At 34.0% G+C, this 62149-nt stretch overlaps 2 protein-coding genes across 2 annotated transcripts; one reads left to right on the top strand and one right to left on the bottom strand.

Annotated features, from left to right (window-relative positions):
* The first annotated feature begins 1841 nt into the window (after positions 1-1841).
* LOC142226281 (uncharacterized) lies at positions 1842-28975 on the top strand. The gene is made up of 5 exons (XM_075296197.1): positions 1842-2171; positions 2279-2446; positions 2519-2692; positions 15341-15771; positions 28114-28975. Exons 1-5 carry the CDS (start codon positions 2102-2104, stop codon positions 28783-28785), a joined length of 1515 nt encoding a protein of 504 aa, XP_075152312.1. The 5' UTR covers positions 1842-2101; the 3' UTR covers positions 28786-28975.
* A 3653-nt stretch (positions 28976-32628) lies between these two features.
* Osi21 (Osiris 21) lies at positions 32629-34018 on the bottom strand. Its single transcript, XM_075293860.1, has 2 exons — positions 33027-34018; positions 32629-32957 (listed from the first exon to the last, which is right to left on the bottom strand). Exons 1-2 carry the CDS (start codon positions 33797-33799, stop codon positions 32849-32851), a joined length of 882 nt encoding a protein of 293 aa, XP_075149975.1. The 5' UTR covers positions 33800-34018; the 3' UTR covers positions 32629-32848.
* Positions 34019-62149: the final 28131 nt, after the last annotated feature.

Here is a 62149-nt window from a genome sequence, read left to right as displayed (position 1 = left end):
ATTAGAGTGCAAAAATATACCAAAAACTACTCTTGTTTCTTAAATATGCTTTGGGGAAAAATTTATAACCTAAACATTTTATAAATTGTTGTTAATTAGGCCCTGAAGTACAAAAATATAACAGCAGACATCGACTGCTGTTTTTAGCAGACTTTTTCTATGAGTGTAGATTTACAATTTCACGCAATTCGTATAAAAACTTCGTTATAAAGAAGCCCAAGAAGTCAAATCGGGAGACCGGTCTATATGGGAGTTATACGAAAACATGAGCCGATACAAACCCAATTCAACACAGATATTTGTGGACTTAAAAAGCCAATTTCAGGCAAATCGGATATAAACTTCGGTATATAGAAGCCCAAGAAGTCAAATCGGGAGATCAGTCCACATGGGGGCTAACACTCCACATTTGGCGCAACTATTAGTGAACCCGAAATACCTCTAGATTTTCAATTGCAAGCAGTTCGTATAAAAACTTCGTTATATAGAAGCCCAAGATGTATAATCGGAAAATCGACCTATATGGGAAATATACCGATACTATACTATTTGTAGACTCAAAGTACCTCTAGAGTTCGAATTTCTATATATATACCAAAACATGGACCTGTATACCATATTCTGCACACCTATTTGAAGTTCTAAAATACCTCTAGATTTATTATTTCAGGAAAATCGGTTAAAACTACGGATTCTAGAAGCACAAGAAGTCTAATCGGGAGTTCGGTCTACATAAAAACCTGGGCCGATATAGCCCATCTTAGAACTTGACCTGCATGCAGGCAAAAAACGAAACTGTGCCAAAATTTCAGATAGCGTCATTTTTGAATGCTGTAGTGGGATTACAACAGATAGGCGGACATGGTTATATCGTCTGAGAATTTCTCACGGTGAGCCAATCTTATTATATCCCTATTACCATCTAATGGTGGAGGGTATAAATATGTGATGTCATAATGGACTTTACAATCGAATACCACCCTGTGGTATTATTTTTCATTCTGTATACCACAAAATGCATTTAAATGCAACGCCAAGAAGGAGCAGTCTGAGACCCATCGTTTAGCATACCGATCGACTTAGAATTAAATTCTGAGTCGATTGAGAGATGTCTGTCTGCATGTACACACAAAAAAACTTTTTTCTGATTCAATCACGAAATTAATTGATCCAACTATTTATACCCTAAACCACATAGTGGTCAGAGTATAATAACTTTGATCTGCCAAAAAATGTGCCTATCAGAAATATTGATTTTAGACCCTATAAAATATATACCGATCGACTCAGAATCACCTCCTGAGTCGATTTAGCCCTTGGTGTCCGTCCGTCCGTCTGTCAATGTATTTGTTGTTCGCAGGATTCCGGTCGCAATTATTAATTTGATGATTTTGATGAAATTTGGTGTGTGGCGTTTTTTTTTTTTTTGTACAAAGACGAAAGCTATTGAATTTGGAAAAAATCGGATCAAATTAAGATATAGCTCCTATATATTTGTATCGTCCGATTTCGATAAATGGGGTCAGATCCAAATATATTTTTCGAAACGAAAATTCGATAGATCACGTCTATATATCGTAATTTTAATTTTATAGAGCCAATATTTAAAGACAGATAATTCCCCAAAATCTGTCGAATCTTTGGCTCGGAGTCCTAAATCCTTAAACTGTTTTTATTTTAAAGAAGCCGAATTCTATGGCTCGGAAACAACACCAATATCCTTAAAGAGGGTCAAAATTTTATTTTTGATTGTACATAGTCTACTGGTTGCAAATATTACTAAACAATCCTAAATAGTAGGCTATGTATGAATAAATAAATCTTCCAAAGACATTGTCACAATTTTATTTCAAATCTTATAATCTTTTTAAATCATTTGTATATGAAAATTCTAAAATCTCTGCAAATCAATTGAATATATTGCAAACAAATTGGCGGCCCATTTCCATTCCTATGAAATCAAAATAAAACAGTTGACACTTAGTTATGATAATAACGTCAAATGCTGACACTTGGATAACTTTGTAGACAAACAACAGCAAAAGGAACTAATCGTTGGTTGTCAGTACCGAAAAACTGTTAAATTATTTTATTTGAAAACATGGACAGCTACCAGCAGCAGCAAACTCAGACGGAACAATTGGTCAATAAAATGTTGAGCTTCCTGGAATGTAAGATTCGACAAAAATTTTATTAAAACATGATAAAAGCATAAATCGTCTCTTTGATTCTACAGAAATTTTGAAAAAACAATTAAAATAGTTTATTTTTATTTCAGCCAGCGAAGAAGATGGTTATGATGGAGACTCTTCTAGTAACGGTAATTTTTCAGACACCCAAACTATAAACAGCAGCCACAAAGAAGATGATAAAGAAGACTTACTCATAAAGTTTAATACCTCAAATTTAAAACAGAAATTTCCCATTTGGAAGACCCGTGAAATTGGTAAGTGATGTTAAGAGATGGATATTTATGTTATACTATAAAATGTCTCTTTTTTGTTCGTCTTCTACTTAGCTCCTGAATGTCGCCCTTCTATAAGAATATGCCCTCAAGATGACAATGTAGATGATTCTATAACGGTAACTGATGAAAAGGATGATGCATCAATAAGCAGCGAGAACACATTAACCAATCAAAATGACAAAAATAATAACCTAGAAATACCATTTTGGAATGTACAGGAAATCGGTAAGTGTTAAAAAATTTTCACTCAAGTCCAATATTTAATAGACATAGATGTTTTGTTAGTTTTTATGAATATAGGATCAAGAAAATAGTATATTTTCGAGCATGCAATTTATAATAGAGTTGGGATAGTAGATACAATACGGAGTCACACGTGTCAAGGTATTGGTGTCGCAGGTCTTGTATTATTACATCAAAAGAAATTTTAAGTAGACATATCAGAAAAATCTTCTAAAACAGCAAAAAGTCTGTTAAAACAGGGACGCAGTCACTGTTTAAATGATATTATTTTTTTCAATTAATTTTAATTGAAGTTGCTTCAATCGTTAAAATGATAGTATCAATCACAGAATTATTTAGATATGAAAGTTTTCATGTACAATTTTATTAAAAACAAGCATATACGGCCGTAAGTTCGGCCAGGCCGAAGCTTATGTACCCTCCACCATGGATTGCGTAGTAACTTCTAAACACTGCCATCCACAATCGAATTACTTAGTTTGCGGTAACGCTTGCCGATATAAAGGTATCTTAAAATCTCCTAACACCTTCCAAATTATAAGTAAGTCCATACGTGGTATATATTACATTAAAAAAGACCGATTAAAAACGTATATAATTCAGTTTGACAAAATTTTCTATAGGAACAAAATTTTAACAAAATTTTCTACAAAAATAAAGTTTCAACAAAATTTTCTATAGAAATAAAATTTTGACAAAATTTTCTATAGAAATACAATTTTGGTAGATTATTTTTGGCTCGAGTGGCAACCATGATTATGAACCGATATGGACCAATTTTTGTGTGATTGGGGATCGGCTATATATAACTATAGACCGATACGGGCCAATTTTGGAATGATTGTTAGCGGCCATATACTAACACCACGTTCCAAATCGGATGAATTTTGCTCCTCCAAGAGGCTCCGGAGGTCAAATCTGGGGATGGGTTTATATGCACGCAGAGAAGGAATATGATCACCTCAAACATGTTTCAAGAGCAAAATGTTATTTTTGTATGGTGACCATGTAACATGTTTGTCACTAAAATGTTATTTTCTCGTCAAATATAACCTGCTTGCCGAAATCAGATACATGATTTCCGAGAAAATAACATGGTTGCAAAAACCATGTTACATGGTCACCACCCAAAAATTACATTTTGTTCTTAAAACATGTTTGAGGTGACCATATTCCTTCTGTGGGTGTGGGGGCTATATATAATTATGGGCCGATGTGGACCAATTTTAGCATGGTTGTTAGAGACCATATACCAACATCATGCACCAAATTTCAACCGGATCGGATGAAATTTGCTTCTCTTAGAAGCTCCGCAAGCCAAATCTGGTGATCGGTTCATATGGGGGCTATATATAATTATGGACCGATGTGGACCAATTTTAGCATGGTTGTTAAAGATCATATACCAACATCATGCACCAAATTTCTGCAGTATTGGATTAAATTTGCTTCTCTTTGAGCCTCCGCAAGCCAAATCTAGGGATCGGTTTATATGGGGGCTATATATAATTATGGATCGATGTGGACCAATTTTTGCTTGGTTGTTAAAGACCATATACTAACACCATGTACCAAATTTCAGCCGTATTGGATTAAATTTGCTTCTCTTTGAGCCTCCGCAAGCCAAATCTAGGGATCGGTTTATATGGGGGCTATATATAATTATACCATGTACCAAATTTCAGCCGGATCGGATGAAATATGATTCTCTTAGAGGCTCCGCAAGCCAAATCTGAGGGTCCGTTTATATGGGGGCTATACGTAAAAGTGGACCGATATGGCCCATTTGCAATACCATCCGACCTACATCAATAACAAATACTTGTGCCAAGTTTGAAGTCTATAGCTTGTTTCGGAAGTTAGCGTGATTTCAACAGACGGACGGACGGACGGACATGCTTAGATCGACTCAGAATTTCACCACGACCCAGAATATATATACTTTATGGGGTCTTGGAGCAATATTTCGATGTGTTACAAACGGAATGACAAAGTTAATATACCCCCCATCCTATGGTGGAGGGTACAAAAATAAAATTATTTATTTCTTTAGCACCTTTAATTATACCCTTCTTGGAGCAATATTTCGATGTGTTACAAACGGAATGACAAAGTTAATATACCCCCCATCCTATGGTGGAGGGTATAAAAATAAATTAATGTATTTCTTTGGCACCTTTAATTATACCCTTCACCATAGGATGGTGGTATATTAACTTTGTCATTCCGTTTCTAATTCATCGCAATATTGCTCTCAGACCCTGGATCGTGATGAAAATTCTGACTCAATCTAATGGTGTTCGTTCCTCTCTAAATTTCATCCGATCCGGTTGATATTTAGCACTTGATATAAGAATATGCCAACATATACTAATATCAACAACCACGCAAAATTGGCCCAAAAATTGTTGCATAATTATATATAACTCTCATATAAATCGATCCCCCAAGATTTAAATTCGGAAGCCTCATGAAGGAAATTTTATCTGATCCGGCTAAAATTTGGCGGTCTAATTACCATGCTAAAATTGGTTCATATCGGTTGATAATTATTTATAGACTCCTTTATAGAAAACTATCAAGAACCAAAGAGGCTCTTATAGGTAGTTATTCGGCTTTTTATACCCTCCACCATAGGATGGGGTATATTAACTTTTGTCATTCCGTTTGTAACACATCGAAATATTGCTCTAAGACCCCATAAAGTTTATATATATTCTGGGTCGTGGTGGAATTCTGAGTCGATCTTAGCATGTCCGTCCGTCCGTCCATCAGTTGAAATCACGCTAACTTCCGAACGAAACAAGCTATCAACTTCAAACTTGGCACAAGTAGTTGTAATTGATGTAGGTCGGATGGTATTGCAAATGTACCATATCGGTCCACTTTTACGTATAGCCCCCATATAAACGGACCCCCAGATTTGGCTTGCGGAGCCTATAAGAGTAGCATATCCGATCTCGCTGAAATTTGGTACATGATGTTAGTATATGGTCTCTAACAAACATGCAAAAATTGGTCCATATCGGCCCCTAATTATATATAGCCCCCATATAAACCGATCCCCAGAATTGGCTTGCGGAACCTCTAAGAGAATCATTTTTCATCCGATCTGGCTGAAATTTGGTATATGGTGTTGGTATGTGGTCTCCAACAACTAAGCAAAAATTGGTCCACATCGGTCCATAGTTACAATATAGCCCCCATATAAACCAATTGCCAGATTTGGCTTGCGGAACCTCTAAGAGAATCATTTTTCATCCGATCTGGCTGAAATTTGGTATATGGTGTTGGTATGTGGTCTCCAACAACTAAGCAAAAATTGGTCCACATAGGTTCATAGTTACAATATAGCCCCCATATAAACCAATTGCCAGATTTGGCTTGCGGATCCTCTAAGAGAAGCATATTTCTTCCGATCTCGCTGAAATTTGGTACATAGTGTTAGTATATGGTCTCTAACAAACATGTAAACATTTGTCCATATCGACCCATACTAACCCATCGGCGTCAAATATGCCACAAGATAATCCAATTGACCACCCTTTAAGCGTGCCAAATTTCATTGAAATCGGTTCAGAGTTAGATATAGCTCCTATATATATGTAACGTCCGATTTTGCCAAATGTGGCCATAAGTCTCTTATTTATCAACCGATCTGACTCAAAGTTGGCCAAATCTAATTTTCTATAGCACTTAATATATATGCAAAAACTCATCGAAATCGGTTCAGATTTAGCTATAGGTCCCATATATAGGTATCGCCCAATTTTCAAAAATTTGACCATAAAGCCCTTATTTATCAACCGATCTTACTCAAATTCGTTTACTCTAATCTTCTATAGCACTGACTTTATGTGCAAAATATCATCCAAATCGGTTCATATTTAGATATGGCTTCCACGTATATGTAGCGCACGATTGTCAAAAATGTGCCCCCTATAACCTTATTTTTGCCCATAGTGGCCTCATTTCTTAACCGATCTTACTCAAATCTAGCACAAGGTAATCTCCTGTAATATCAACAAAACCTGCAAATTTTCCCAAATTTGGCCATAATACTCTTATTTATTAATCAATGTTGCTCAAATTTCAAATGAACATGTACACCCAAAAAAAGTGAACCCACCGTGGAAGAAAATGTAGGTTTATTTTAGAAAATTTTAACTAACATCACAACATGTTACAAAAAAGTTAATACTTTTTGTCAAATTGAAGAAAATTTATTAAAAATAATTAATTTTTTCTCTTGTTTAAGAAAATTTCACATGTTGAAAGAAAAAATTGGATTTAAAATTTGTTAAAATGTCTTTAGCGCTATACGAAGTTCATGACAGGTACAATTTTAGTAAAATTTACTCTTTTGAGAGACTTATGAACTCAATTTAAGAAAACTTCTGCCATTTTAGGAAAATATGAACTATTTTAGTTTTTAGTAAAATTGTGCACTATATTTATTTGTTAATATATTATTCAAATAAGGAACATTTACCCCCATTTTCATGAAGCTCCGTTACTGTTCCGTTAACTAACGAACTTTTAAACCGTATTATGGACATTGCTGTCATCTTGCCTACACACAAAATAAAGTTTTTCTGATTCAATCACGAAATTAATTGATCCAATTAATTTTTTAATTGAAATGTCTTCAATCACAGAAATGATAGTATCAATTAAAAAATTAATTGAAGGTCAATTAAACAATTAATTGATCCAATTAAAAAATTAATTGATACTATTATTTCTTGTGATTGATTTTTGTTTCAATTAAAAAAATTGTTGAACCAATTAAATTTTTAATTGAATATTTTTTAAAATTCAATTAAAATTTTAATTGGAAAAATTTTCGTGAGATTTTTTTCTGTGTATATGTTCCATATGCCAGTTAAGAACATAACTGCCGAAGATTTTTCAATTAAAGTTACCCGGAGAAAAGATATTTGGAATTTACTTTCTGTTAACTGGCAGTTAAAGCCTAACGGAGCTACATGAAAATGGCCGTTACTCATATTGTGCAAAATTTAACTAAAATCAACTAATTTTCATGAACTAAAATAAAGTTCAGTTGGCATTAGAGCCCCTTTTTTCCGGGTGTATTAAGCGATCGTATTTAGACTTACTTATTTATGTAGCTCTTACATAAATATATTGCCCTATGTTCAGAAATTTAGATTTATTACCCACACTATTTGAGCGATTTCCTCTTTTTTAATAACGGACTCAATATTAGTGGCATACTAACTCTGTAGGTGCAAAATTAACTATACACTGAAAAAACAGTGAACCCACCAGGAAAGAAAATTTTAGTTAATTGTAGAAAAATTTGATTAATTGTAGAAAATTTTAACTAAACTGTATTATAAACGCCGATGTCGCGCTGATTTCGCAAAAACAAGTAAAAAATTTTCGACAAATTTAAGAAGATTTATTAGACAAAATTATTATTTTTCATTTATTAAAGAAAATTTCGTAGTTTGAAGGAAAAAATTGGAGTTCAAAACTGCAAAAATGTCTTTAGTGCCATACGAAGTTCATGATGGACGCATTATTGGTAAAATTTACAAATATTAAGGAATTCTGAACTATTTTGTGGGAGACACGAATTTAGTTCATCTTTATACTTCAATTGTGTATAATTTTTTCTTCTGCTTTAGTTAAGTTAACTTACGTACGCAAAAAATTGTTGATGGTCAGTTCAATACTATCCCTCGTTGAGAACGGTCGTCTACTGCTGCGCTCATATCGTAACCACAATTCTTTTCGTAAAAGTATCATCAAAGTATATCAACCGAAAATACTTGTTTATTCTCCCGTTCTTATTGAACTCTCTATATAGTACCTATAAACAAAATAAAATCAGTAATTACAGGAGACCGAAATGCCTCCTGGGGCAAAGGCTCCATCACGGACTCTGAAAAAGTCCTCAACTTTTAAAAGGCAGAAAAGGGTTCAACCCATTCCTTTAAACCTTTTTAATAATATGTCATCCTCTTCGGGTAATCGCTTCGAAGCACTCTCCGACAATTCAGAGATGGACGACGAACCAGTGTCCAACATTACAGAAACGAGGTTGATTAAACCTCCACCAATCGTGGTCGACAGTACCACACCAATTACAGAACTACAAAAGATGTTCGGAAAAGAATATTTATACAAATCCACTTCTATTGGAACAAAAATGTTTTCACCATGCAACGAAAAGTTTTCAAACTGCATGAAGTCGTTGTCTGATAAAGGCATACTATATCATACGTTCAGTTCAAAAGAAAATCGTCTATACACAATATTTCTTTATGGGTTGCCAAAAATTGATGTTAATGATATTATTACAGATTTGAAATTGTATAATATTACTCCCTCTGTCTGTCTCTGTCAAAGAAGTGGAAACCCAGCATAGCTCGACGAACAATTCTGTTTATCGTGTACAGTTTGTCAGAAAATCGTTTAACCCGAAATCACTTAAGAATGTTAAAAGTTTATGCAGTGTTATTATCACGTGGAAAAAGCCTAAAGAGAGAAAGAGCGAAAATCCAACGCAATGCTGGAATTGCCTTATGTATGGTCATGGTGGAGAGCACTGCCATCGTAAAGCAGCATGCATGATATGCGCTGGCGATCACCATACATCAACTTGCCCTTTGGATGAAAGAGAACGTAAGCCTGCAGCATTCACCTGTTTCAATTGTAAGAAAGAAGGAAAAGAAAGAACAGATCATTCGGCTAATGATTTAAACTGTCAGTTTAGAGCTCTCTATTTACAAAACAGAGCTAGGGCAACATCAAATAATGCTCGCAGGAACGAGTATCGTAAATCTACAATAACAATGCACGCAGGGCCCACGCATGCCATTACCAACTCACAGGTAACCAATCAAAATAACTTAGAAAATAGGAGATCGTACTCAGCAGCATTAAGAGAGAATAATGATCTATTCACCATTGATGAGCTCTTTGAAATATTCACCTCAGCTCTGAATGACTTACAGCAATGTACAAACAAATTGCAACAAATCGAAGTTGTCATGTCAATGGTGAAATACGCCTATGGATTACGATAATTCAAACTCTTTTAAAATACTTCACTGGAATGCTCACGGTATTTCAAATATCTCCAACATAAAACAGTTAGAGTTCTTACTAGAAAAAGAAGAAATAAAAGTCGCGTCATTAAACGAAACCCATTTAAATGATAATCACAAATTGTATATGCAAAATTTTTATGTATACAGGAACGACCGAATTGGTTCGAGAGGGGGCGGCGTTGCTCTCATCGTCCGTAGAGATATTAAACATAGGCTTTTAAATATCAAAAATACTTCATCAATTGAAAACATTTCAGTAGAAATTCTCGTCAACAACAAGCCAGTTATAATCACATCCGCTTATTCTCCAAAGTACACACACGATTTCAGAAATGATATAATTTTGCTTACATCACATGAGAGGGATTTCTTAATTTTAGCCGATCTAAATGCTAAACATCCATCGTGGAATTGTTGTAGTACTAATACTGCTGGAACTGCTCTATAATTTACAGCAACAACATAATTTTTTTGTCTACAATACAACAGAGCCTACATATTATCCTTTCCAACAAGATCGAAATCCCTCAGTACTAGACATAGTTCTCATTAACTCTACATTAGAAATGTCGTTAGAAGTCCTTGGGTATGATGTTCCTTCTGACCATAGACCGTTAGTCTGCAAATTCCACCGAGTTACCTGCAATAATATTGACATTAGAAATTTCAACTATAAGTCAGCAAACTGGCAGCGATTTGAAAATTATATTGAAAATCGGTTACCTAATCACATGATTAGGTATACCACAAAAAATTCTATAGATAGAGATATTGAAAAACTCGTCGAAATTATGCTACGTGCTCGAGGCATTTCTATACCAATAATTAACCATGCCGATAGTAACGTACTTTCAAAAGCTACCGTTAAGCTTATAAAAACAAGACGTTGTATGGATAAAAAAATGAGAAGAGCAAGAGACCCAAATGTTGCAAACTTCTACAAACAAAATATAAAGCTAATAACAACCATAATAAATAATAAAATATTCAAGGAAAGAAACGAGAAATGGAACAAGTTATTAGTAAGCCTAAGGCCTGGTGACAAATCTTTCTGGAGATTAAGCAGATCACTCAGGGGTAAAAATAATAGGAACATTCCGTATTTAGTCTATAATAATCAAAAAATACATGCCGATGTTGATAAAACCCAATTATTAGCAAATACCTTCTCAAAAGCAAGTGAACTGACTAAGAATTATAAGCACTCTGTGGATAAAATCGTGAACTGTAAAGTAAACCGATTTTTACATGATGATATCCATTCTGAAAACGTAATCTTAACCTCAGTTGAAGAGCTCACCACTTTAATAAAAAACTTAAAGACATCAAAGTCACCTGGATTGGATCAAATACCAAACATGCTAATTAAAAAGTTACCTACACCCTCAAAAAAAATCGCTTCTTTAACATATGTTCCAAACATATTTTGCAGGAAGCACATATATTATTGGATACTGCCGAAACATTAATATGTTTGTTTTATGTGAACATATTATATGTTTGGAAGCATTTTGAGCCCAAAAATATGGTATGCTTGGAAGAATTTTTCCCAAAGACGATTGTGCTCATTCCCTAACATACTCGTAATTTTCACTTCCACGAAATATTTTAGTTCTTGGCACCTTTTTCTGTAATACAAATAATGTTGAAGAAATTATTCACTTTTATAAATTTTACCTTTCGCCTGCACGGAGAATCGAACCGAGGACCATACAGTTTGTAAGCCAACACACTATCCACTGGGCTACGTAGCTGTTATAGTCACCAGTAGATAATTATCCTTATAAGATACATTTATATAGCATAGTTTACAGCGCCCACGAGCCCATACAAACATAACATTATTTAACAGAAACATACATTTGTTTGCCACGTGGAGCAGTGGTTAGCATGTCTGCCTTGCATGCAAAGGGTCGTGGGTTCAATCCCTGCTCCGACCGAACACTTTTTTTTAATTTACACATTTATATTTATACTATATTAAAGTTTTATAATGAAACTTCGAAATGTGGGTTATTAAAGATTTATAGTCAGTAACAGTGCTTGATATAAACGAAATTGACTGATTTTTGGATAAAATATTATTTTTTGTTATTTGTTATTGTTATTGTTTTGTTTTGTAACAAAAACGGTTTTTGGTACAAAACTTTTAAATTTGGAAGGAATTCAAAAACTAACAAAAGAAGAACGTGGAGTCGAGTATAAACATACATAAATAATTTTATAATATAAACATAAATTTAGTTAGGCGTGAACAGGTTTTTACTAGCATTTAACACCATCGCTCTAAAATGCCTTTTATTTTTCTTTAATAATTCATTTTAAAGAAAATAAACTTTTTAAATTGTTTTAGCTGCAAACTCGAACTTAATGCCCGCTTTTATATTTGAAGGTGTCCGTCAAATCCTCTTGGACTACTTATTAATAAAGAGGAACTAAATTTTGTTTTTATACATTTTACTGTTTAATTTTTCACTATTTCCTCGTTTTTTCATTTTACTGTCCCAACTCTAAAATGAATATAGTGCCCTTTCGTTATTTTTATGAAGACCCCTGATTTCTTTTAACGAACGAAGAAAAAAATTGTGCCCATAATGCCAAAATGATAAACAAAACACATGTCCACACATACATAAAATACTGCTCTCAAGGCGAAGACATATGCAGTTTGTTTTTCATAATGTCTATTCTCTTGGTTCCGAATGTCTATTCTCTTTATTCAAATTAAATAATATTTAGACTTAAGCATATCAAATTTTTGGCCTTATCATAAAACAGTTTTCCGAAACAACATACAAGCGGTTTCACAGAAATTGTTCTCTTTTGATTCTTGCGCTGTGTTATGTTGATATCTTTCGTCAACCCTCCCGGTTTCCATCTCTATTTCTTTCTCTATACTCTCTCTCTCTCTCTGTCGCTCTCTGAAAAAATATCACAACATATATATGTTTACTCGAAATTTGTAAATTTATATATGTTTACATTCACACATATTATTTTTATAAAACATTCATGCCCCAAACATAATATATTCTAACATATTAACATATGGGTCCCAAACATTTAGTTTTAGTTTAGGAACATTACATGTTTGCACTTAAATATATTGTGTTTAAAAATTGTGCCCGAAACACATTTTGTTTATATGGGAACATATGAAAAACATATTTTTCTAACAGTGTATGAAAGCAATAAAAATGTTGACAAATCTGTATAACAGTTGCATCAAATTATGGTATTTTCCACGTCATTTTAAAAAAGCTAAAGTTATAGCTATACAAAAACCCAACAAGCCTAAGGGAGATCCATCCAGCTATAGACCAATTAGCCTTCTAAGCAACTTGGGGAAACTCTTCGAAAAGGTTGTATACAAAAGGCTAAACGATTTTGCAATGGAGCACGACGTTATTGCCCACGAACAATTCGGGTTCAAGAAGCAACACAGTTGTATCCAGCAGGTTAACAGAATAACAAATTTAATTATTAACAAGTATATACGGCCGTAAGTTCGGCCAGGCCGAAGCTTATGTACCCTCCATCATGGATTGCGTAGAAACTTCTTCTAACCACTGCCACCCACAATCGAATTACTTAAGTTGCGGTAACGCTTGCCGATGGCAAGGTATCTTAAAACCTCCTAACGCCATCTTCTAATCTGTATGTAAGTCCATACATGGTATATATTAAATCAAAAAAGATCGATCCAATACGTATATAATTCAGTTTGACAAAGTAGACATACAATTTTGACAAAATTTTCTACAGAAATAAAATTTTAACAAAATTTTCTATAAAAATAAAATTTTCACAAACTTTTCTATAGAAATAAAAATTTTCACAAAATTTTCTATAGAAAGAAAATTTTGACAAAAATGTCTACAGAAATAAAATTTTAACAAAATTTTCTATAGAAATAAACTTTTGACAAAATTTTCTATAGAAATAAAATCTTGGTAGATTATTTTTGGCTCGATTTTCTATAGAAAGAAAATTTTGACAAAAATGTCTACAGAAATAAAATTTTAACAACATTTTCTATATAAATAAACTTTTGAACAAAATTTTCTATAGAAATAAAATTTTGACAATGATGAAAATTTTATTATGAACCGAAAAAAAAATTAACAAAATTTTCTCTAGAAATAAAATTTTGACAAAATTTTCTATAGAAATAAAATTTTGGTAGATTATTTTTGGCTCTAGTGGCAACCATGATTATGAACCGATATGGACCAATTTTTGTGTGATTGGACCAATTTTGGTATGGTTGTTAGCGACCATATACTAACACCACGTTCCTAATTCGAACCGGATCGGATGAATTTTGCTCCTCCAAGAGGCTCCGGAGGTCAAATCTGGAGAACGTTTTATATGGGGGCTATATATAATTATGGACCGATGTGGACCAATTTTTGCACGGTTGCTAAAGACCGTATACCAATACCATGTACCAAATTTCAGCCGGATCGGATGCAATTTGCTTCTCTTTGAGGCTTCGCAAGCCAAATCTGGAGATCGGTTTATATGGGGGCTATATATAATTATGGACCGATATGGACCAATTTTTGCATGATTGTTAGAGACCATATACCAACACCATGTACCAAATTTCAGCCGGATCGGATGAAATATGCTTCTCTTAGAGGCTCCACAAGCCAAATCTGGGGATCGGTTTATATGGGGGCTATATATAATTATGGACCGATATAGACCAATTTTTGCATGGTTGTTAGAGACCATATACCAACACCATGTACCAAATTTCAGCCGGATCGGTTGAAATATGCTTCTGTTAGAGGCTCCACAAGCTAAATCTGAGGGTCCCTTTATATGGGGGCTATACGTAAAAGTGGACCGATATGGCCCATTTTCAATACCATCCGACCTACATCGATAACAACTACTTGTGCCAAGTTTCAAGTCGATAGCTTGTTTCGTTCGGAAGTTAGCGTGATTTCAACAGACGGACGGACGGACGGACATGCTTAGATCGACTCAGAATTTCACCACGACCCAGAATATATATACTTTATGGGGTCTTAGAGCAATATTTCGATGTGTTACAAACGGAATGACAAAGTTAATATACCCCCATCCTATGATGGAGGGTATAAAAACGAATTTTGACCGGGGACTTATCAGCCAACCTGTTATGCCAATGCAAATCCTTATGTCTACTAATTCAATAGGGGTGGTTTAGGGTATGATATAGTCGACCCCATCCGACTTTCCATTTTATTTACTTGGTTTTACTTAAATTGTATCTGTCTTGAATATCATATAGCGCTAAAAACAAAAAAATTTAACAATTTTCAACTGATTATTTTTTCTTCAATATAATGATAATAAAATGATGTTGCAAATAGTAAAATAGTTTAGTTCAATTTATTTTTTTAATAAACATGCAATTTTTTAATGTGGTTCACTTTTTTTGTGTGTATGAGAATTAATTGTTAAAACTATGAGAAAATAACTATTCGATATTTGTCATAGTATATTTGATAAATGCGAATTTATTTTGATGACCAATTTCATTTTTATTTCTTAGTTTCAAAAACTCACTCTTTATCGCAATTCCAAAATGTCGACATTAGTCCCATGTCATATTGGAGCAATTCTAACACAATCCCCGATAAAACACAAAATTCTAAAGACGAAAAGCATAACCGGAATTTCAAATCAAATAACAAAACGAATTCTTTTGATATTCCCAATGCCAATGTTATATATTCTCAAGAAGTTCGTAAAGCTATTTATGGTGATACGACTGGTCATCCGGAATTTGGATCAAAAGATTATTATCAAGCTGCAGAAAAGTATGCCATATATGGCGAAGAGTTTTTAGAATTTCCCAAAGATTTATCAATGATTTTAGATGTGAAAACAGTTCCACAAGAATCAGAACCTATTGAAGGCAATGGCTACGTTCAATATCCAGGATCTAATATATATGAGGCAACCACAGGTCTAACAAATTTGGTGAGTAAACATTTTAAAATATTTAGAGAGCATGTTTTTTTATTTACGAACACATATTTTCACTAATCCAAAAATGGAAATTAATCATTTTCATTGACAACTAATTCGAAGCAAAATTTTAATTTTTTGATCGTAAAGAATAACAGAAAAATTTCATTTTCATCGATACCAATCATGGATACCACCCAGCAAAAACTAGGTAACCACATCTCATTACAATTTGCATTAAAAGGAGTAAAGCTGTCATTGCACATTACATTATAATGACTAACTTGTAATGACAATAATAAATACTTCTCGGTAATTTTCGAATGGTTATTCTCAAAATGTATTGTATTTGGCTATTAATGACTTAATAAAATAGAATAAATGATGCTACCATTAGGTGAATAATTTCACATAATTGAGCATTTACTTAAAAAAAATCAAAAATATTATGTAATGTAATGGTAATTCTGAAGATTTATGCGTTAAGGAATATTCTTCACGAATATTTCATAATAATTGTGTTTTAAATTAATGACATTACTATATTATGTTTTAAATAAATGCTTTATTATACTTCATTCACATTACACTTTCAAAACCGACTTTAACTAGATTTCAACTGCCATTTGCCTTATAAAAAAGGGATTTAAAATCCACCTTTAGTAGATATTAATTTGATTAATGTGGTCTATTAGGTTTATTATAACGTATAATACAATGCATTAAAAATCATACAAAATTTGAAAAATTATTGATATGGTGAAATATCACAAAATTGTTTAATTCAAATCCAAAACACTGAATTCGAATCACACCTTAGAAAGTGATGCAAATTCCGTGCAACAACTGTTGAAATAATGGACATCAGTCCTATGACAAGCCCATGTTAAGTTCAACGCTTCTACGCCAATTTTTCACCACCTCCGGATACAAAAAGAACATTTTCACTACACAAAAAAAATCCGTAGTTAAACTAACGCTAAATTTAACTTATTTTTATTGGAGAAATTTTATTTGCTTGTAGTTAAATTTTATTATTTTTATCGAAATTTTCCACAACTTAATGAAATCTTAGTTTTTTTTAATAAAGGGTGATTTGTTAAGAGCTTGATAACTTTTAAAAAAAAAAAACGCATAAAATTTGCAAAATCTCATCGGTTCTTTATTTGAAACGTTAGATTGGTCCATGACATTTACTTTTTGAAGATAATTTCATTTAAATGTTGACCGCGGCTGCGTGTTAGGTGGTCCATTCGGAAAGTCCAATTTTGGGCAACTTTTTCGAGCATTTCGGCCGGAATAGCCCGAATTTCTTCGGAAATGTTGTCTTCCAAAGCTGGAATAGTTGCTGGCTTATTTCTGTAGACATTAAACTTGACGTAGCCCCACAAAAAATAGTCTAAAGGCGTCAAATCGCATGATCTTGGTGGCCAACTTACCGGTCCATTTCTTGAGATTAATTGTTCTCCGAAGTTTTCCCTCAAAATGGCCATAGAATCGCGAGCTGTGTGGCATGTAGCGCCATCTTGTTGAAACCACATGTCAACCAAGTTCAGTTCTTCCATTTTTAGCAACAAAAAGTTTGTTAGCATCGAACGATAGCGATCGCCATTCACCGTAACGTTGCGTCCAACAGCATCTTTGAAAAAATACGGTCCAATGATTCCACCAGCGTACAAACCACACCAAACAGTGCATTTTTCGGGATGCATGTGCAGTTCTTGAACGGCTTCTGGTTGCTCTTCACTCCAAATGCGGCAATTTTGCTTATTTACGTAGCCATTCAACCAGAAATGAGCCTCATCGCTGAACAAAATTTGTCGATAAAAAAGCGGATTTTCTGCCAACTTTTCTAGGGCCCATTCACTGAAAATTCGACGTTGTGGCTCGTTAGTAAGTCTATTCATGATGAAATGTCAAAGCATACTGAGCATCTTTCTCTTTGACACCATGTCTGAAATCCCACGTGATCTGTCAAATACTAATGCATGAAAATCCTAACGTCAAAAGAATCACCCTTTATAAGTATGTCTCAAAAATTTTATGAACTAAACGTGAGTATAAAGTTCAATGAACTAAAGCAAAAGAAGATTTTCGTACCTTTCTCAAAAATAGTAAGAATGAACTACTGTATGGTTAAAATGGTCATGATTTGGCGGCAATGATTTTCTTTTTTACTTTTAGTAAACTTTTTCTTCTATGAGATGATGTAATTTCGTGAACTGCAGTTAAAAAGTGCAACAGGACATTAAAATTTCCTGGTTTTAACCAGGGCTGTGGAGCCGGAGTCGGAGTCTTGGAGTCGGAGTCTGAAGATTTTGCTGGAGTCGGAGTCGTAAAAACTTTGCTCGACTCCGACTCCGGCTAAACCAAAGTTTTTAAAACACTTCACATTTTTGTAACTAAGCAAGTTTTTACGCAAATTAGTTTCCATTGCGTTATTCATTCGATCAATGTACAGCATGATTGTAAATGAAAATCAACTTCCAATTACGGCTATCTTTTTATGTTTCCTAGAATGTTAGACTAGCAGATGGGATGTATCGATCCATTTTAATGCCCATATCAATTTATTTGAAATATTTCGAACAATCGAAATTATTTTTTATTATTTTATTTTAAGGCCATATACATATGTGGAATATTGACAGAAATTTTTTTCAAAGTTGTTTTTTATAGAAATTTTTGTCAAAATGTTATTTCTATAAAAAGTTTTGTCAAAATTTTATTTCTATAGCAAATTTTGTCAAAATTTTATTTCTATAAAAAATTTATTAAAAATTTTATTACTATAGAAAATTTAGTCAAAATTTTATTTCTATAGAAAATTGAGTCAAAAGTTTGTTTCTATAGAATATTTTGCAAAATTTTACTTCTATAGAAAATTTTGCAAAATTTTGTTTGTTACACAAACATTTTTTTCAAAATTTTATTTCTATTGATAATTTTATTTCTATAAAAATTTAAGTCAAAATTTTATTTCTATAGAAAATTTTGACAAAATTTTATAGTAACAGATTTTTGTATTAGAAAATTTGGTCAAAATTTTATTTCTATAAAAAATTTTGCCAACATTTTATAGTAATAGATTTTTTTATTAGAAAATTTTGTCAAAATTTTATTTCTATAGAAAATTTAGTCAAAATTTTGTTTATGTAGAATATTTTGCAGAATTTTATTTACTACACAAAAATTTTTCTAAAATTGTATTTTTATTGATAATTTTTCCAAATTGTGTTTCTATAAGAAAAAATTGTCAAATTTTATTTCAATAGCACATTTTCTCAATTTTTTTTCTTATTTATGCTCACTGATACTGACTGCTATAAAAAATGAATTCAAAATTTTATTACTATAGAAATATTTTTTTCTATATAAAATTTAGTCAAAATTTGTTTTCTATAGAAAATTTAGTCAAAATTTTGTTTCTTAGAATATTTTGCAAAATTTTATTTCTATAGAAAATTTTGCAAAATTAAATTTTTTTAATTGTATTTCTATTGATAATTTTTTCAAACTTTTATTTCTATAAAAAAATTTTTCAAAATTTTATTTCTATACAAATTTTATTCAAAATTTTATTTCTATATATTTGGTCAAAATTTTATTTCTATAGAAAATTTTGTCAAAATTCTATTTACTAGACACAATTTTTTCCAAAATTGTATGCTCACTGATACTCACTGCTAAGTCGAAAACTTGAAGAAATGACTCAAATTTTTCAATGAATGAATCATAAATGCATTTTTGCGAAATTGTCTAAACAATTATAAATATTTCCCAAATATTGCCCGAGATTTTGTAGAAGTCTGATTTGAGATTTTATCAAAATGTAGATCGATCTATATACAAAGTTGTGCAGAGTATATTATAATCGGCCCGCCCGACTTTAGACTTTCCTTGCATTTTTTTGTTAAAATTGTGTTACGTCCCATAACGTTAGATTTAAATTTTAAGTAAATAGATTTTGTAGAAGTATATACAATTTTGTCTAAATCGATTCAGATTCAAATTCATGCATATGGAAATATAAACCTTTATATAGCTCGTAACAAATTTAAAGGATTTGAGATAGTATCAATAATTTTAGCTTCTCGAAATCGGCAATTAAACTAGTCCAATCTTATTTGTCCAACAGATATCAATCAGCTTTTGTAATGAATACCCTATCAGATCCACTTTTAGTTATTCGGGGTGTACCTCAAGGGTCCATACTGGGACCCCTTCTATTCACCTTGTATGCAAATGATTTGCCAAATCAATTACAATTTTGCAAAATACATCTGTATGCCGATGATGCTCAAATGTACTTAGCAGGCGATATAAACAAGTTACAGGAAACTGTTAGAAACATAAATTTGGATTTGCAAAGAGTCCATCAATGGGCATGCGCAAATGGCTTAAGCTTAAATCCATCGAAGTCAAAGTGCATTTTAATAAAGAAAAAATCACTGAAAATCAGTTTGAATGTTGACATAATTCTAAACAACGAAAGAATCGATATGGTTGAAAATGCCAAAAACCTCGGTATATGTTTCAATTCGTCACTTACATGGTCCACTCATATTGGAAATATAATTGGATCAGCTTACAACAAACTGCGCGCTCTTTGGAATACACAATATTATACATCACAAAAAACTTGAACCTTGATTGTGAAGTCTTATATAATGCCTACCATACTGTATGGATGCGAGCTTTTTTCAAACACTGACGCAAACAGCAAGCAAAAACTCAATCTTCTATTTAATAACATAACAAGGTATGTCTATGGCTTGAGGAAATATGATCACATATCTACTTTCAAAACTAAAATATATGGTGTATCCTTTGAAACTCTTTTAAAAAGTAAAGCCTTGTGTTGCTTGCACAATATTATACATCACAATGAACAAGATTACCTATACGAAAGATTGATTTTCTGTAGGTCAAACAGAGGGAAGAAGCTGGTACCTTTTCGACACCAAAGTTTAACATCAGAGTGGCAGTTCTTTATTCACGCTGTGCGTCTCTGGAATGCTCTACCATCAACACTACAAACCATCAGCAACACCTATCAATTCAAAACAAAAATATATAACTACTTTTTAAATACATAGAATTTTACTGTTACGTTTAATTTGTTTGTGTTTATATAAATTGTATTAGTTTTACATATTATATACCTAATTTTGCTGAACCATATAACTTAATCAATATATATTCCTATGCTATAATTATAAGATTTATATCTTGTTGTATAGGAAATTCGCATATATAAAAATAAATAAATAAATAAAATATACTGTTTGTATCTTCTCATATTATGATGGGTATTTATATCATTATTTTATTTATTAAACATTGCCCAAATTTGAAATATAGAGTTCAATTGGCATCTAATGTGCAATTAAGACCTTTTTTTTTGCACACATAAATAAATACGATACTTTATATCGATTCACTTACGGTACCCCCACAATGGAACTACAAATTAGTGGTATTAGAATTAGATTTAGTTATATTACCCGGAGTCGACTCCGGAGTCGGAGTCGAGCAAAATTGGCTCGACTCCACAGCCCTGGTTTTAACAACGCTTTGTGGAAATCTCAAAATGTAGAGTAAAATTTAGTTCAATTTTCGTGCGTGGTAGTTCATTCTTCCTATAAAACAGTTCACTTTTTTTCGGTGTACTTTTATGCACGCAAAAAAATAATTCTTTCCTCCCAAACGAAATTTTAGACAAACAAAATTCGTTTCTCATTTGCTTTTTGCTTTAAGGAAGTGTATTTGGAAAGGTATATACTTTTTGTGATAAACGTTTATTCTTTTCCAGGATGTAAAATTTCATAAAGACTAACTCAAAAAAAAAAAAAAAAAAAAATAATAAAAATAAAAACAAGTATATACGGCCATAAGTTCGGCCAGGCCGAATCTTATGTACCCTCCAACATGGATTGCGTAGAAACTTCTACGAACGACTGTCATCCCCAATCGAATTAAGTGGGTTGTGGTATCTTAAAACTTCTTAACATCGTTTTCTAAATTGTTAGTTAGTCCATACGTGGTATATATTAGACAAAAAAGGTATGTATAGGTAAATCTACAAATAATTACGAATCGATATGGACTTTTGCACGGTACGTAGAGAGCCAGAATTGAAAAATGGAGTCGCTTATATATATATACAATTATGAACTTGATATGGACCGATTTTTGTGTGATTGGGGATCGATTTATCTGAGGGCTATATATAACTATAGACCAATATGGACCTAGTTAGGCATGGTTGTTAACGGCCATATATTAGCATACCAAATTTTAACTGACTCGGATGAAATTTGCTCCTCCAAGTGGCTCCAAAACCAAATCTCGGGATCGGTTTATATAGGGGCTATATATGATTATGGACTGATATGGACCACTTTTGGCATGGTTGTTAAATATCATATACTACCACCACGTACCAAATTTCAACCAGATCGGATGAATTTTGCTTTTCCGAAAGGCACCGGGGGTCAAATCTGGGGATCGGTTTATATGGGGGCTATATATAATTATGGACTGATATGAACCAATTCCTGCATGGTTATTGGATACCATATACTAACATCACGTACCAAATTTCAACCGAATCGGATGAATTTTGCTCTTCCAAGGGGCTCCGGAGGTCAAATCTGGGGATCGGTTTATATGGGGGCTATATATAATTATGGACCGATTTCGACCAATTTTTGCATGGTCATTAGAGACCATATACTAACACCATGTACCAATTTTCAGCCGGATCGGATGAAATTTGCTTATCTTAGAGGTTCCGCAAGCCAAATCTGGGGATGGGTTTATATGGGTCTATATATAATTATGGACCGATATGGACCAATTTTAGCATGGTTGTTAGAGACCATATACCAATACCATGTACCAAATTTCAGCCGGATCGGATGAAATTTGCTTCTTTTAGAGGCTCCGCAAGCCAAATCGGGGGATCGGTTTATTATTGACCGATGTGGACCAATTTTTGCATGGTTGTTAGAGATCATATGCTGACACCATGTACCAAATTTCAACCGGATCGGATGAAATTTGCTTCTCTTAGAGGCCTCGCAAGCCAAATCTGGGGATCGGTTTATATGGGGCTATATATAATTATGGACCGAAGTGGACCAATTTTTGCACGGTTGTTAGAGACCATATACCAACACCATGTACCAAATTTTAGTTGGATCGGATGAAATTTGCTTCTCTTAGAGGATCGGCAAGCCAAATTTGGGGGTCCGTTTATGTGGGGGCTATACGTAAAGTGGACCGATATGGCCCATTTGCAATACCATCCGAACTACATCAATAACAGCCAAATCGGGGGATCGGTTTATATGGGAGCTATATATAATTATTGACCGATGTGGACCAATTTTTGCATGGTTGTTAGAGATCATATACTACCACCACGTACCAAATTTCAACCAGATCGGATGAAATTTGCTTCTCTTAGAGGCTCCGCAAGCCAAATCTGGGGATCGGTTTATATGGGGGCTATATATAATTATGGACCGATGTGGACCAATTTTTGCATGGTTATCAGAGACCACACTGAAAAAACAGTGAACCCTTTTCCATTGCAAAATGAACTAAACTAGTAATATTGACCATGATTTAGCCCTTAAGATTTTTTTCAACTTGTCTAGTTTATAATTCTCTTAAATTTTAGTTCATCTATAACATTGTATTTTAGTTCATTTTTACAACGCCATAAGATTTATATACCACTACCAAGTTAAAAAGTCAGTATTAGTTTGTTTTACTTGCTTATTTTTTGGGAGACCCGATAATAAAAATTGGTTAACAGTCTCTTTAAAATGTCAACGACTAAACTATTTTTAAATCAATCATTCCACAGTACAGAGAAATTAAATAATTAAAGGAACAACAAACTGTTTTACTATTATGAAAATTTTCATACATTAAAATTAAACTTTCTTTAAGCAAAAGTACTTTATTATAAAAACTTATGATGAAAGTTCCTTAATACAATGTTTTTTGTGAATAAAAATTATGACCACGTGGAACAGAGAGTAGTTCATTTGAACTCGCTGTTTGAACATTTTGACTTATCCTTGTTTTATTCATCGTAGGTAATTTTTTCACATATCTTGCTGGAAAAAAAATGGAAGCAATGATGAAAATTGTTAAAAATTAACACCATGTAATGAAATATAATTTTTTAAATCTTTATTTTAGCTTGTAACTTACCATATTTGGGGGCATTTTATCAAATGGTGTAAGGAATTCAACTTTTCTTTGGAAAACGTATCTCATAAAATTTGTACCTGAAACAATTAGAGAAATAATGAAGTATTCTATATAAACTCATAAAACTGTGTTTTTATCGATGTGAAGGATATAATAAAATAAATATTCTAGTTGAAAGAAAGCCAACGTTTTAATATAAAACTTACCAATTCTCCATTAAATTGTACGCTGAGGGGAAATATAAAAAGTTGTCCAAATTTATTTGGGTTACTCTGAAATTAAATATTAAATAAAATTATTAAATAAGTTTTCAAAAAATTTAATGAAAAAAATAATAATATGCATAAAAAACCAAATATTCTTGATAACCCTAGACAGTCATCATTCGTCAAAATGACGACACGTAATTTCATTTTCGATTTAAAATTTTAGTCTATTGGGAAATGATAAATTTAAGTTATACTAATTCGACCGTTTTATTAATTTTTGTTTTATACTACTTAAAACCAAATAGAATAAGAAAATAAACTCAAGTTTGGTTCACTTTTTCGCTCACGATGAAAATTATAGCGTCTTGAAATGAGCCGTAGTCAAAATGACGAAGGATGACGTTAAGTACAAAAAATAAGGATGACTGTCCAGGGCTAAAAGAAAGTTAAAGAATCCTTACCAATTCACTATTAAATTACAGGCAAAGGAGTACTAAAAATTTGTCCAAATTATTAAGGGGTTATTCTGAAATTAAATATTTGTTTTTACATTAAAAATATTACATTGGTTTCCAAAAATTTTGATTAAAAAATACTAAAATAAGGCATTAAAAACCTGTAATTTTGATGATAAAAAGGTCACAAAAACGTAAATATTGTAGTTGAAATGAAGCCAATTTTTAAAAGAAAACTTACCAATTCTCTATTTTTTAAATTTGTCCGAATCCATCTGGAGTTGCTCTGAAATTAAATATTGTTTTTACAACAAAGAAAAACATTAAACTGGTTTCCAAAAAAATAATTAACAAATAATAATATACATAAAAAATATTCTTTTTAAAAGAAAGTCATGTTAAAAAAATACTTACCAATTTATGAATAAACTATACGCTGAGATATAATAAAAATTTTCCAAATTCATCTGGAATTGAATATTAATTTTTTACATAGAATACTAAAAATTCCAATACACTTTCAACATATTTTCCTAAATATTCGTAATAACTTTTTTCTAAACTACCGATAAAATATTAATAACTTTCATTTAAAAGGTTTAATAAACAAACACCAATATATGTCTTAAAAATCCAAAATATTCCATGCCTTTATATTCCCTTGTTGCATACCTACTTAAAAGATGCAACAGTCCACGCCAACGCCAAATATACAACTGAAGCATGCCAAACAAAACCAAGCAAAGCCAAAACATTCCTACAACAACAAAAACACATGTGCCTTTATTGAAAACAACACCTCATCCAGCCAAATAAACCATCCACACAATAAACACACACACACACACAAACCACTAAATGAACAAAAATAAAAACAACCCACGCTCATGTACACACCACAAAACTCAAGTAACATCATCTTTACATTAATCACATTCCACTATGCCGATAAAAATCTCTGTACTATTCATTAGTTCGTCGCATCTGCTGAAAATTTACTCTAAGAATAATATTCGTAAAGGCACACCACTTTATGAACGATGAAACGTTTAACTTAAAATTTGCCAAATTTTCAAGAAATGGTATCTACCATTTTTCACGAAAATGTCTATAAATTTTATTACATGTGAACTAAAAATATTTCATTGGGTAATTTTTTACCAACAATTATTAACTATAAGAATTGTCAGTAAGAAATTGCTATCCACTTTCAAGTTCATTTTTCGTAAAAAAATATTTTCTCATACAAAAAAATCTTATAGTAAATTGCACTTATTATTTAGAAAGTACTTTACATTTCACAAGTAGTTTTATAGCATGACAAACGAATTTTTAACTACCAGTAAAGAAATTTTTTAAGGAATTTTCCATCGTATTTTGTAGGCCATGAACTAAACGATTGCTACTTAGAATTTGTAAAATTTCCTTCCGAGTAGTTAATTTTCGTTGAAGATACGAAAAATGAACTAAAATTCTGGAAAATTCTTGTAATAAATTATTGTAAAAATCTTCTTAACCCTGGACAGTCATCCTTCGTCAAAATGACGACGCGTAATTTCATTTTTGATCTAAAATGCATTTTAGTCGATTGGGAAATGATAAATTTAAGTTATACAAATGCAAATATTTTATGAATTTTTGTTGTATACTAATTAAGAACAAAATGAATAAGAAAATAAATTAAATTTTGGTTCACATTTTTGCTCACAGTGCAAGTTATAGCATCTTGAAATAAGCCGTAGTCAAAATGACGAAGGATGACGTTAGTGTACAAAAAATAAGGATGACTGTCCAGGGTTAAATTTACGAGACACTTTTTTTCTGTGCATATACCAACACCATGTACCAAATTTCAGCCGGATCGGATGAAATATGCTTCTCTTAGAGGCTCCGCAAGCCAAATCTAGGAGTCCGTTTGTATGGGGGCTATACGTAAAAGTGGACCGATATGGCCCATTTGCAATACCATCCGACCTACATCAATAACAACTACTTGTGCCAAGTTTCAAGTCGATAGCTTGTTTCGTTCGGAAGTTAGCGTGATTTCGACAGACGGACGGACGGACATGCTCAGATCAACTCGGAATTTCACCACGACACAGAATATATATATATATATATATATATATATATATATATATATATATATATATATATATATATATATATATATATATATATATATATATATATATATATATATATATATATATATATATAAATATATATATATATATATATATACTTTATGGGTTCTTAGAGCAATATTTCGATGTGTTACAAAGGGAATGACAAAGTTAATATACCCCCATCCTATGGTGGAGGGTATAACAATATTTTCTGGCTAATTGGATTTTCCCTCACATCTTTCTCACTAGGCTTTTAACTTCCTAGCACCTTTTTCTGTAAAACAAACAATGTAACATAGAAAAAATTATTCGATTTTATAAATTTTTTAAATTTTACATTTCGCATGGACGGAGAATAGAACCGCGGACCACATAATTTGTAAGCCAAGACACTATCCTATGCAGCTGTTATTGTCATCAATAGACAATTATCCAAATAAGTTATATTTATATTGCATAGCTTGCGGGGCCCACGAGCCGATTAAACAAAATTTATTTAACAGAAACATTTAGTTGGGCACCGTGGAGCAGTGGTTGCTACGTTCGATCACTACTTCGACCGAAAATCAAAAAGTTTTTTTTTTGTTCTTATTTTTCATTTTTTTATATATATTCCAGATATGTTCGGAAGATCCCGAAAAGATGTTCAACATTACATACTAATACATATATTAAATTTTTACTATGAACTGTAAAATGTGTCTAATTAAAGACTTAAACAAAGACAGAAAACAACAGTGCTTGATATAAACGAAATGTTTTGTTGGTTCAAAAATAATTTATTTTATTGAAAAAAATAAAAATTTTGTAACAAACGATTTTTTGGTGATAAAAGTTTAAAATTTTGGAAGCAATTCAAAAAACTCTTAACAAAAGAAAAACGTTTTCGCTACACGTTTTCTAAACTTTTTTTCTTTGCGTGTAGCGACGTTTTTTTCCTGGGTAGTGGACGGTATAAAAATAGCAGACTGCGTGTGCAATTTTGCAAACTGTGATTGCTTTCCCTTTATCAGCAGACTTTCTGTCGTAGATTTTCTGCCGTATCTACTAAAAAAGACCTTTGAGTGTATTTAAATATAAGCATATTAGTTTGCAATTAATACCAAATTCGTTACTGAAACAGCAAACCTTTTTTAACTCAAAAGTAGTAGGTTTTGTATTATAGCAATTGAGACAGTATTCTCCATTTCAAGCAAACAAAAACCTGCTGAAACAGCAAATATATTTTGCAATTTCAGAAAATTACTTTTCTACGAAATGTAAAATAAAAATTCACTAATGCAAGAAACGAATGCTTTAATTTTGTTCTTATATCTTATTCTTTTTCAGCAACATCCAATTTATTATTACCAAATGAGTGGTGCTCATGGCGGAGGAAATCATTTTTATCAATGCAATAACTACATTCCAGTAATGCAACAAAAGCCACCATCTCCAAATGCCATGTATTTAGGTAATAATGGTCAGTTCTATAATACGCAGGCTCCATTTGGTTCACAATTAGTGGGTAATCCAAATAATTCGAATACATCAACAAATTTCATATCGAATAGTTTGGCAAATGCTGTATTGACAGCATCTCCAGCTACCCTTTACTCAAATCCAATGTTAGCCGCCACCCAGCAATATAAGAGCTCTGGCAAACCGAATCCATCTTTAAATAATGCCAATGTTGTCCGAGGCATTGGAACTAATAATAGTGCTCCTGTTAATAATATTGGACTACTGCTCTATACTCAAATGTTGCGACAACAAATTTATCAAGCTCAGCAGGCTTCTTTAATGGCCACCTTGTGGAATAAAAAAATAAATTTTGGTACAAGTAAACCGGTAGTAGGTGTTGTTAACACACAGCTTAATAAAAGTGGTAGCCAACAAGTTCCATCGGTGAATTTCAGTTGTGGTCAAGAAATTCCGTTAAATCCTTCGACTGCCAATCCCAGTAATAATTTGGTTATCAAGGATATTGACAACGCAACTACTGTCGTCACCAATGAATAGTAGTGGAACAGAGAAAAATCCAGATGTTGTGTTTTAATTTACGACTTATTTTCCTATTTATCATTGTTTTTCTGTTACTTGTTATATTAATGTTTTTCTTTATTTTAACTTGTTTTCAAATTTTTGTTACTTTTGTTGAATACATCCACGAATTAAGAAATTGTCCAAATACAGGCCGATACTATATTGACTTCTTTCATTTGAATATTAACTTAATCAGAATCTTAAGATGCTGGAAGGTATTTGTATGCCCTAAATTACTGTGTGGTCGGGATATGGTGGCAACCCGTTATTTCAGGCTCACCCAGACTACTCGCATACAATGTTGTTAGTGGTTTTCTTGCTCTTGTCTCTTAAAATTTCTAAAGGTAAATTTAGTCAACATTTGCTTAAATGTTGTTTCTATAGAAAAATTTCTTGTCCACAGAAAAATTTGTCTAAATTTCGCCAAAATTTTATTTTTATAGAAAATTTTGTCAAAATTTTATTTCTATAGAAAATTTTGCCAACATTTTATTTTTAAAGAAAATTTGTGAATTACCTTTTAATTGGGTAGGAAATGTTGCAAAAGCTACCAAAACACCAGGAATTCTACCAATCTACCAAACAGTAAACAATCTACCATTTTTATACCCTGCGCCACACTGTGGAACAGGGTATTATAAGTTAGTGCATATGTTTGTAACACACAGAAGGAGACGAGATAGACACATGTTGTCTTTGGCAATAATGCTCAGGGTGGGTCCCTGAGTCGATATAACCATGTCCGTCTGTCCGTCTGTCTGCGAACACATTTTTGTGATCAAAGTCTAGGTCGCAATTTAAGTCCAATCGTGCAAGTGTGCAAAATTTGATTAAAATCGGTTCAGATTTAGATATAGCTCCCATATATATCTTTCGCCCGATATGGACTAATATGGTCCTAAACGCCAGAGTTTTGGCCCAATTTGGTTGAAATTTTGCACAGGGAGTAGATTTAGCATTGTAGCTATGCGTGCCAAATTTGGTTGAAATCGATTCAGATTTAGATATAGCTCCCATATATATCTTTCGCCCGATATGGACTAATATGGTCCTAGAAGCCAGAGTTTTGGCCCAATTTGTTTGAAAATTTGCACTAGGAGTACAATTAGTAGTGCAGTTATGTGTGCAAAATTTGATTGAAATCGGTTCAGATTTAGATATAGCTCCTATATATATCTTCCGCCCGATATGGACTAATATGGTCCTAAAAGCCAGAGTTTTGGCCCAATCGGGTTGAAATTTTGCACAGGGAGTAGATTTAGCATTGTAGCTATGCGTGCCTAATTTGATTGAAATCGGTTCAGATTTATATATAGCTCCCATATATAGCTTTCGCCCGATTTACACTCATATGACCACAGAGGCCAATTTTTTAGACCGATTTAGCTGAAATTTTGCACAGGGAGTAGAATTAGCATTGTAGCTATGCGTGCTCAATTTGGTTGAAATCGGTTCAGATTTAGATATAGCTCCCATATATATGTTTTTCTGATTTCGACAAAAATGGTCAAAATACCAACATTTTCCCGTTTAAAATCGCCTCTGCTTAGTCGAATACTTGTAAAAAGGACTGTAATTTTCCTTATCATCAAATACATATATATCGAGCGCTAATCATAAAAAAACTTTTGCGAAGTTTCTAGTGCATTAGACGACTTAAATTTTGGGTCTATAGATTTTGTAGAAGTCTATGAAATTCTGTCCAGATCGAGTGATATTTAAATGTATGTATTTGGGACAAACCTTTATATATAGCTCCCAACACATTTGACGGATGTGATATGGTATCGAAAATTTAGATCTACAAAGTGGTGCAGGGTATAACATAGTCGGCCCCGCCCGACTTTCCTTACTTGTTGTATCTACCATCGTTTCAATATTCACGGCATATACAAATCAATTATGAACAAAGTTGAGAGGCAACATTTAGACCCGAGCCGTAACAAAATGATTTCACAATTGTCGAAAAATGTCTTAGCCAAGCTGAGTAAAATTATAAATGAATTGGCTCCGCAAATTAAAACCCTATTTTCCGTTTCTAGCCCAAATTTTCACCCTTTTTATCTGCTGTGGAATAAAGAGTAAAATTTGATTCCCTGTGTTTCTTGCTTAATATTTGAGAAAAACGGAATTTAATGTAATCTGATTTACTGAACCGATTTCGAAAAAATATCCCCAAATTTATGGAAATTCAATTGGCAATTATGCGTTTTGTGAGTCCAGAGAGAATAAAAACACAATAGGACGAAAATGTCTTTTCTACAAAAACAACAAATGTCCACCGTATAGATGTCGCACAATGCCTGCAGCTTTGGTATTACCGACGTAGCGGTCGAAGCGCTGTTTTGATAAATTCTTCATAAAGGCATCGGCAGTTTAACTTAAAAATTGTCTGTCAAAAAATTTAATGGAATGAAAACATTTATAAAAAAGAACATTAGTCACTACAAAGTAGGTTTTAAATCCTATTTTCTTTACGTTTCGTAAAGTCGACAGAGAACTGAACTTGGTGACGCCGACGCAAACTGTATGATATTTGAAAGAAGCGCCGACAAAAACTGCATGATCATGACTGCCACCTACTGGCGCAGTTTCGCTTCACAGTTTCGTCCTCTTGTATTTTTAATCTCTCTGGTGAGTCCCCAAATAAGAACACTAGGGGTAATTTTCAAGTGCTGTTATTTGGCGCCATCTATAAGAATTTCATATACGACATTCGATTCTATTTGAAACAATGAGCATACATTTAGGAAGAGATTACATCAAGTTCGAATCGAAAATTCGAAGTTTCCGAGCTGCGTTCAACATTGGATTCCGTATCTTTGTGGGTACAGTGTTCCATTGTGGGTTTAGAGAATATTAATGTCGTTTGTTTCTTACGAAATTAGATTGGCACTACCAATGATTATATATAATCTATAATCTTCGGTTTACGCGTTTGGTTCGACACATTAAAATGAAAATAAAAAGAAATTAAGAGTTGGAAACATCTTCGAACAAGCGGGAAAATATATATTTTTTATTTATTGTCTTTGGCATTAACATATTTCCAAATTTAAAACGAGAACTTCGGTCGTAACATTTCATCATAACTAACATTTCTTTAGTATAGCCCCTGTTAATTGTTTGTCATCGTATATGGGTAGGTTTTTCTATGCTAAGCTGTGTTGGCGAAATGTATGTGGCAATGTAGTGCGAATCTAATTTCGTAAGAAACAAACGACATTAATATTCTCTACACCCGAAATGCAACGCTGCACCTAAAAAGTTCGAAGATGCAAGCTGACTAACGTCGAATTTTCGATTCGAACTTGATGCAATCTCTTCCTAAATGTATACTCTTTGTTTTGTCAATAGCCTTTGAAGTGTAACAACGGCAATATGTAACAACGACTTTTTACACATTTAAAGCGACATCTGAGGAATATATAGGTATAAGACTGTAGTTTCAATGTTCACCGTAGATGGCAGTATTTATATAGTATTTCCGCCTTGCAAATAAAATAAGAGTTACAATTTGCGGGTTCCGCTGCACGCGAAACTGCCACAAATGTTGTTCGTTTGTTTAATGTTTTTTGTATCTCTTCGAAATGTTCAAACTTTTATCAAATTAATTATACCCTCTATCATAGGATAGGGGATATACTAAATTTATCATACCGTTTGTAACACATCGAAATATTGGTCTCAGACCCCCTAAAGTATATATATATATTCTAGGTCGTGGTGAAATTTCTGAGTCTATCTAGCGAATCTATCCGTCCGTTCCGCTGTCCGGTTGTCCTCCATCCCTCAAATTTAATTATTCAAGAATACAAATTTCAATTCTCTTTGTTTTATTAAATACAGTTCCTTTTACAAAATAAGAAAAATCAACTAAAATTTCTCATGTAAAATTTCCAGTTCTTTGGTGTATTAGCTGTTTCTGATTTCATCTCACAGCGAGATTTTCAAGTACATTTTGCATTACTTTCTTTCCGTATAGAACTTAAAGTAGATAAACTAATAAATGACATGAGTGGACCTTAGCATTTAACAATCAATGGTATTCGTAATAATAACGATAAGGATCTACAACTGGCGTCTCACCAGTTGCAGCAGGAATACCAGCCGTTTTTGGTACAGGTCTTATGACATATGTGCTTCGTCTGAAAATCCAAAAGAAAATGGGGCCGTTTTTTCAAATAGAAAAATTAAGAAAACCAAATCACAATTACCTATTATGATCCCCGGCATGAACCTGAAAACTGGTCTCCTCATGATGATCGTGAGAGAAAAGTTTCTTCAAGGCAATTATACTTGCTATGGTCAGAGCCACCTTACTTATGACCAAAGCTTTGCCGGCAATGGCGGCCAAAGCTTTAAGACCTATAGGTCCAGCAATTCCCATGGCTGTGAGTAAAGCGGCTACGACATATTTAACATGGCCACCGCCCTTGTCTTTTTTGTGTTTTCCTTCTTTTCCATGGCCACCACCACCACCACCACCTCCACCATCCTCTCCACCATAACGGGCCACACTCATATCGACTTTGAGAGCATGTGTGCGAACTAGTTTATCGACTTTTGAGAGTAAAGCTCTATCCAAAGGTGCCAGATTGTTTAGAGCTCTGGCATCAGCTAATACTCCAAGAATACTTTGCTTTTCCGTTTCGTTTTGTTTTTCCAAGATCACACCATCGAAAATTTTAATAGAATCCTGATCGATGGCTCTTCCCAGGCCATTAAGAGCTTTCTGTTTCAGGCAACTCATAAAATCATTTGTGACATGACAATCATCATAGACTCGCCGAATAATCTGAAATTCTGGACCTAGCCAGGAAGAAGATGATGTGGTCGTAGAACTTGCTCTGGCATTGGTGTTAGACGGAATTTTATTTGTCGATGTTGCTGTCCGGTGAATCCTTTGATGACTATGAACATGGTGGAAATTTGTCATCAAACAACAGGCCAAGAAGAACAAATATTTCAGTCGTTTATTATTATTCATTTTGGTTTTTGTTTTCCAACTCTGTTTGTATATTAACTTTAGCAATATTCCTATGATCTTATAACAGATCAAGGATTATGGTGTTTAAAAATGCACGTCTTGGTTTTCTTATAAAAATCCTTTCACTTCACAAGTAATTCCTCGAGTCGTTTTTATGTCTATCCTCTTGTTCTCCTCCAAGCAACCCAAAATTTGAAATGATGTTGTATGATTTCTAAATGCAACTGTAACTGGGTGTAAAGATGCTACCGGCTTTTATAAATTAAGCATTTTCTCTTTGGCTTTGGCTAATCAATGATATGGAAAATGTTGGCGTGTTTCATAAGCATCTTAAACATGCTGCTCATCTTAGCGTATGAAAGAAATGCCTTAAAAAACGAAAACAAAATCATAGACTTAGTTTTCTATTTCTTCATAATTTTCCATTAAACATTCGGTGTTTAATCGTACGCTTCTAAAATATTTAATTAAATTGATTTATCTGTTTTGAAGTTAGTTCAGTAACGGCCAAACTTCGTGCCGTTGATTTTTGCAATAAGTAAACTAAGGTGTTCGATTTAATTTTTCGCAAGTTCTGAAACTTTTGTGACATATTACAACCAATGCCATTTGGTATTGGGCATAGGTGCCAGTAAAATCCTGACAATTTTTCTTCAAGTGGGAATCGAATTGGCCCAATTGTATAGCTGTGTGATAAGTTTTCTCCTCTTCAAGTAAAGTCATGTGAGATTCTTGTCGTCTGTGGTCAGCTGAGTCCCCTCCAGGATCTCCATAGAAATCCGTTTACTATTGTGATTTATGATAATCTCTTTTTGATATGGCCGGGGTAAGATTGGATCAAACTTCCAAGAACTGAAAAATTGTCTATGTTTAGTTGGTCGAAGATGAAAGTGATAGGAACTGGCTTTTCGTTCGTGTTAAAAATGACGAAAGTGCAGTGTATTTGTCAGGATCGAACTTCTTCTATGTGGGACCAGCAATAATGTATATAAAATATAATAAATCAAAACAAGTATATACGGCCGTAAGTTCGGCCAGGCCGAAGCTTATGTACCCTCCATCATGGATTGCGTAGAAACTTCATCTAAACACTGCCATCCACAATCGAATTACTTAAGTTGCGGTAACGCTTGTCGATGGCAAGGTATCTTAAAACCTCCTAACACCATCTTCTAAATTGTATGTAAGTCCATACGTGGTATATATTAAATCAAAAAAGATCGATCCAATACGTATATAATTCAGTTTGACAAAGTAGACATAAAATTTTGACAAAATTTTCTACAGAAATAAAATTTTAACAAAATTTTCTATAGAAATAAAATTTTCACAACATTTTCTATATAAATAAAAATTTTGACAAAATTTTCTATAGAAAGAAAATTTTGACAAAAATTTCTACAGAAATAAAATTTTAACAAAATTTTCTATAGAAATAAACTTTTGACAAAATTTTCTATAGAAATAAAATCTTGGTAGATTATTTTTGGCTCGAGTGGCAACCATGATTATGAACCGAATAAAATTTGAACAAAATTTTCTATAAAAATAAAATTTTGACAAAATTTTCTATAGAAATAAAATTTTGACAATGATGAAAATTTTATTATGAACCGAATAAAATTTCAACAAAATTTTCTCTAGAAATACAATTTTGACAAAATTTTCTATAGAAATAAAATTTTGACAAAATTTTCTATAGAAATAAAATTTTGACAAAATTTTCTATAGAAATAAAATTTTGGTAGATTATTTTTGGCTCTAGTGGCAACCATGATTATGAACCGATATGGACCAATTTTTGTGTGATTGGATCAATTTTGGTATGGTTGTTAGCGACCATATACTAACACCACGTGCCTAATTTGAACCGGATCGAATGAATTTTGCTCCGCCAAGAGGCTCCGGAGGTCAAATCTGGAGAATGTTTTATTATGGACCGATATGGACCAATTCTGGCACGGTTGTTAAAGATCATATACTAACACCATGTTCCAAATTACAACCGGATTGGATGAAATTTGCTTCTCTTGGATACTTCGCAAGCCAAATCTGGGGATCGGTTTATATGGGGGCTACATATAATTATGAAGCGATGTGGACCCATTTTTGCATGGTTGTTAGAGACCATATACCAATATCATGTACCAAATTTCAGGCGGATCGGATGAAATTTGCTTCTCTTTGAGGCTCCGCAACCCAAATCTGGGGATCGGTTTATATGGGCGCCATATATAATTATGGAACGATGTGGACCAATTTTTGCACGGTTGTTAGAGACCATATACCAATACCATGTACCAAATTTCAGCCGGATCGGATGCAATTTGCTCCTCTTTGAGGCTTCGCAAGCCAAATCTGGAGATCGGTTTATATGGGGTCTATATATAATTATGGACCGATGTGGACCAATTTTTGCATGATTGTTAGAGACCATATACCAACATCATGTACCAAATTTCAGCCGGATCGGATGAAATATGCTTCTCTTAGAGGCTCCACAAGCCAAATCTGGGGATCGGTTTATATGGGGGCTATATATAATTAAGGACCGATATGGACCAATTTTTGCATGGTTGTTGGAAACCATATACCATCATCATGTACCAAATTTCAGTCGGATCGGATGAAATGTTCTTCTTTTGAGGCTCCGCAAGCCAAATCTGGAGATCTGTTTATATGGGGGCTATACATAATTATGGACCGATGTGGATCATTTTTTACATGGTTGTTAGAGACCCTATACCAAATTTCAGCCGGATCGGATGAAATATGCTTCTGTTAGAGGCTCCACAAGCAAAATCTGAGGGTCCCTTTATATGGGGGCTATACGTAAAAGTGGACCGATATGGCCCATTTTCAATACCATCCGACCTACATCGATAACAACTACTTGTGCCAAGTTTCAAGTCGATAGCTTGTTTCGTTCGGAAGTTAGCGTGATTTCAACAGACGGACGGACGGACGGACGGACGGACATGCTTAGATCGACTCAGAATTTCACCACGACCCGGAATATATATACTTTATGTCGGATCGGATGAAATGTTCTTCTTTTGAGGCTCCGCAAGCCAAATCTGGAGATCTGTTTATATGGGGGCTATATATAATTATGGACCGATGTGGATCATTTTTTACATGGTTGTTAGAGACCCTATACCAAATTTCAGCCGGATCGGATGAAATATGCTTCTGTTAGAGGCTCCACAAGCAAAATCTGAGGGTCCCTTTATATGGGGGCTATACGTAAAAGTGGACCGATATGGCCCATTTTCAATACCATCCGACCTACATCGATAACAACTACTTGTGCCAAGTTTCAAGTCGATAGCTTGTTTCGTTCGGAAGTTAGCGTGATTTCAACCGACGGACGGACGGACGGACGGACATGCTTAGATCGACTCAGAATTTCACCACGACCCGGAATATATATACTTTATGGGGTCTTAGAGCAATATTTCGCTGTGTTACAAACGGAATGACAAAGTTAATATACCCCCATCCTATGATGGAGGGTATAAAAATGTCATAGAGTGTAAAAAGGTTACAATATTTTTAATTATTCCCGGGGATTAAAAGACATTAACTAACTAGTCTAAAGGAATAAATAAATGACACAGTTAAAAAAAAAAAACAAGTATATACGGCCGTAAGTTCGGCCAGGCCGAATCTTATGTACCCTCCACCATGGATTGCGTAGAAACTTCTACGAAAGACTGTCATCCACAATCGAATTACTTGGCTTGTGGTATCTTAAAACTTCTTAACATCGTTTTCTAAATTGTGAGTTAGTCCATACGTGGTATATATTAGACAAAAAAGTTATGTATAGGTACGTCTACAAATAATTGCGACTCGATATGGACTTTTGCACGGTACGTAGAGAGCCAGAATTTAAATATGGGGGTCGCTTATATGGGGGCTATATACAATTATGAACTTGATATGGACCAATTTTTTTGTGATTAGGGATCGATTTATCTGAGGGCTATATATAACTATAGACCGTTATGGACTTAGTTGGGCATGGTTGTTAACGGCCTTTTACTAGCACAATGTACCAAATTTCAACTGACTCGGATGAAATTTGCTCTTCCAAGTGGCTCCAAAACCAAATGTCTATTGATCGGGATCGGTTTATATGGGGCCTATATATGATTATGGACTGATATCGACCACTTTTGGCAAGGTTGTTAAATATCATATACTACCACCACGTACCAAATTTCAACCAGATCGGATAAATTTTGTTTCTCCAAAAGGCACCGGAGGTTAAATCTGGGGATCGGTTTATATGGGGGCTATATATAATTATGGACTGATATGAACAAATTCCTGCATGGTTATTGGATACCATATACTAACATCACGTACCAAATTTCAACCGAATCGGATGAATTTTGCTCTTCCAAGGGGCTCCGGAGGACAAATCTGGGGATCGATTTATATGGGCTATATATAATTATGGACCGATTTCGACCTACTTGTGCATGGGTGTTTGAGGCCATATATTAACACCACGTACCAAATTTCAACTGAATCAGATAAATTTTCAAAGGTCAAATCTGGTGATCGGTATGTATGGGGGATATATAAAGGGTGATTCTTTTGAGGTTAGGATTTTCATGCATTAGTATTTGACAGATCACGTGGGATTTCAGACATGGTGTCAAAGAGAAAGATGCTCAGTATTCTTTGACATTTCATCATGAATAGACTTACTAACGAGCCACAACGTCGAATTTTCAGTGAATGGGCCCTAGAAAAGTTGGCAGAATATCCGCTTTTTTATCGACAAATTTTGTTCAGCGATGAGGCTCATTTCTGGTTGAATGGCTACGTAAATAAGCAAAATTGCCGCATTTGGAGTGAAGAGCAACCAGAAGCCGTTCAAGAACTGCCCATGCATCCCGAAAAATGCACTGTTTGGTGTGGTTTGTACGCTGGTGGAATCATTGGACCGTATTTTTTCAAAGATGCTGTTGGACGCAACGTTACGGTGAATGGCGATCGCTATCGTTCGATGCTAACAAACTTTTTGTTGCCAAAAATGGAAGAACTGAACTTGGTTGACATGTGGTTTCAACAAGATGGCGCTACATGCCACACAGCTCGCGATTCTATGGCCATTTTGAGGGAAAACTTCGGAGAACAATTCATCTCAAGAAATGGACCGGTAAGTTGGCCACCAAGATCATGCGATTTGACGCCTTTAGACTATTTTTTGTGGGGCTACGTCAAGTCTAAAGTCTACAGAAATAAGCCAGCAACTATTCCAGCTTTGGAAGACAACATTTCCGAAGAAATTCGGGCTATTCCGGCCGAAATGCTCGAAAAAGTTGCCCAAAATTGGACTTTCCGAATGGACCACCTAAGACGCAGCCGCGGTCAACATTTAAATGAAATTATCTTCAAAAAGTAAATGTCATGGACCAATCTAACGTTTCAAATAAAGAACCGATGAGATTTTGCAAATTTTATGCGTTTTTTAAAAAAAAAAGTTATCAAGCTCTTAACAAATCACCCTTTATAATTATAGACCGATGTGGACCAAATTTTGTCATGGTCATTAGAGACCATATACTAACACCATGTACCAAATTTCAGCCGGATCGGATGAAATTTGCTTCTCTTAAAGGCTCCGCAAGCCAAATCGGGGGATCGGTTTATATGGGGGCTATATATAATTATGGACCGATGTGGACCAATTTTTGCATGGTTGTTAGATACCATATACGAACACCATGTACCAAATTTCAGCCGGATCGGATGAAATTTGCTTCTCTTAGAGGGTCTGCAAGCCAAATTTGGGGGTCCGTTTATATCGGGGCTATACGTAAAAGTGGACCGATATGGCCCATTTGCAATACCATCCGACCTACATCAATAACAACAACTTGTGCCAAGTTTCAAGTCGATAGCTTGTTTCGTTCGGAAGTTAGCGTGATTTCAACAGACGGACATGCTCAGGTCGACTCAGAATTTCACCACGACCCAGAATATATATACTTTATGGGGTCTTAGAGCAATATTTCGATGTGTTACAAACGGAATGACAAAGTTAATATATCCCCATCCTATGGTGGAGGGTATAAAAATTAGTTCTCTAGTAGGGAGCCACCGTGGTGCAATGGTTAGCATGCCCGCCTTGCATACACAAGGTCGTGGGTTCGATTCCTGCTTCGACCGAACAACAAAAAGTTTTTTAAGCGGTGGATTATCCCACCTCAGTAATGTTGGTGACATTTCTGAGGGTTTCAAAGCTTTTCTAAGTGGTTTCACTGCAATGTGGAACGCCGTTCGGACTCGGCTATAAAAAGGAGGTCCCTTGCCATTGAGCTTAACATGGAATCGGGCAGCACTCAGTGATAAGAGAGAAGTTCACCAATGTGGTATCACAATCGACTGAATAGTCTAAGTGAGCCTGATACATCGGGCTGCCACCTAACCTAACCTAACCTAGTTCTCTAGTAAACAAATGTATGTGTTGGTTAAAAAAATGTTTAGGATTTAAAATTAGCATATTTGAGACATATAATCTGAGCGTTTTGAATGGATTAGAAACGGCACAATTTGATGACATGATACGTTTGGAGTCTATAATTTTCATAAAATTTGGTATTCAAACTTTCTTTGTGCAAGAATAAAGGAAAGGAATCAAAAGTTCTTTCGGCTAGGCCTTTCTCACTCCTGCTTGCAGAAAATGCTGCTTTGAGGAGGACTCGTATAAGAAGACTTGCCTCAGCTTTGGTATTGACAGTAGTGAGGTAGTATTTGCGGGTTCGGTATTATCTTAATATCGGCTTTGGTTCTGATTTACTACAACTACTCATTTAAACTTCTTTGGTAGCCATATACTTACATCACATACCGAATTTCATCGCATGAAATTTTTTCCTTTAAGAGGCTCCGGAAGTAAAATCTGCGGATTGATTAATATCGGTTATTACTCGTAGAGGACATATACTTACATCTCGTACCAAATTTCAACCGGATCGGATGAAATTGTCTCTTCCAAGATGCTACGAAAGTCAAATTTAGGGGTCGGTTTATATACCTAAACGTGATCCGAATGACTCAATTGTAATGATGTCCGACCTACATCAATAATGGCTACTTGTGTCAACTTCTGTGTCAACTTCTTATATGGGGCTTGTTTCGTTCGAAAATTAGTGTGATTTCAACATATGGTCGGGGAATGGACGGATATCGCTAGATTGACTTAGAATTTCACCACGACCCTACAACTATGGTGAATGGTATAAAAAGTGGAAACGGTAACAATTAATGACAATATACAGGCGAATAACCATATTTAGAATCCGATATAAACCATATTTAGAATCTGAAATATATTTCGACATTACCGTAATTTGTAATTTCTATACATACATTTCTACCCACAACAAGTTAGCCATTCTTGGGGGAGTAGGGCCGTAACTGGCGGATCGTTACAGTATATACGGCCGTAAGTTCGGCCAGGCCGAATCTTATGTATCCTCCACCATGGATTGCGTAGAAACTTCTACGAAAGACTGTCATCCACAATCGAATTACTTGGGTTGTGGTAATACTTACCGATGGCAAGGTATCTTAACATCATATTTAAAAATGTAAGTTAGTCTACGTGGTAAATATTAGACAAAAAAAAGTATATATAGGTAAGTCTACAAATAACTACGAACCGATATGGACTTTTGCGAGGTAATTAGAGAGTTAGAATTAAAATATGGAAGTCGCTTTATACGGAGGCTATATACAGTTATGGACCAATATGGACCAATTTTTGTGTGATTGGGGATCGGTTTATCTGAGGGCTAAATATTACTATAGACCGAAATGGACCTAGTTAGGCATGATTGTTAACGGCCATATACTAGCACAATGTACCAAATTTCAACTGATTCGGATAAAATTTGCTCCTCCAATAGACTCCAAAACCCAATCTGGGGATCGGTTTATATGGGGCTATATATGATTATAGACCGATATGGATCAATTTTGGCATGGTTTTTAAAGACCATACACTAACACCATGTACCAATTTCAACCGGATCGGATGAATTTTGCTTCTCCAAAAGGCACCGTAGGTCAAATCTGAGGACCGGTTTAGATGGGGCTATATATAATTATGTATCAATTTTTGCATGCTTGTTAGTGTCCATATACTTACACAAAATACAAAATTTCAACTGAATCGGATGAAATTTGCTCCTTCAAGAGGCTGCAATACCAAATCTGGGGACCGGTTTATATGGGGGCTATATATGATTATGGACCGCTATAAACCAATGTTGGCATGGTTGTTAAAGACCATATACTACCACCACATACCAAATTTCAACCGGATCGGATGAATTTTGCTTCTCCAAAGGGCTCCGGAGGTCAAATCTGGGGATCGGTTTATATGGGGCTTTATATAATTATGGATCGATATGGAGCAATTCTTGCATGGTTGTTAAAGACCATATACAAACACCTCGTACAAAATTTCTGTTGAAATTAAATAATGAAAATAACTTGTCAAACGTTTTATTTAAAAATCCAGTTATCATAGATTTCTTGTTATAATTTGTGTATTGAAATGCAAGGCATACTAAGATTTTTATGTTAAGATTTTCTATCATTTTGGTTCATTTTGAATTGTATAAGTCTCAGTCGTTTTTGAATTCTCGTCAGAATAAATATAATTTGTTTTTGTAAATATTCGTGCTTCGATTCATTTATTTTTCCAACAAAGGTTATGGGCCTTTAGCTGAAAAATGGCATCGGCGTTCAATATAGAAAAATTAGAAAATGGAAACTACGATGGATGGAGAATTCACATGAAAAGCTTATTGATTCATTCCGATCTGTGGGGCTATGTGACTGGAGATATTGTAAACCGGAAGATAGAAATGAATTAGCCGTGTGGCATAGGAATGACCAGAAGGCCTTGTCATCAATATTTCTTTGTATGAAGAGCGAACAGCTTGGGACTGTAAAGAATTGTCAGACATCTCGAGAGGCATGGAAGAAGCTGGAGGAAAAATTTCAATCAAAAGGACCTTCTCGAAAAACATTATTATTTCGAAAACTATTGTCGACCAAAATGGCGTCTAACCAAACCATGAATGAACATCAAATAATTTTCAATGATATCGTTGGAAAACTGCAAGAGGTAGAAATTCAGATTCCAGATGAGCTATTGGTCATAATAATGTTAAGCAGTTTGCCGGATAATTATGAAAGTTTTGTCGTGGCTATGGAATCAAGAGATCTCTTGCCCTCTTTAGACGTTTTAAACAATAAGCTGCTGGAGGAATATGAGAGGAAAAATTCAATCATCGGTGTAGAGGAGGGAGCTCAAGCCTTTTTGTCAAGAATCAATGAAAGAAATTGTCAAAAATATCTAGGTGAGAATAAATATAAAAACTTTAAGTGCTACAAGTGTGGAAAAGTTGGACATATCGCGCGAGACTGTTGGAAAACAAACGCAGAAGCAAATGCCCTGCTGCATGGAAGTGATTCGTACAACTTGTCTGAAAGAACATGGGTATTTGACAGTGGAGCCACATGTCACATGATTTGCAGTCGACAAAATGCAAAAAATTTCCGAATCCACAAAGAACGAATTGAATTGGCTGGTGGTTATTATTTGCATTCAGAAGGAATTTGTAATATAAACTTGTCAACAGATGACAAAGTTATTGAATTAAAAGACGTTCTCTTTGTTCCAAAGATAAAATACAACTTTATTAGTATTGCAAAGTTGTCAGAAGAAAAACTTACTACAATTTTTGAGAACGATAAAGTAAAAATAGTGGATGCTTTGGGTAATATAACTTTAACCGGCCATCGTAAGGGTCAACTTTATATTTGTGGAAACGAAATGTCTAACAAACTATATAGCATTTGTTCTGAAGATGAGTTCTTAAAGTGGCATCAGCGTTTAGGTCACCTGAATGGGCAAAGTATGTTGGAGCTTTCAAAGAAAAACATGGTGCATGGATTAAATATAAGTAGCATTCCGCAGAATTTTAAGTGTGAAATATGTTTAAAAGCAAAAATATGTGTTCAGCCGTTTCCTAAAGAGGCGACATTCAGGGCACAGGAGCCGCTTGAATTAGTTCACACAGATGTTTGTGGGCCAATGAGAGTACCATCAGTCGGGAAAAATAGATATTTTGTATTATTTATTGACGATTATTCCCGGATGATGTTTGTTTACTTTTTAAAAAATAAGAGCGATGTTTACAAAACATTCCAAAGTTTCATTGAGATGGCAGAACGGCAGACATCGAAAAAGCTCAAGACAATTAGAAGTGACAATGGCCGAGAATATCTGAATTCTGAATTTTCATTTCACCTAGAGAAACTTGGAATAAATCGGCAACTTTCTGTGGAATATACTCCCCAACAAAATGGGGTAGCCGAAAGAGCAAATCGAACTGTTGTTGAAATGGCTCGATGTATGCTGCTTGGTTCTAACTTGCCTGAAAATTTGTGGGGCGAAGCGGTTGGTACATCTGTTTTTATAAGGAATAGAAGTCCCTCGAAAGCGTTGTGCGAAAAAACCCCGATTGAGCTTTGGAGTGGCATAAAACCAACAGTATCACATTATAAAGTATTTGGATGCAAAGCAATTATGCTAGATAAAAAACCTGGAAAATCAAAATTCTCTGCTAAAGGTAAAGAGTGCGTTTTAACAGGATATTCTGCTGAATCTAAAGCATATCGGCTTTTTGATACAAAAACTGGAAAAATACACAAGAGCCGAGATGTTAAGTTTCTTGAAAATTCTTTAGGGGCTAAGGACTACGATTTATTTCCACAAGTTGAATATGAAGAAACCGATATGGTAAGATTTGAAGCAGATATTCAGCCGAATATATCATCTCAAAATGAAATTTATCATGATGAGAATACATCTAACATGAATGAGGAAAGTGCAAATGATATTAGCATAATTGATAATGAAAGGGATTTCAGAGTTCTGCGATCTGGTAAAAGAATACCCATGAATCAATTACAGATTGCGCAAAGCAATGTGAACAATCTGCCAAAAAATATTTCAGAGGCTATGTCCAGCAGCGACTGGGAGTTTTGGAAGAAAGCTATGTGTTGTGAGATTGAATCGCTTAAGTCAAAACATACCTGGGAGTTAGTAGATAAGCCACCTGGAGAGCCAATATTAAGAAATAAATGGGTTTTTAATATAAAATATGATAAAGATGGAAGAGTAGATCGCTATAAGGCACGACTGGTGGCCAAGGGATGTGCACAAAGATATGGAATAAATTATACAGAAACTTTTTCTCCTGTGGCAAGGTATTCCACTGTAAGAACTGTGCTTGCTTTGGCTGTAGAATATAAATTATACGTCCATCAAATGGACGTTACCACCGCATATTTAAATGGAGAAATAGTTGAGGACATATTTATGGCTCAACCCGATGGTTTTGTGGACGTCAATTACCCTGAAAAGGTATGTAAGATTAAAAAATCAATCTATGGCCTAAAACAATCGGGCCGAAAATGGAATGAAAAGCTTGATACAGTTTTAAAACAAATTGGATTTACCCGATGCACTGTAGATCAATGTGCTTACACGTAGAACAAAGATGGTGAAATTAACATAATTATTGTCTATGTAGATGACTTATTGTTGGCAAGTTCGAAAGAATCAAGTCTAAATATTATAAAATCTAAGATAATGAACGAATTTGAGACAGTAGATAAAGGTCCAGTTGATTATTTCCTAGGGATGGAGATAGAGAGGAAAGAACCAACTGGAGCTTTGAAGTTATCACAGAAAAATATGATCAACGAGCTTCTAGAGAATCACAATATGTTGGACACCCGCAAATGTAATACTCCTCTAGATCCAGGAGCAAAGTTTAGATCCTTTCAAGATTGCACTACGTGCGAGAAAGTAGACACGACCAAATATCAATCACTTATCGGATCGTTAATGTATATTGGCATATGTACGCGCCCTGATATCGTGCATGCAGTTAATATATTGTCTCAGTTTAATAAAAATCCTCATTTGGAACACTTAAATGCGGCAAAACACGTATTAAGATATCTTGCTAATACACGTGATTATGAACTTTTTTACAAACCTGATGGAAAAATATTAAGAGGATTTGCAGACGCCGATTGGGCCAACAGTTCTGATGATAGAAGGTCATATACTGGGTATGTTTTCCTGTTAGCTGGATCAGCAATTTCGTATGAGTCAAAGAAACAACAAACTGTTGCACTAAGTAGTACCGAGGCAGAGTACATGGCAATATCTGCAGCTACGAAAGAAGTAATATACTTGAGAAATTTGTTGAATGAATTAGGATTTCATGATATTGTGAAATCTGCGACAACTATTTATGGAGATAATTTGAGTGCTCAAAAATTAGTTCGGAATCCTGTTTACCATGCTAGGAGTAAACATATTGACACTCGCGTTCATCATGTCAGAGAGGTCCATGAAAGAGGAGATATTAAATTGGTATTTACACCCTCCACTGAAAACACGGCGGATATCTTAACAAAAATCCTGAAACCACTTCCACAGAAGAAGTTTACAAAGAAACTTGGTATTGGAGAATTTTCATTAAGTGATGGTGTTGAAATTAAATAATGAAAATAACTTGTCAAACGTTTTATTTAAAAATCTAGTTATCATAGATTTCTTGTTATAATTTGTGTATTGAAATGCAAGGCATACTAAGATTTTTATGTTAAGATTTTCTATCATTTTGGTTCATTTTGAATTGTATAAGTCTCAGTCGTTTTTGAATTCTCGTCAGAATAAATATAATTTGTTTTTGTAAATATTCGTGCTTCGATTCATTTATTTTTCCAACAATTTCAACCGGATCGGATGAATGCACATATTGTAAGATTTAGATATAACTCCCATATATATTAGAGGTGTGCACGTGACACGAAATTGTCGTGAATCACGCTGAGGCCACGGCGTGAGTGTGCGTGATTAACAATATGTCGTGCGTGAGCGTGAGTCACGAAAATAATTTCTTCGTGAGCATGCGTGAGTAACGAATACGCTCACGAAAATAATCCCGCTCACGAACATAAAACGCTTACAAGTTGAATCCACTTACAACATTAGTGACACCTAGGATGTTAAGAGTTTAATACTGCTCCTATTTTAATCATGCTCAGACACGTCCCTAAAGTAAATTACTCATAAAATTATTTGTGAGTTACGGTATGTCTCGTGAGTTACGACATTTTCGTGCGTGAGTACAAATTTTCTTTTCGTGAGTGTGCGTGAGCGTGAGTCCTACCAAACAATAATGTGCGTGAGTAAGTTTTTTCCGTCGTGAGTGTGCGTGAGTAAAATATTACTCACGTGCACACTTCTAATGTTTAGCTCAATGACCTTCTTTTTATAGCTGAGTCCGAACGTAGTTTCCATCATGATGAAAGAACTTAGAAACTCAGAAATGTCACCAGCGTTGTTGAGATGGGATAATCCACCGCTGAAAAACTTTTTGGTGTTCGGTCGAAATTGGGAAAGAACTCAGAAGCCATTGTATGCAAGGCGTTAATGTTAACCGTTTCATCACGGTAGCTTATAAAACGGTATCGAAATAAATTAATTATATGAAAATTTAATATTACAAATAATAAAGGATCTGTCATTATTTATAAGTTCTCTTTCGTGCTGGTTACACTGAGTATTTCAAGGTTTCTTTATGTTCTTCCATAAAGACACGTTTACTTGAATTCAAAGATTTTGACCTTTCCTTAAGGATTGATTCCCACCCAAAGATGCTGCTTCTTAAAACTAAGGACATTTTTTTAGGGAGTTATCTAGCTTTTAATTTACACTCAAAAAAAAAAGTGAACCCTCTAATTCACTAAAGCCAATTTAACATTATTTTAGTTCATGGACTTATAATGTTTGAAGAAAGTTTTCTTTACTCTAATAATATTTTGCGTACGTTAGTTAAATGTACTAAAGCTTGAAAAAAACTCACAAATGAAACATAAAGATTTACCATACTAAATTCGCACTTCTCGCAAAATAGTTCATTATTTCTTTAAATTTGTAAATTTTACTACAAATGCGTTTATCCTGAACTTCATATGACACTAAAGACATTTTTGCAATTTTGAACTCCATTTTTTTCCTTCAAAGTACAAAACTTTATTTAATAAGTGAAAAAAAAAAATAATTATGTCTTATAAATTTTCTAGAATTTCTCGAAAAATATTTACTTATTATTTACTAAGTGAAAAATTAATTAGGTTTTATAAATTTTCTAGAATTTCTCGAAAACTATTTACTTATTTTTGTGATATTGGCAGCGTTTGTATGTTAATACCGTTTAGTTAAACATTTCTAAAATAATCCAAAATTTTTCTAAAATTAACCAAAATTTAATGTCAATTAATGTCAGTTTAAAAATTCAAATTATAACAAATGCTTCCAAGCAAAAATATTTTTCGTAATTTCAAAAAAAAAAAAAAACAAGTATATACGGCCGTAAGTTCGGCCAGGCCGAATCTTATGTACCCTCCACCATGGATTGCGTAGGAACTTCTACTAAAGGCTGTCATCCACAATCGAATTACTTGGGTTGCGATAACACTTGCCGATGGCAAGGTATCGTAAAACTTTTTAACACTGTCTTCTAAATTGTAAGTTAGTCCATAAGGGGTATATATTAAACAAAAAAAGGCCGATTAAATACGTATATAATTCAGTTTGACAAAATTTTCTATAGAAATAAAATTTTGACAAAATTTTCTATAGAAATAAAAACTTGACAAAATTTTCTATAGAAATAAAATGTTGACAAAATTTTCTATGGAAGTAAAATGTTGACAAAATTTTCTATAGCAATAAAATTTTGACAAAATTTTCTATAGAAATAAAATGTTGACAAAATTTTCTATAGAAATAAAATGTTGACAAAATGTTCTATAGAAATAAAATGTTGACAAAATTTTCTACAGAAATAAATTTTTTACAAAATTTTCTATAGAAATAAAATTTTGACAAAATTTTCTATGGAAATAGAATGTTTGCAAACATTGCTATAGAAATAAACTTTTTACAAAATTTTGACAAAACTTTCTATAGTAATAAAATTTGACAATTTTTACATGGCTGTTAGAGGCCATATACTAACGAAATGTACCAAATTTCAACCGCATCGGATGACTTTTGCTCCTCCAAGAGGCTCCGGAGGTCAAATCTGGGGATCGGTTTATATGGGAGCTATATATAATTATGGACCGATATGGACCAATTTTTGCATGCTTGTTAGAGACCGTATACTAACATCAGGTACCCAATTTCAAACGGATCGGATGAATTTTGCCCCTCCAAGAGGCTCCGGAGGTCAAATCTGGGGATCGGTTTATATGGGAGCTATATATAATTATGGACCGATATGGACCAATTTTTGCATGGTTGTTAGAGACCATATACTAACACCACGTACTAAATTTCAATTGGATCGGATGAATTTTGCTCATCCAAGAGGCTCCAGAGTTCAAATCAGGGGATCGGTTTATATGGGAGCTATATATAATTATGGACCGATATGGACCAATTTTTGCATGCTTGTTAGAGACCGTATACTAACATCAGGTACCCAATTTCAAACGGATCGGATGAATTTTGCCCCTCCAAGAGGCTCCGGAGGTCAAATCTGGGGATCGGTTTATATGGGAGCTATATATAATTATGGACCGATATGGACCAGTTTTTGCATGGTTGTTAGAGACCATATACTAACACCACGTACCAAATTTCAATCGGGTAGGATGAAGTTTGCTCCTCCAAGAGGCTCCGGAGGTCAAATCTGGGGATCGGTTTATATGGGAGCTATATATATTTATGGACCGATATGGACCAATTTTTGCATGGTTGTTAGAGACCGTATACTAACATCAGGTACCAAATTTCAACCGGATCGGATGAATTTTGCCCCTCCAAGAGGCTCCGGAGGTCAAATCTGGGGATCGGTTTATATGGGGGCTATATATAATTATGGACCGATATGGACCAATTTTTGCATGGTTGTTAGAGACCGTATACTTAGACCACGTACCAAATTTCAAACGGATCGGATGGATTTTGCTGCTCCGGAAGGCTCCGCAACCCAAATTTGGGGATCGGTTTATATGGGGGCTATACGTAAACGTGGGCCGATATGGCCCATTTTCAATACCACCCGACCTACATCAATAACAACTACTTGTGCCAAGTTTCAAGTCGATAGCTAGTTTCGTTCGGAAGTTAGCGTGATTTCCACAGACGGACGGACAGCCGGACAGACGGACGGACGGACGGACATGCTTAGATCGACTCAGAATTTCACCACGACCCAGAATATATATACTTTATGGGGTCTTAGAGCAATATTTCGATGTGTTACAAACGGAATGACAAAGTTAATATACCCCCATCCTATGGTGGAGGGTATAAAAAAAACTGTAAAACAAACATACAGAATCTTCAAATTAAGTAATAACATATTTTTGAAGATTTTTTATGTTTAATCCAAAAATTTAATATCTCTGTTAATTTAAATATTAATGCCCACACTGAAAAAAATATTTACGTTATATTAAACCTCAATTTTAGGATGCACAACTTATACACTATTAAGGACAAATTTCTTTAAAACAATGAAATTTTAATTAAAATCTAATCTTTGCTTCAAAATTTTTTTTCATTAAATTTAGGACACACATTTTGAAAATTAGCGTCCCTTCGTTAAAGTTGCATGTCTTTAAACTAGGGCAAATTTTCCTTAAAGTAAAGAAACACATTTTTGATTTAAAGAAGTCGTCCTTAAATTAACTGAAATATTTAATCTTTAGATTTAAGATAAAAACGCTTCAAATATAGGCTAAGACTTATTTTGAGGATTTAGCATCTTTGGATTAAAGTTGTTTTGGAATTAAGAAAATATTTTTACTTCGAAGTATCCGCCATAATTTCGATTTTTAAACTGGCATTTGTTTGTGCGTGAATTAATATACCGAAAAAATAGAATGAAAATTCGATAAATGAGATCTGTATCCTAATTTTAATTTTATAGATCCTAGATTTAAAGCCAGATAGGTCGCAAACAATTTCCTATTTTAAGGAATCCACATCTTTGGCTCGGAATCAATACCAAAGACCTTAAAGGAAGTTCAAAATCTTTAGATCCAAGAAAACTTTTTTTGAGTGCATGTGCAAAACAATTTATTGACAGTTTATCGAATGAATTTGTATGGCAAAAGTAGGCTTGAAGTTTTCTTTATCTTTTTTGCATATGAGGGTATTTCTTTAAATCAAAAATGTGTTACTTTACTTTAAGGGAAAATTGCCTAACTTTAGGGATATATGTTAAACGCAAATTTCAAAGATTCGTGTTTTAAATTTAAAGAACAAATTCTTAAATCAAAGACAAAAAACTTTCTTTTAATTAAAATTCCTTTTTTTTAAAGCAATTTGTCCTTAAAATTGTGTAAATTGCAAATCCTAAAATTTAAGTTGCATAATCTTTCATATTAGATCAATATTTTTTTCAGAGTGGCATCGAACGATAGCTTAACATAGAATCGGACTGCAATCATTTATAAGAGAGGAGTTCACCATCTGTGGTATACTTTTTACTCTTAGTGGCCCTATAAAACGTTTGCGAATCATTTATGGTTCCCCATCATGGTTGTTATTATTGATATTGTTTTCATTAAACTGATATGTTTGAATGCGTGTTTTGAACTTATCGTCTTCTTCTTTTTCTTCTCATCTAAGCATTACGTTTTACTAATTCTTCTTTTCAAATACTTCGTACTTGATAATTGGGATACCTTATTTGATTCGGTTATTGCTATTGCAGTTTGCACTTTCTTTATATTTTTGTTTTTGTTATTAACAAGAGAAAAATGTATAATTTATGATCTATCGTTCAGTTTTACAACATAATTGTTGAAAGTTCTTTTTGATGCATGCATTTATATCTGAAGTGAATGAATGAACGTACAAATGGGTGGATGGGTGGATGTGGTAGGTGGCACTAACTAATCTCATAGACCATGAATTTATGAATTAATCTCGTAATCTAGAACAAAGTTTCCTCCTTGTATCGTATCGTGTATAGTGAGAATTAGGTGCGTAGTAAAAGAAGTTTGTGTTGACCATGTATGGCTTTGTGATGAGATTTAATGAAAAAAAAAACACAAAACATGAAATTGAGGTTGGATATGCTTGAGTAAAAATTAATGGATGTATTTATGACCAACAAAATTTCATATTTTTATGTACAAAATTGTTTTCGATTGTTGTAGATTTTAATGAAAGAATGATATAGCCAGTACGTCTTAGGAAGACAGGCAAATCTGACGGACCGATATAAACCTTATTTAGGATCTGAAATACCTTCCAGCATTACCGTAATTTGTAATTTCTAGGCATACATTTGGTAGCTAAAAAAGCAACTCCAATCTATGCATCGGTTTACTGATCCCTTTCAGGAGCCAAATTTATCTAATGGCGTTTTATTATTGTTTTTATATGCTTATCTACTACGAGTATATAAAAATAAGTTTTCTTTCCTGACGCAATAACTCCAGAACGCACCAACCGATTTCCACGGTTTTTTATTCGTTGGAAAGGTCTCGGGCTCCGTGAGGTTCAGAGCAAAGAAAATTCAAGATAAGTTTCAACGGAAATGCGGGAAAATCTTTTTTCCCGCATTTCCGCACGTTACAAAAATTTATAATTTGAATTCATCGCAGTTGCTTTTGTTATAAAATAATTTTATTTTTTAACATGAAAAATGTTCGGAGAACGTAGAGTGGTGAAAATAGGGTACCTCATTTTATGATATGTGGTGGGAGATGGGCACATCCCCCTTGCCCGACCGTTTCAAGTGGTCCAAAGTTCTTCGATTTGGGTGAAATTTTCAAGGAAGGTTAGGGGTGATGTCTAGACAGAGACCAGCTACTTTATTTGTCGATAGTTGGTTGCGGAGGTGGACAACCCCTTTATACGACTTTTGTTTAAAGTACTGTAAAAAAGTTAAAATTCTCTGATTTACTTGAGATTTACAGAGAACACGTCGCGAGGTTATGAATTTATTATGGGGTACCCGATTTTTTAATATTTGGATGGGAAGGGGGACCTCACCGACCTTGCCGACTTTTTGGAAATTGGAACAAAATTAACCGATTTGCTTGAAATTTTCAGGGAAGGTTGAAGGGGGCGTCTAGGCAAAGAACAGCTACTTTCTTTTTCTATATTTGGTCGAGGAGGGGGCCTCCCCTTTGTCACACTTTATTTTTAAAGTACAGAGAAAAAACTAAAATTTGTCGACTTACGAAAATTTTACGGAGAACTTGGGAGAGATTATGAAATTTATATGAGGTATATGATTTTTTAATATTTGGTCGGGGAATTAAATTTTTCCTATTTACTTGAAATTTATAAAGACCGTAGGGGAAGGTTGTGAAATCAATATGGTGTATTTAATTTTTGGGTTTTTGGAACCTCCTCCTTGCCCTACACTATGAAACTTGAAGGAAAGTTTACAGATTTTGTTGGAATATGCAGAGAAAGTGGCCCTTTACAAAAAATAAAGCAAAATCTAACCTTCTCCGATTTACTTGAAATTGGGAGAAGATGATTAAATTTATACAGGGTACATGATCTGTCGATGTCTGGTTGGAGATGGGGAATAGTGAAGTTGGGTAGTTTGTGAAATGAATATAGGGTACGAGAATTTACGATATCTGGTCGGGGAGGAGCGAAGGAGGGGGGGGTCCCCTATGCCCAATTTTTTGAAAATAGAAAGTAGAGGACTGTTGATACATACGAACTCTGTACATAATTTTATGATTTTTCCACAGGTTTCTACCTGACTTTTTTAAGTAAAAAACTTAAATTTAAATGAGGTTGACAGGCAACGTAGAGGGTGCTTCATTTTCCGGCATATGTTTGGGAAAGGCATGTTGTCCGTGTCAAACACTTTAACAACACGCTTGATATTCACAGGAAATTTAGAAGTTTGTCCAACGATTTGAATACAGAACAAACAAAAAACTAAAAATTGGTTGAAAGGGAACACCCCCTAACCGACGTTTGTTAAGCCGGTCCGTTTTACTGTCTGCATAACCGCCCTATTTCTGTATATAAACGAAAAAGCAAGTAGTCGAAATGTACGGAAACCATGTGTGGAAATCATGGAGTGATTAATCAGTACTTCAGTTTTTGTGCCAGACTTCCCCTGACCCTACACGCAAAGAAAAAAAAAACGTTTGGAAACGTGTACCGAAAACGTTTTTCTTTTATTAGAGTTTTTTGAATTGCTTCGAAAATGTTAAACTTTTATCACCAAAAAAATTCGTTTGTTACAAAATTTTTATGTTTTCAATAAAAAAAGTTATTTTTGAAACAACAAATGGACTATTTATATCAAACACTGTTCCTTTCTGACTTTAGGTCTTTAATAAGACACATTTTACAGTTCAAAATTTAATAAACTACAATGTTATGTTGAACATTTTTTTCGGAATCTTCCGAACATATCTGGAATATATGTAAAAAAAAAAAAACAAAAAAAAAACTTTGGTCGAAGCAGGCATACTGCTGAGAGAGATTGTGATGATGGCGAACGTTCGATGAGAGGGTTGCATAAGACACCAAGCAAATATGCTAAAGTTTTCAAGAAGTCAGATATCACTCCTAATGTCTGCAATAACAGATCGCTCACTGGCGTGAAGTATTATGACTACAATTGGCGTGAAGTATTATGACTACTTCGTGAAGTGTAATTAAATACCTTTGCTGTGAGTGTCCTGCATTTTTTGTCAGAGCATATAGCTTTAGATTACTACTACTTAGAGAAACTTTAAAACACTCAGAAAACAATAGAAATTAAGCACATATTCTCCCCAGTTTAATTTTCATGGGAGTAACAGCTCCTATGAAAATAAAATTATTCTCATAACATATCCATCATTGCAATTTTTAATTCAGTTTCACCTAGTGGGCCACTGCACTAATTGCGTCTATACGTTGAATGTCCCCCAATTCAACTAATCCATGAAAATTTTCTTCCACTTAAAGGTGGAAATTTTTTAAAAAGCCCATTGATTATAACAGCAGATAGTAATTATTAACACGCATTACGTGTTTATATTTTTCATCCAAGTAATGCCTTTCCATTTTCATGTGTTGTAGTGTTAATAAACCCCACAGATGATGATGGAAATCACTATAAGCTAAGTGGAAATTATTTAAAATTGTTTATGTTTTCTCTGAGCAATTCAATGACCGATTATTTTGATGGTTGTTGACCAGTAAATTTATAAAATGGTGCCTTCTCAGGGTCTCTCATAAAATGCCATCGTACAAAAAAAAAAATATTTTTCAATCAAGAAATTAAATGACCCAATTGAAATGTCTTCAATTAAGAAAATTATAGTATCAATCACAGAATTAATTAGAAGTGAAGAATATAATTGATTAGAAAATTAATTGATTTATTCAGTTACTTGGCAAAAGTAGTTTTTATTGATGTAGGTCGGATGGTATTGCAAATGGGTCATATCGGACTACTTTTATGTATAGCCCCATATAAACCGACCCCCAGATTTGGCTTGCGGAGCCTCTTTGAGGAGCAAAATTCACCCAATCTGTTTGAAATTTGTTGCGTGGTTTTAGTATATGGTATTTAACAATGCAAAAATCGGTCCATATCATTCCATAATTATATATAGCCCCCATATAAACCGATACCACATTTGACCAAAATTCATCATTGACCTAATATGGAAAATTATGCAACTTAAATTTTAGGACTCGAATAATGTTAAGGACAATATTCTTTATAATAATTACATTTTAATTAAAAGAGAGATAATAATCCTTGCTTCAAAAATTTTTTTCATTAAATTTAGGATTTATTTTAGGTTAAAGTTGTGGGTCTTCGAAGTAAGGCAAATTTTCCTTAGAGTAAAGAAAAACATTTTTGATTTAAAGTAATTGTCTTTAACTCAACTGACATATGGAATTTTTTAATTTAAGATAAAAACGCTTCAAATATAGGCTAAGACTTATTTTAAGGATTTGCATCTTTGGTTTAACGATTTTTTAACATTAAGAAAACATTTTTAATTTGAAGTACCTGGCATAATTTGGATTTTGAAACTGGAATATGAATACCTTTATTAATATATCGCAAAGAGAGAATAAAACAAGTATATACGGCCGTAAGTTCGGCCTATGTACCCTCCATCATGGATTGCGTAGAAACTTTTTTTTTATTATTTTCATTTATGGATTAAACCCTTACAGACTAACAGTAATATATTACATTATATACATATCGTTTGTTAATATATCAAGTATTTAATAATAATGTTATCTTTTTCTTTACATTGTATTTCTCTTCTGACAAATCAAGATAATAATAAAATTTATTGAATTCATTACAAAGACGGCGAAGTGGATCGTTGTTTTCAAAGTTCGTTCGAAAATATTCAATGTGGAGCAGTTCAAAGTTGCGGGTAGGTCTAAAGGGTACATTGAATGATATGCTGTTAATAAGGAAGTCAGGTTTAAATCTTCCGTTAATTAAATCAACCATAAAACAGATATTCAGCATGGTACGTCTACTTTTCAGTGTAGGTAATTTAATGACCGATAGTCTTTCTTTGTAAGACGGCAAGGTTTGAGGTGTCCAGTTATTCCGACGTAAACAAAACAGTAAAAATTGTTTCTGAACAGATTCAATACGATTGCAATGAATTTGGTACTGTGGGACCCAAATTACAGATCCATATTCCAGGATAGGACGCACAAGTGAAGTATATAAGTTTCTTGTAACAAATGGGTCAGAAAATTCCTTACTCCATCATCTAAACACTGCCATCCACAATCGAATTACTTAAGTTGCGGTAACGCTTGCCGATGGCAAGGTATCTTAAAACCTCCTAACACCATCTTCTAAATTGTATAGAATAAAAATTTATAGAAATAAAATGTTCACACAATTTTCTGTAGAAATAAAAATGTTGACAAAATTTTCTATAGAAAGACAATAAAAATTTATAGAAATAAAATTTTCACACAATTTTCTGTTGAAATAAAAATGTTGACAAAATTTTCTATAGAAAGACAATTTTGACAAAAATTTCTACAGAAATAAAATTTTAACAAAATTTTCTATAGAAATAAACTTTTGACAAAATTTTCTATAGAAATAAAATCTTGGTAGATTATTTTTGGCTCGAGTGGCAACCATGAACCGAATAAAATTTGAACAAAAGTTTCTATAGAAATAAAATTTTGACAAAATTTTCTATAGAAATAAAATTTTGACAATGATGAAAATTTTATTATTAACCGAATAAAATTTTAACAAAATTTTCTCTAAGATAAAATTTTGACAAAATTTTCTATAGAAATAAAATGTTGGTAGATTATTTTTGGCTCTAGTGGCAACCATGATTATGAACCGATATGGACCAATTTTTGTGTGATTGGACCAATTTTGGTATGGTTGTTAGCGACCATATACTAACACCACGTTCCTAATTTGAACCGGATCGGACGAATTTTGCTCCTCCAAGAGGCTCCGGAGGTCAAATCTGGAGAATGTTTTATATGGGGGCTATATATAATTATGGACCGATATGGACCAATTCTGGCACGGTTGTTAAAGATCATATACTAACACCATGTTCCAAATTACAACCGGATTGGATGAAATTTGCTTCTCTTGGAGACTTCGCAAGCCAAATCTGGGGATCGGTTTATATGGGGCTATATATAATTATGAACCGATGTGGACCAATTTTTGCATGGTTGTTAGAGACCATATACCAATATCATGTACCAAATTTCAGGCGGATCGGATGAAATTTGCTTCTCTTTGAGGCTCCGCAACCAAAATCTGGGGATCGGTTTAAATGGGCGCTATATATAATTATCGACCGATGTGGATCAATTTTTGCACGGTTGTTAGATACCATATACCAATACCATGTACCAAATTTCAGCCGGATCGGAAGCAAGTTGCTCCTCTTTGAGGCTTCGAAGCCAAATCTGGAGATCGGTTTATAATGGGGCTTTATATAATTATGGACCGATGTGGACCAATTTTTGCATGGTTGTTAGAGACACTATACCAACATCATGTACCAAATTTCAGCCGGATCGGATGAAATTTGCTTCTCTTTGAGGCTCCTCAAGCCAAATCTGGGAATCGGTTTATATGGGGGCTTTATATAATTATGGACCGATGTGGACCAATTTTTGCATGGTTGTTAGAGACACTATACCAACATCATGTACCAAATTTCAGCCGGATCGGATGAAATTTGCTTCTCTTTTAGGCTCCGCAAGCCAAATCTGGGGATCGGTTTATATGGGGGCTATATATAATTATGGACCGATGTGGACCAATTTTTGCATAGTTGTTGGAGACCATATACCAACACCATATACCAAATTTCAGCCGGATCGGATGAAATATGCTTCTGTTAGAGGCTCCACAAGCCAAATCTGAGGGTCCCTTTATATGGGGGCTATACGTAAAAGTGGACCGATATGGCCCATTTTCAATACCATCCGACCTACATCGATAACAACTACTTGTGCCAAGTTTCAAGTCGATAGCTTGTTTCGTTCGGAAGTTAGCGTGATTTCAACAGACGGACGGACGGACGGACGGACATGCTTAGATCGACTCAGAATTTCACCACGACCCAGAATATATATACTTTATGGGGTCTTAGAGCAATATTTCGATGTGTTACAAACGGAATGATAAAGTTAATATACCCCCATCCTATGGTGGAGGGTATAAAAATCGATGAATGAGATCTGTATCCAATTTTAATTTTCGTGAAAAATGTCTTTATTTTAAAGAAGACGCATCTTTGGCGGATTGGAATCAATACCAAAATCTTTAAGGAAAGCTCAAAATCTTTGGATCCAAGTAAACTTTTTTTGAGTGTGGTGTCTGACAACCTTTTGAGGTCCTTTGGAGGAGCAAATTTCATCCGATTCAGAATTTTGTGTTTTGTGTAAGAATATGGACGCTAACAACCAAACTTGGTCCATATTGGTCTATAGTTATATTTAGCACTCAGATAAACCGATCCCCAATCACACAAAAATTGGTCAATATCGGTTCATAATAGTATATAGCCACCATATTTCAATTCTGACTTTCTAATTACCGCGCAAAGTTCATATCGGACCGTAATTATATATAGAGTTCGCTATATATACCTTTTTTGTATTGTATACATAACATACCACGTAGGGACTAATTTTCAATATAGAAGACGATGTTAAGAAGTTTTAAGATACCTTGCCATCGGTAAGTATTACCACAATCCATGTAATTCGATTGTGGGTGACAGTCTTTAGTAGAAGTTGCTACGCTATGCATGGTGGAGGGTACATAAGATTCAGCCTATAGATGAGTTTAGACTTCGTAATGAATTTGACTGCTCGACTGGATGCACGCACATTAATTGTGCACTGAAAAGCATGCCCGGTTCCAAAGATTTTGTCTTTACTTTAAAAAATTTTGTACTGATTCCAAGCCAAAGAAGCGGAGAATACAAGTAAGGATACTTTTAAGACACAATTCTCTTTTAAATTTGGGTTTTGTGTACTTGCTTCTAGGAAGCAAATTTTAATTTTTCGCTTTCTCATCTTTTTTTCTTCATATGCTATCAAAGTCCTTTAAACACGAGTTAACGACAACTTTATTTTCCAAATTAAGACTCGACTTCCAGTAGAAATTATGCTATGTTTGAAGTAAAAAACTTCTTTAAAATAAAGTTTTGAAAAACATGTCCTATATTTGAACGATTTTTTGATTTGTAGTCAAGACGCAAAAAGACAACCAATTTAAAGACAATTTTATTAAATTTAAAGAATTTTTCTGAATTATTAAAGTCAAGTTGACCTTAGCCCAAACATTTTTTCTTTCATGTTATGATACCTATTTTTAATTCAAATCACTTAATTGTAAGGACAATACGACTTCATTGAAAAGTTTATCGACTTTTGGACAAGGAAAAAAACTTTATATTAGAGAAATGCGTCTTCTATGGTAAGCAAAATTTGCATTCATATTTTAAAGACACGAAATCTTTGAAATTTGTGCAAGAATATTATAAAGCATATACTGATATCAAGTACCACAATCGAACCGGCTCAGATAAAATTTTCTCCTCCAGGAGGCTGCAGAAATCAAATCTGGAGATCGGTTTATTGCAAACTTTATATAATTACTGACCAATTTTTTAGTAATACCAAAAGTTTGGAGTCAACTCCAAGATGTTTCCTAAACGGACAAGAAGTTAACCTTAGCAAATTTTTTTAAATAAATTTGATACTGGTATAAGCTTCTTATGGCAATTGGGCGGGTCATAATTATTTTCATGCAATCTTGGGCTGAATCAATCAATTTAGATTGTGTTGCAAGTACCTCCTCCCCGCTGTAATGAATCAAAACAATCCACATTTTGACAAATTTTTTATACAATAAATTCTTTGTCCGATTGCCACCAACCGTGAGGTCAATTACGGTTCATATTCCTTTTAAGCTTTAGCATATTTCTATTGTAAATGATATTCGGGGCAAAAATACTGACATATGTATGAACATACGCGAATACAAGTGTATTCTCTATTGTCATAAATGCACAAACACACACATAGATATTCATATAATAGACTTGAAAAGTAACATGGAAACAAAGATTGCAGGGGGAGGGGGAATAACCAATATGAAAAAGGGAGATTAATAGCACCCGTTGTCTTCAAAAGACAATAGCCGAAAAACAGGATAATGACACCCACTAAATTGCAGGCAGGACAATAAACGCATCAACCAAATCATCTTCCAATCTCCATCTCCAGCCAGTCAGACAGACAGTCAAGTTAGCTAGTAAACATAAACCACCCAATCTTCAAGTCTCCTTCTTCAAATGCTTGGTCACAGAGGTAGAGAATTGAAGGGAGTACAAAAGTACAACAAATCATTTATTCGCATGACTGGAATGATCCTTATTTGAGCAATTGTTGGACGATTGTGTCTTCTGGCTTAAGGCATTCGCGTGAGGCTTTTAATAACGGATTATTTCGCTTGTGGGGTGTTTTTATCCTTTGCTGGGAGTTATTTTCTGCTGGCTATTATAACTGGCATTGGTGGTGGGTTATGTGGCTTGGATGCTTTCCATTGACAACAATTTTGTATCTGTCTGAGAGAGTAATGACTCTAACCATGTTCATTATGCTTCGAACTCCCTTTGCTGGTGTATGTCGGTTGAAGTTAATGTTCATTGGAAACACTTAGCTTGTTGCATTTCCACGAGCTTCGCCTGTTCTTGATTACCCAAATTTAATCTCTTAAATTGATAACATTTTGTCATGTTTCTATTGATTAATTATGGTTCATTCTTTGGAAGAATTGTCCTAACTCACGTTTTAGGTATTAGCTTTCCAACTTAACATCCAACATTTAAAGAAATGAAATAAAAAATCTTTCAGGGGAGCTTCAAAAATATCTCACGAATTTTCTAAAAGGGAAAGTGACTTCCAATCTACGAAAGGTATCAACATTTACTTTATGCACTACATATTATATTAAAACATCGAAGGGATTCTGAATAACTTATAATAAGGAGACGTTGGAGTCTCATGGAATCGTCGGCGAGCAGTCAAAGAAAACTAACACCGAGCCCAATAATACAAAAAAGTAGCGGAACAGGAAGGCGATCCAAAGAAGCCATCAAATTGGGGAAAATACTCGTATAATCTAGGTTATACAATACAATCTACACCCTCAAAAAAAATCGCTTCTTTAACATATGTTCCAAACATATTTTGCAGGAAGCACATATATTATTGCATACTGCCGAAACATTAATATGTTTGTTTTATGTGAACATATTATATGTTTGGAAGCATTTTGAGCCAAAAATATTATATGCTTGGAAGAATTTTTCCCAAACACGATTGTGCTCATTCCCTAACATACTCGTAATTTTCACTTCCACGAAATTTTTTAGTTATTGGCACCTTTTTCTGTAATACAAATAATGTTAATTTTATAATTTTTTTAAATTTTACCTTTCGCCTGCACGGAGAATCGAACCGAGGACCATACAGTTTGTAAGCCAACACACTATCCACTGGGCTACGTAGCTGTTATAGTCACCAGTAGATAATTATCGTTTTAAGTTACATTTATATAGCATAGTTTGCAGCGCCCACGAGCCCATGCAAACATAACATTATTTAACAGAAACATACATTTGTTTGCCACGTGGAGCAGTGGTTAGCATGTCTGCCTTGCATGCAAA

The sequence above is a fragment of the Haematobia irritans genome, chromosome 2 (assembly GCF_050003625.1).
Source record: "Haematobia irritans isolate KBUSLIRL chromosome 2, ASM5000362v1, whole genome shotgun sequence".
Classification (NCBI taxonomy): domain Eukaryota; kingdom Metazoa; phylum Arthropoda; class Insecta; order Diptera; family Muscidae; genus Haematobia; species Haematobia irritans.
Note: the sequence above shows the minus strand (reverse complement) of the source record. Positions and strands in the feature narration are given on the sequence as shown.

Coding starts and splice junctions, on each gene's coding strand:
- LOC142226281 (XM_075296197.1), top strand. CDS start 2,102: ATGGACAGCTACCAGCAGCAGCAAACTCAGACGGAACAATTGGTCAAT. Junction 2,693..15,340: donor TTGGAATGTACAGGAAATCG/GTAAGTGTTAAA, acceptor TTTATTTCTTAG/TTTCAAAAACTCACTCTTTA. Junction 15,772..28,113: donor CCACAGGTCTAACAAATTTG/GTGAGTAAACAT, acceptor ATTCTTTTTCAG/CAACATCCAATTTATTATTA.
- Osi21 (XM_075293860.1), bottom strand. CDS start 33,799: ATGAATAATAATAAACGACTGAAATATTTGTTCTTCTTGGCCTGTTGT. Junction 32,958..33,026: donor CATGCCGGGGATCATAATAG/GTAATTGTGATT, acceptor TTGGATTTTCAG/ACGAAGCACATATGTCATAA.